Source organism: Triticum urartu, chromosome 2A (assembly GCF_056163025.1).
Source record: "Triticum urartu cultivar PI428250 chromosome 2A, HENAU_Tu73, whole genome shotgun sequence".
NCBI lineage: Eukaryota > Viridiplantae > Streptophyta > Magnoliopsida > Poales > Poaceae > Triticum > Triticum urartu.
Window position 1 is genome coordinate 590,283,699 of NC_141874.1, and position 71,641 is coordinate 590,355,339.

General features: G+C 46.6%; 3 protein-coding genes, 1 long non-coding RNA gene and 1 pseudogene across 5 annotated transcripts; 3 read left to right on the forward strand and 2 right to left on the reverse strand.

The window, feature by feature from the left end:
- The first annotated feature begins 1,096 nt into the window (after positions 1-1,096).
- Positions 1,097-4,331, forward strand: LOC147986095 (uncharacterized; annotated as a pseudogene).
- A 17,449-nt stretch (positions 4,332-21,780) lies between these two features.
- Positions 21,781-24,643, forward strand: LOC147986096 (uncharacterized). The gene is made up of 3 exons (XR_015615177.1): positions 21,781-21,919; positions 22,215-22,474; positions 23,146-24,643. It is a non-coding gene; the product is annotated as an uncharacterized LOC147986096 (long non-coding RNA).
- A 2,463-nt stretch (positions 24,644-27,106) lies between these two features.
- On the reverse strand, positions 27,107-28,980 carry LOC125533702 (benzyl alcohol O-benzoyltransferase-like). The gene is made up of 2 exons (XM_048697069.2): positions 28,382-28,980; positions 27,107-28,278 (listed from the first exon to the last, which is right to left on the reverse strand). Exons 1-2 carry the CDS (start codon positions 28,823-28,825, stop codon positions 27,376-27,378), a joined length of 1,347 nt encoding a protein of 448 aa, XP_048553026.1. The 5' UTR covers positions 28,826-28,980; the 3' UTR covers positions 27,107-27,375.
- Positions 28,981-33,940: 4,960 nt separating this feature from the next.
- On the forward strand, positions 33,941-34,372 carry LOC147986097 (uncharacterized). Its single transcript, XM_087541873.1, has one exon. The coding sequence runs from the start codon at positions 33,941-33,943 to the stop codon at positions 34,370-34,372; it is 432 nt and encodes a 143-aa protein (XP_087397999.1).
- A 1,287-nt stretch (positions 34,373-35,659) lies between these two features.
- On the reverse strand, positions 35,660-46,606 carry LOC125538948 (CLIP-associated protein). Of its 2 annotated transcripts, none has more exons than XM_048702271.2 (21): positions 46,144-46,606; positions 45,346-45,501; positions 45,177-45,239; positions 44,696-44,764; positions 44,317-44,482; positions 42,600-42,761; positions 41,932-42,029; positions 41,669-41,743; positions 41,522-41,590; positions 41,355-41,440; positions 41,167-41,284; positions 40,227-40,325; positions 39,769-40,126; positions 37,822-39,572; positions 37,622-37,720; positions 37,158-37,262; positions 36,994-37,068; positions 36,827-36,895; positions 36,661-36,729; positions 36,330-36,431; positions 35,660-36,147 (listed from the first exon to the last, which is right to left on the reverse strand). In XM_048702271.2, the coding sequence occupies exons 1-21, from the start codon at positions 46,477-46,479 to the stop codon at positions 35,986-35,988; spliced, it is 4,287 nt and encodes a 1,428-aa protein (XP_048558228.2). In that variant the 5' UTR covers positions 46,480-46,606; the 3' UTR covers positions 35,660-35,985. The 2 variants fall into 2 exon arrangements, with proteins under 2 accessions (XP_048558228.2, XP_048558227.2); XM_048702270.2 differs by having other exon boundaries at positions 37,822-39,617.
- Between the last annotated feature and the right edge of the window lie 25,035 nt (positions 46,607-71,641).

Consider the following 71,641-nt stretch of genomic DNA (forward strand, 5'->3'; position numbering starts at 1 on the left):
ACACGGCGGACCGTCCGAGGCGGAGGCGGAGCCCGGATGGGGGGCGGCCACACCGGCAGCGGGCGTAGCAACCGGGGGGCGAGGAGGACCCTTCTTCTTCTTCTTCTTTGCGCCCTGGCGCCCCTGGTTCCCGTTCCCCCCATTGGTCGGCGGGAACGCAGCTTGGGCGCGGGGGGGCTGGAAGCGGTTGGAGGTCGGGTTGGCGGTGACGGAGGACAGGGGCTGCGGCCGGGGCGAAGGGGACCGGTCCCAACGGCGAGACGGGGAGGGAGACCGCCGCCGGGAGGATTGACGGGACCCCCCGGCCGGGGAACGGCCACGTTCTAGCGAATCAGCCCGGTGTGGCGAGCGGCGCGCCGGGGACCGGGAGCGGCGATCGTCGCGAGCAGGGGACCGGCGGCCAGAACGGGGCGGGGAGCGGCGGGTGGCTCGAGCCGGAGAGCGGCGGGCGGGGCGGGAGTCAAGCTCCTGCCGGAGGTCCTCCTCCCGTCGAAGTGCGTCCGGCGACGGGCGCGGAGGGGCCCGGCGATCATCAGCCCGGCGCTTGGGGCGGCCGGCCCCGTCATCCCACTCGCGGGTCATGGCCGGCGAGGTAGGAGGAGGGGGCGAGCGGGAACCAGCAAGGGCGACGGGGCTGGTGGTGGCGGCGGGCGGCACAGCGACGAGGGGAGAGGAGGGCGATGCGGGCTGGATTGGCTGGCGGGGGAACCCTAGAGGCGGCCAAATGGACCGCCTCGTTGGGCCGAGGCCCACCCGGGGGCGGGGCTGGGCCGCGAGGGGGGGAGGCCCAGAGGGCCCGCCAGAGCGCGGCCTGCAATCTGCGGAGCCGGCGGCGGCCCAGGAGCGCTGGGCAAGCGGCCCACGGGGCGGCCCACCACAAGCGCGGCCCGGTAGGACCAGCCAGGGGAAACCAATCGAGGGACGAGGGTTTCCCCCAGCGCCGCCGCGGAGGAGGGCGCCGGCCGGGCATGGCGGGGGCGGCGGGGCCAGGCCGGAGAGGGCAGGATGCCGGGATGAGGGAGAACGGGAGCGCCGAAGGCCGCGATGAATGGGCGGAATGGAGACCGCCTGTAGACCACCGACGAGAGCGCCATCGATGACGTCGCCGGGGCTTCGGCCGGAGCAGGGGAGAGAGCAGCGGAGGGCGGCGAGGGACCGGATGATCTCCAGGACGTGCGCGCGACGCCGCGGTCAGCCCGACCGGCGACGCCCCACCCACCATGTCGACGACCCCGAGGGCGCGCCCCTGAGCCCAAGGTCGCGCCTTTCGCCAAGGCCGCCCGAGCCGAGCCCTCCGGCCGGCGTCGGCGCCGGCCGTCCCCGCGGGCAGCCGAACTCCCACCCCTGGGAGTCGAGCCACCGGCAGGAACAGCCCGAGCCGGAGCCTTGGGGGGAACACGGTCGCGGCAGACAACCGGACGCCCCGCGGCGATGCCGTCGGCCTCGGCGAGATCGGCCCAGACCAGGCGCGGCGAGGTGGCGGGGGGGAGGGAGGTGGTGGGGAGGCCGGGGAGGGCGTCGGCGGGCGGACGGGACCCGAGGGCGAGGAAGGGGGGCGAGCCAGCGGCGGCGCCGGCGGGTCACCCAGCGAGTCGCCCGCGCTCGGGGAGGCCATCCTGACACCCGTTCCTTTTCGTGTCGATTGTTTTCCACCATGTGTTTTTTCCGGCTTACACCACACAATTTACTAAGGACCGGCTTATCAAAGATAAGTCGAGAGCCACCTGAAAAACACTTGGTTTATATACAAACCGAGTATTTTTATGTAAGCCGAGTGTCAATGAGACACACGGTTTATATATAGTCATGGGCCAAGGTGAATCACACCGTATAAGCCGGGAGCCCTGCTCATGAAATACTCGGCTTACTATTTATAGCTGAATTAAACATCGACCTGGCGATGCCTGTGCAAGCTAGCTAGCTCCACGTACTGCTCCTGCCTGTGTGTTAACTCTCAATCTCTAGCTTTATCTATAATTTCATGAAGTTCATCTCAATTTGGATTACATCTCAGGAAAGGGGAAAGGAGTAGGAAGACAACCTGCCCACGCTAGCCTATCCTTAGCCAAATGCCGTTCGTCAGCCTTACAGAGAAAAGGAGAAAGGGTACTCAGAGCATCTTCAGCCGTTCGTCCTTTCAGGACGCATAAAAATCGCCCCCTGAGGGTGAGCCGGCGATACAATCGGCGTTGGGGGTGGTTTCGCGCCCAGTCGTCGCTCCCAGCTCGCCCACAGGTGCCGATATTCGCCCACTTTTCAGCCTCATTTCGGCGAATAAAGGGCCCATATGGGCGACAATAGGCCCATATTCGGCGTGGCTCGCTGTTGTTCGGCATTCAATTATGCACATAAATTTTTTTATCACATATTTCATCATAGAAATATCAAATACTTCAACAAAATAGTACAACAACAAATAGTTCAATACAAATTATATAGTTCAACAAATAAAAACTCATATTTCATCACACGTCGCGCCCGGCGTCGCCCTTGAGCCTCCATAGATATTCTATCAGATCTTGCTGCAGTTGATGATGCACCTGTGGGTCTCGGATCTCCTGACGCATACTGAGATAGGCAGTCCAGGTTGCCGATAGCTGGTGATCAACTTCGGCTAGAGGACCCTGCCTGTAGTATGGTTCAGTGTCAAACACTGGGTCTTCTTGCTCGCGCTCGATGATCATGTTGTGCAAGATGACACAGCAAGTCATAATCTCCCACATTTGATCTGTCGACCATGTTTGAGCGGGGTACCGGACAACAGCAAATCGAGATTGGAGCACACCAAATGCCCGCTCGACATCCTTCCTGCAAGCCTCCTGAACCTTCGCAAACTAGGCGTTCTTGCCTCCTGGCACAGGGTTTGAGATCGTCTTCACAAATGTCGACCATCTCGGATAGATGCCATCATCTAGATAGTGCCCCTTGTTGTAGTGCCGCCCATTGATCTCGAAGTTCACCGGAGGAGAATGACTTTCAACAAGCTTGGCAAAGACAGGAGAGCACTGCAGCACGTTGATGTCATTGTGAGTTCCTGGCATACCAAAGAAGGAGTGCCAAATCCAGAGGTCCTGTGTGGCCACCGCCTCAAGTACCACACTACAACCGCCTTTGGCGCCTTTGTACATCCCATGCCAAGCAAATGGGCAATTCTTCCATTTCCAATGCATGCAGTCGATGCTTCCAAGCATCCTAGGAAATCCTCTTGCTGCATTTTGTGCTAGGATCCGAGCAGTGTCTTCCGCATTGGGTGTTCTCAAGTATTGCGGTCCAAACACTACCACCACTGCCCGACAGAACTTGTAGAAACACTCTATGCTGGTGGACTCGACCATGCGCCCATAGTCGTCGAGTGAATCACCGGGAGCTCCGTATGCAAGCATCCTCATCGCTGTCGTGCACTTCTGGATGGAGGTGAATCCAAGGGCGCCGGTGCAATCCATCTTGCACTTGAAGTAGTTGTCGAACTCCCGAATGGGATTCACAATCCTGAGGAAGAGCTTTCGGCTCATCCGATAACGGCGCCGAAATGTTTTCTCGCCGTGAAGTGGAGCATCGGCGAAGTAGTCGGAGTAGAGCATGCAGTAGCCTTCGAGACGATGCCGGTTCTTTGCTTTCACCCGCCCCGGCGCCGAGCCACCTCGCCGTGGCTTTTCATTGCTCGCCAGCAGCTGGGCGAGGGCGGCAAGCACCATGAGATGCTCTTCTTCCTGGACGTCGGCCTTGGCTTCCTCCTCCAGCAACGCGGCGAGCGCTTCCTCGTCATCCGAGTCCATCGCCGAGGCAGGCAAATCGCCGAACACCTTGCGCCCGGTGGGCGTGTCCCCACCGCTAAACTGCCCCTCCGCGGCCGGAAACGGCGGCCGGAAACGCCCAGCTGCTATTGGAGGGGCTGCCGCAGCGAAGCTCTGCTATTTTTCCGGTGTGGAATTGCTATCTAGCGGTGAAAGGCGGCGGGCGGCGCCGGGATATAGCTACTGGCGGCCGAGGGCACGGGGGTTGGGAGGCGAGTCGGGGAAGAAAACCTTGACTTTTCCCCTGACGGCGTGGGCCAACCGCGCTTTTCCCTTGCGCCGGAGCCCCCAACTGCCCGCTAGTGCGCCGGGTTCGGCCTGTGACCGCCGGGCGGAAAAAAGGCCCGAGCCGCCGTTTTTCGGCGTCCTGGGGACGCGACTGGGCCGTTTTTTCGGCGCCGGTGCGGCAAAAACGCCTGGGGAGGGCCTGTTGGGGGCGCGGCTGGAGATGCTCTTAACCAACTACGTGGCATAAGGCTCATTCGGGGCCCGCTAGCCGAGCAGGGAGGCGAGGCTTGCGGCCCGGCCTGTTGCTAGTAACTCCTGGCTCTTCCTGCCTTGACTCGGTCTTGCTGCTGACAATCCCCTCTTGTTGAGATACGGCTTGCCCCCAAGCCGCTGCATGTGGGAACCTTTGCTTGACATCTTCAGAATATTCCCACATAGCAAGATCTTCATAATCGCCTGTCCACAGCAGCAGCACTTGAATGATCTTCTTGCCACCACGATGAAGAACACGGCGCTGAAGGACTTGTTCAGGTATCTTCAAAGCATCGTCGGAAGTTGGAAGTTGAGGTAGCACTTGATGTATTGGTTTGAGCACCTTGCGGAGGAGAGACACATGAAACACTGGGTGGACTTTGCTTGTTGCCGGCAAGTCGAGGCGATACGCAACCTCTCCCACACGTTCCAGCACTGTATACGGTCCAAAAAACTTGTATGCAAGTTTCTGGTTGGCACTAGGAGAAACAGATGTCTGTAAGTATGGCTGGAGTTTGAGGAAAACCAGGTCACCCACATTAAAACTCCTTTCAATGCGGTGCTTGTCAGCCTGCGATTTCATTCTCTGTTGTGAACGCAATGGCTGTTGACGGATTGACTCCAATATCACACGGTGTTGTTCAAGCCATAATGAGAGATCAGAAGAAGCAACTGTACATTCTGGAGAAAGACCAAAGTGCCGCGGAGAGTGCCCATAGATGATCTCGAAAGGTGTTTTATTGGTGGCGGAGTGCGAGTTGGTGTTGTACCAATACTCGCAGAGAGATAACCATTTGGCCCACTTGGAAGGATGCGAACTAACGAAACAGCGAAGATAGCATTCGATTTGCTGATTGACGCGTTCAGTTTGGCCGTCGGATTGTGGATGGCGAGCAGAGCTCATTCGCAGCTGGGTGCCTTGTGCTACCTCTTTTAGCACGGCGTTGGTTTTCCCCGAAGAGGAAGGGATGATGCAGTAAAGTAGCGTAAGTATTTCCCTCAGTTTTTGAGAACCAAGATATCAATCCAGTAGGAGGCTACGCGCGAGTCCCTCGTACCTGCACAAAACAAATAAATCCTCGCAACCAACGCAAATAGGGGTTGTCAATCCCTATAGGGCCACTTACGAGAGTGAGATCTGATAGATATGATAAGATAATATTTTTGGTATTTTTATGATAAAGATGCAAAGTAAAATAAAGGCAAAGTAAATAGCAAAGTAAATAACTAAGTAGTAGGAGATTAATATGATAAATATTGACCCGGGGGCCATAGGATTCACTAGTGGCTTCTCTCGAGAGCATAAGTATTCTATGGTGGGTGAACAAATTATTGTTGAGCAATTGACAAAATTAAGCATAGTTATGAGAATATCTAGGTATGATCATGTATATAGGCATCACGTCTGTGACAAGTAGATCGAAATGATTCTGCATCTACTACTATTACTCCACTCATCGACCGCTATCCAGCATGCATCTAGAGTATTAAGTTAAAAACAGAGTAACGCCTTAAGCAAGATGACATGATGTAGAGGGATAGACTCATGCAATATGAATAAAACCCCATCTTGTTATCCTCGATGGCAACAATACAATACGTGCCTTGCTGCCCTTACTGTCACCGGGAAAGGACACCGCAAGATTGAACCCAAAGCTAAGCACTTCTCCCGTTGCAAGAAAGATTAATCTAGTAGGCCAAACCAAACTGATAATTCGAAGAGACTTGCAAAGATAACCAATTATACATAAAAGAATTCAGAGAAGATTCAAATATTATTCATAGATAGACTTGATCATAAACCCGTAATTCATCGGTCTCAACAAACACACCGCAAAAAGAAGATTACATCGAATAGATCTTCACAAGAGAGGGGGAGAACATTGATTGAGATCCAAAAAGAGAGAAGAAGCCATCTAGCTACTAACTATGGACCCGTAGGTCTGAAGTAAACTACTCACACTTCATTGGAGAGGCTATGGTGTTGATGTAGAAGCCCTTCGTGATCGATGCCCCCTCCGACGGAGCTCCGGAACAGGCTCCAAGATGGGATCTCGTGGATACAGAAAGTTACAGCGGTGGAATTAGGGTTTTGGCTCCATTTTTTATCGTTTGGGGGTACGTGGATATATATATATATATAGGAGGAAGAAGTACGTCGGTGGAGCAACAGGGGGCCCACGAGGGTGGAGGGTGCGCCTGGGGGGGTAGGTGCGCCCCCCTACCTCGTGGCCTCCTGTTACGTGTCTTGACGTAGGGTCCAAGTCTCCTGAATTGTATTCAATGAGAAAATCACGTTCTCGAAGGTTTCATTCCGTTTGGACTCCGTTTGATATTCCTTTTCTTCGAAACCATAAAACAGGCAAAAAACAGCAATTCTGGGCTGGGCCTCCAGTTAATAGGTTAGTCCCAAAAATAATATAAAAGTGGATAATAAAGCCCAATAATGTCCAAAACAGTAGATAATATAGCATGGAGCAATCAAAAATTATAGATACATTGGAGACGTATCAAGCATCCCCAAGCTTAATTCTTGCTCGTCCTCGAGTAGGTAAATGATAAAAACAGAATTTTTGATGCGGAGTGCTACTTGGCATAATTTTAATGTAATTCTTCTTAATTGTGGTATGAATATTCAGATCCGAAAAATTCAAGACAAAAGTTTATATTGACATAGAAAATAATAATACTTCAAGCATACTAACAAAGCAATTATGTCTTCTCAAAATAACTTGGCTAAAGAAAGTTATCCCTACAAAATCATATAGTCTGACTATGCTCTATCTTCACCACACAAAATATTTAAATCATGCACAACCCCGATGACAAGCCAAGCAATTGTTTCATACTTTTGACATTCTCAAAACTTTTTCAATCTTCACGCAATACATGAGCGTGAGCCATGAATATAGCACTATAGGTGGAATAGAGTGATGGTTGTGGAGAAGACAAAAAGGGGAAGATAGTCTCACATCAACTAGGCGTATCAACGGGCTATGGAGATGCCCATCAATAGATATCAATGTGAGTGAGTAGGGATTGCCATCCAACGGTCACTAGAGCTATAAGTATATGAAAGCTCAAAAAGAAACTAAGTGGGTGTGCATCCAACTTGCTTGCTCATTAAGACCTAGGGCACTTTTGAGGAAGCCCATCATTGGAATATACAAGCCAAGTTCTATAATGAAAAATTCCCACTAGTATATGAAAGTGATAACATGAGAGACTCTCTACTATGAAGATCATGGTGCTACTTTGAAGCACAAGTGTGGTAAAAGGATAGTAGCATTGTCCCTTCTCTCTTTTTCTCTCATTTTTTTTCTTTGGGCCTTTTCTTTTTTTTGGCCTCTTTTCTTTCTCTCTTTTTTATTTTTCGTCCAGAGTCTCATCCCGACTTGTGGGGGAATCATAGTCTCCATCATCCTTTCCTCACTGGGACAATGCTCTAATAATGATGATCATCACACTTTTATTTTTCTTACAACTCAACAATTATAGCTCGATACTTAGAACAAGATATGACTCTATATGAATGCCTCCGGCGGTGTACCGGCATATGCAATGATTCATGAGTGACAAGTATGAAAGAATTATGAACGGTGGCTTTGCCACAAATACTATGTCAACTACATGATCATGCTAAGCAATATGACAATGATGGAGTGTGTCATGAACGGAACAGTGGAAAGTTGCATGGCAATATATCTCAGGATGGCTATGGAAATGCCATAATAGGTAGGTATGGTGGCTGTTTTGAGGAAGGTATATGGTGGGTGTATGATACCGGCAAAAGGTGCGCGGTATTAGAGAGGCTAGCAAAGGTGGAAGGGTGAGAGTGCATATAATCCATGGACTCAACATTAGTCATAAAGAACTCATATACTTATTGCAAAAATCTACAAGTTATCAAAGCAAAGTATTACACGCATGCTCCTAGGGGGATAGATTGGTAGGAAAAGACCATCGCTCTCCCCAACCGCCACTCATAAGGAAGACAGTCAATAAATAAATCATGCTCTGACTTCATCACATAACGGTTCACCAAATGTGCATGCTACGGGAATCACAAGCTTCAACACAAGTATTTCTCAAATCGACAACTACTCAACTAGCATGACTTTAATATCACCATCTCCATATCTCAAAATATTTATCAAGTATCAAACTTATCGTAGTATTCAACACACTTATAAGAGAATTTTTATTATTAATCTTGCATACCAAGCATATTAGGATTTTAAGCAAATTACCATGCTATTAAGACTCTCAAAATAATCTAAGTGAAGCATGAGAGATCAATAGTTTCTATAAAACAAATCCACCACCGTGCTCTAAAAGATATAAGTGAAGCACTAGAGCAAAATTATATAACTCAAAAGATATAAGCGAAGCACATAGAGTATTCTAACAAATTTCAAATCATGTATGGCTCTCTCAAAAGATGTTTACAGCAAGGATGATTGTGGTAAACTAGCAAGAAAAGACTCAAATCATACAAGACGCTCCAAGTAAAACACATATCATGTGGTAAATAAAAATATAGCTCCAAGTAAAGTCACCGATAGAAGTAGACAAAAGAGAGGATACCTTCCGGGGCATCCCCAAGCTTTGGCTTCTAGGTGTCCTTAGATTATCTTGGGGGTGACATGGGCATCCCCAAGCTTAGGCTCTTGCCACTCCTTGTTCCATAATCCATCAAATCTTTACCCATAACTTAAAAACTTCACAACACAAAACTTAAAGTAGAAAATCTCGTGAGCTCCGTTAGCGAAAGAAAACAAAAGACCACTTAAAGGTACTTAATGAACTCATTATTTATTTATATGGGTGTTATACCTACTGTATTCCAACTTCTCTATGGTTTATAAACTAATTTACTAGCCATAGATTCATCAAAATAAGCAAACAACACACGCAAAACAGAATCTGTCAAAAACAGAACAGTCTGTAGTAATCTGTAGCTAGCGCAAGATATGGAACCCCAAAAATTCTAAAATAACTTGATGGACGTGAGGAATTTATATATTAATCATCTGAAAAAATAATTAACTAAATAGAACTTTCCAAATAAAAATGACAGCAGTTCTCGTGAGCGCTAAAGTTTCTGTTTTTTACAGCAAGTTCAACAAGACTTTCCCCAAGTCTTCCCAACGGTTCTACTTGGCACAAACGCTAATTAAACACAAAAAACACAACCAAAACAGAGGCTAAATAATTTATTTATTACTTATTAGGATCAAAAAAACAAGGAATACAAATAAAATTGGGTTGCCTCCCAACAAGCGCTATCGTTTAACGCCCCTAGCTAGGCATAACAAGCAAGAATAGATCTATGTATTGCCATCTTTGGTAGGCAATCATAAGTGGATCTCATAATAGATTCATAAGGTAATTTAATTTTCTTTCTAGGAAAGTGTTTCATTCCTTTCCTTAACGAAAATTGAAATCTAATATTTCCTTCCTTCATATCAATAATTGCACCAATCGTTCTAAGGAAAGGTGTACCAAGAATAATAGGACATGAAGGTTTGCAATCTATGTCAAGAACAATAAAATCTACGGGCACAAAATTCCTATTTGCAACAATAAGAACATCATTAATTCTTCCCATAGGTTTCTTAATGGTGGAATCCGCAAGGTGCAAGTTTAGAGAGCAATCATCAAAATCACGGAAACCTAACAAATCACACAAAGTCTTTGGAATCATGGAAACACTAGCACCCAAATCACATAAAGCATAGCATTCATGATCTTTAATTTTAATTTTAATAGTTGGTTCCCGCTCATCATAAAGTTTTCTAGGGATAGAAACTTCCAATTCAAGTTTTTCTTCATAAGATTGCATCAAGGCATCAACGATATGTTTAGTAAACGCTTTATTTTGACTATAAGCATGAGGAGAATTTAGCACGGATTGCAACAAGGAAATACAATCAATCAAAGAGCAATTTCATAGTTAAATTTCTTGAAATCCATAATAATGGGTTTAGCAACATCTAGGGTTTTAATTTCTTCAATCCCACTTTTATCAAATTTAGCATCAAGATCAAAAGATTCAGAATTCTTGGAACGCCTTCTACGTAAAGGTGGATCATATTCAGTCCCATCATTATCAAGATTCATATTGCAAAACAAAAATTTAATAGGAGACACATCAATAACTTTTAGATCTTCATCATTATTTTCATAGGAACTAGAAGAACACGCTTTTATAAAGGCATCTTTCTTAGCATGCATCCTAGCGGTTCTTTCTCTGCACTCGTCAATGGAAATTCTCATGGCTTTGAGAGACTTATTGATATCATGCTTAGGTGGAATAGATCTAAGTTTCAAAGAATCAACACCAAGAGCAATTCTATCAACGTTCCTAGCCAAATCATCAATCTTAAGCAATTTTTCTTCAATCATAGCATTAAAATTCTTTTGCGAAGTAATAAATTCTTTAATATTAGAATCAAAATCAGAGGGCATATTATTATAATTTCCATAGGAATTGTTGTAGGAATTACCATATGGGATTACTAGGATAAGGCCTAGAATTGAAATTTCCTCTATACGCATTATTACCAGAATTGTTCCTACCAACAAAATTCACATCCATAGATTCATTATTATTCTCAATCAAAGTAGACAAGGGCATATCATTAGGATCAGAAGAAACACTCTTATTAGCAAATAATTTCATAAGTTCATCCATCTTTCCACTCAAAACAATAATTTCTTCTATCGTATGCACCTTTTTATTAGTAGATCTTTCAGTATGCCATTGAGAATAATTAACCATAATATTATCTAGGAGTTTAGTAGCTTCTCCTAAGGTGATTTCCATAGAAGTGCCTCCCTCGGCCGAATCCAAAAGATTTCTAGAAGAAAAATTCAACCCGGCATAAATTTTTTGTATAATCATCCACAAATTTAAACCATGAGTAGGGCAATTATATATCATTAATTTCATTCTCTTCCAAGCTTGTGCAACATGTTCATGATCAAGTTTCTTAAAATTCATAATATCGTTTCTAAGAGAGATGATCTTAGCAGGAGAAAAATACTTAGAGATAAAAGCATCTTTGCACTTGTTCCATGAATCAATACTATTTTTAGGCAAAGACGAAAACCAAGCTTTAGCACGATCTCTAAGCGAAAAAGGAAATAGCTTCAATTTAACAATATCATTATCCACATCTTTATTCTTTTGCATGTCACACAAATCAACGAAACTATTTAGATGGGTAGCGGCATCTTCACTAGGAAGGCCGGAGAACGGATCTTTCATGACAAGATTCAGCAAAGCAGGATTAATTTCACAAGATTCAGCATCGGTAAGAGGAGCAATCGGAGTGCTAATAAAATCATTGTTGTTGGTATTGGTGAAGTCACACAATTTAGTATTATCTTGAGCCATCGCGACAAACAAGCAAACTAACACACAAGCAAACAAAAAGCAAGCGGACAAAAAGGGGCAAATAGAGAAACAGGGCGAGGATAGAGAGAGAGGGCGAATAAAACGGCAAGGGTGAATTGGGGGGAGAGGAAAACGAGAGGCAAATGGCAAATAATGTAATGCGAGAGATAAGGGTATGTGATGGGTACTTGGTATGTTGACTTTTGCGTAGACCTCCCCGGCAACGGCGCCAGAAATCCTTCTTGCTATCTCTTTTAGCACTGCATTCGTTTTCCCCAAGGAGGAAGGGATGATGCAGCAAAGTAGCGTAAGTATTTCCCTCAGTTTTGAGAACCAAGGTATCAATCCAGTAGGAGGCTACGCGCGAGTCCCTCGTACCTGCACAAAACAAATAAATCCTCGCAACCAACCAAATAGGGATTGTCAATCCCTATAGGGCCACGCGAGAGTGAGATCTGATAGATATGATAAGATAATATTTTTGGCATTTTTATGATAAAGATGCAAAGTAAAATAAAGGCAAACTAAATAACTAAGTAGTAGGAGATTAATATGATAAATATTGACCCGGGGGCCATATGTTCCACTAGTGGCTTCTCTCGAGAGCATAAGTATTCTACGGTGGGTGAACAAATTACTGTTGAGCAATTGACAGAATTGAGCATAGCTATGAGAATATCTAGGTATGATCATGTATATAGGCATCACGTCCGAGACAAGTAGACCGACTCCTTCCTGCATCTACTACTATTACTCCACTCATCGACCGCTATCCAGCATGCATCTAGAGTATTAAGTTAAAAACAGAGTAACGCCTTAAGCAAGATGACATGATGTAGAGGGATAGACTCATGCAATATGAAGAAAACCCCATCTTGTTATCCTCGATAGCAATAATACAATACGTGCCTTGCTGCCCTTACTGTCACCGGTAAAGGACACTGCAAAATTGAACCCAAAGCTAAGCACTTCTCCAATTGCAAGAAAGATCAATCTAGTAGGCCAAACCAAACTGATAATTCGAAGAGACTTGCAAAGATAATCAATCATACATAAAAGAATTCAGAGAAGATTCAAATATTATTCATAGGTAGACTTGATCATAAACCCCCAATTCATCGATCTCAACAAACACACCGCAAAAAGAAGATTACATCGAATAGATCTCCACAAGAGAGGGGGAGAACATTGTATTGAGATCCAAAAAGAGAGAAGAAACCATCTAGCTACTAACTATGGACCCGTAGGTCTGAAGTAAACTACTCACACTTCATCGGAGAGGCTATGGTGTTGATGTAGAAGCCCTCCGTGATCGATTCCCCCTCCGGCGGAGCTCCGGAACAGGCCCCAAGATGGGATCTCGTGGATACAGAAAGTTACGGCGGTGGAATTAGGGTTTTGGCTCCGGTTTTGATCGTTTGGGGGTACGTGGATATATATAGGAGGAAGAAGTACGTCGGTGGAGCAACAGGGGGGGCACGAGGGTGGAGGGCACGCCTGGGGGGGTAGGCATGCCCCCCTACCTCGTGGCCTCCTGTTACGTGTCTTGACGTAGGGTCCAAGTCTCCCGAGTTGTATTTGATGAGAAAATCACGTTCCCGAAGGTTTCATTCCGTTTGGACTCCGTTTGATATTCCTTTTCTTTGAAACCCTAAAACAGGCAAAAAAACAGCAATTCTGGGCTGGGCCCCCGGTTAATAGGTTAGTCCCAAAAATAATATAAAAGTGGATAATAAAGCCCAATAATGTCCAAAACAGTAGATAATATAGCATGGAGCAATCAAAAATTATAGATACGTTGGAGACGTATCACCTTGTGAGTGTTGAAAAAGTTCTTTCCAGAAGATGTTGGTGAATACCTTGTCTCGATCTGAAACAATGGATAGAGGCATACCATGTAGCTTGTAAACCGTATCCAAGAAGGCTTCAGCCACTGTTTGTGCTGTGAACGGGTGTTGAAGAGGAATGAAATGCCCATATTTAGACAATTTATCAATGATCACCAGTATGCAATTGTAGCGTCCGGATGTTGGTAACCCTTCAATAAAGTCCATAGTTACCATTTCCCACGGAAGATAGGGCACTGGGAGAGGCTGTAGAAGGCCAGGATAAGCTACCCGCTCTGGTTTTGCTTGCTGGAAAACTGTACAGTGCTGGACTATGTCCTTGACGAAGCTTTTCATACCAGCCCATCGAAACAACTGACGAATACGCCTGTAAGTGACAGGAAATCCCGAATGCCCTCCAAGTGGTGTATCATGAAATGCTAGTGTAATTCTGGACAGTAGCTCAGTGTTCTGACCCACCCATATACATCCATCAGTACTAAGTAGACCATTTTGGAGAAGAAATTTACTATCAACGGTAGGGTCAGCTGCAAGCTTTAGAAGAAGTTTCTGACAGAAACTGTCATTGTCATAACTAGTGATGACTTCAGTTAACCAAGTAGGCTGAGAGCTAGAGATAGCATGGAGTTCCACCGTAGAATGAGGCCTTCGCGAGAGAGCATCTGCTGCAGTATTTTCAGAGCCTTTCTTGTACTGGATAATGTACTGCAGTCCCATCATTTTGGTCAACGCTTTTTGCTGCCAATTGGTGTGTAGACGCTGGTCAGACAAGCTAGTCAAGCTGCGTTGATCAATGAGAATAACGAACTCCTTGAGCACTAGATATTGACGCCAATGTTCAATAGCTAACAAAATAGCTAAGAACTCCTTCTCATAAACTGACAATGACCTATTTCTAGGCCCAAGAGCTTTACTAACATAGGCAATAGGGTGCCCATCTTGCATCAACACTACACCAATGCCAACATCGCAAGCATCTGTGGCAACCACAAAAGTTTTGTTGAACTTGGGAAGAGCTAACACAGGAGCATAAATAAGAGCTTGTTTCAAGGATTGAAAAGCTTGTTCTTCTGTAGCAGACCAGCGGAAAACGACACCTTTCTTCAAAAGAGCAATGAGAGATCGGCAGATGATGCCGTAGTTCCTTATAAACTTACGGTAGTAGCCAGTGAGTCCAAGGAAACCACGAACCTCCTTAACATTCTTTGGTGTTGGCAGGTTTCAACATCAGAAATCTTACTTGGATCCGTGGATACCCCCTCACCACTGATGATGTGCCCCAAATATCCAACCTGACGTTGCGCAAAAGCACACTTCGACAACTTCATTTTCCATTGATGTTCCGACAACAATTTGAGAACTGATCTTATGTGTGCCAAGTGCTCCTTAAATGTGACACTAAAGATCAGTATGTCGTCAAAGAAAACCACCACAAACTTACAAGGTGACAGAGTGTGGTTCATCGCGAACTGAAACGTATTAGGACCACCTGTCAATCCGCGGGAAACAACCGTAAACTCATAATGTCCCAGATGAGTTTGAAACATTGTTTTGTACTCTTCTCCAGGTGTGAGACAAATTTGATGATAACCCGATCGCAAGTCCAATTTGATGAACCAACTGGCACCAGATAACTCATCCAAAAGCTCATCAACCACAGGAATAGGAAATTTCCATTTTTGGGTTATAGCATTTAAGTGGCGATAATCAATCACCGGTCGCCATGTGTTATCCTTCTTTTTGACCATAAGGTGAGGTGAAGAGAAAGGACTGTTGCTCACACGTATCACATCACGCATCTCTTGTATCTGTCGCTCCAATTCAGTTTTCATGGCTGGAGCAATGCGGTAGGGCCTCATGGATACTGGAGTAGCACCAGGTATGAGAGGGATTGTATGATTATAAGCTCTTCGTGGAGGAAGTCCAGTGGGTGCTTCAAAAACATGTTTAAATTGGTCCAAGATAACTTGCACTTCTGGTGAAATAGGTAAACTGCCAGTTGTCAATAAGGCACAAGCTTCTAGTACTGTTAGATGAGGAGTAACAACTGCAGTCCCCAACAGTGTTACTTCTGCATTTTTGTGAGAAAAGGACATCCAATGGTTTTCCCAATCCACCAACATAGGGCTGTGGGAAGAGAGCCAATCCATACAAATAATGTCATCATAGCTGCCCAGAGGAAATATCTTGAAGTTGCTGACAAACTCGCGTCCATAACAAGACCAAACACCATTCAGTAACTGGTTGTTGCACAGGACAATGTATCCATTTGCTATCTTGACAAGAACCTTGGCCATAGAAGTAACATTCATCAGTTTAGCTGACAGTGAAGCATTCAGAAATGAATGAGAACTACCAGAATCAACCAGGAAGGTGAGATTGAGCCCTTGCAGTTGAGCTTTAAACTGCATAGTTCTGGTCTGTTGAGCTGGTTCATCACCCATGGCCACTGCAGAAATAGTAATCATGTGCGCTTCAGCTACAAATGTTGTGTCAACTGAATCCTGAATTTCAGCTTGTTGTAATATGTCAATAATTTCTTGCACTACATGCAATTGAACCTCTTGCTTACAAGTATGGTCCTTGCTCCAACGTTCTCCACACACAAAACACAGACCTCGAGCTCTTCGATAAGCACGCAATGCTCCCCACTTGTCATCAGTACCCTGGTGTCTGACACCTTCAGAAATTCTTCTGTCCTCAGTAACACGGCCTTACAGGGAACTGGGCGCAGGAGCTGGTGGTGGTGGTAATGGCAATGTTGAAGCTCTACGGCTGGAACTAACAACAGAAGAACTACTAGAATGCATGCCCAATTCTTCATGTAACAAGGCCAATTGATAGGCAGTATCCAGATTAGTTGGCTGTTGAATGCCGACAGCGAGTCTGACAGTAGGCTTTAACCTCTCCATGAAGCGAGTTACATAGTGTACTGTATTTGGCGAACTTTCATAAGCAGCTAGTTGATCAAACAACTCAGAGAATTCCACATATTCCTCTATAGTTCATGTCTGCGATATGTGAAAAAAATTCCTCAACACTGACTGGTGAAGGTTCCGGCCAAACCTGCCCTGAAGCAACCTACAAAACTCATCCCATGTGGAATTGGGTGCTCGCCTGCGCACTGATTCGAGCCATCTAGCAGCTGGTCCTTCAAACAATGATGTGGCGAGAGAGATCCACTGATTCTGTGGTGTGCCCCAAAATCTGAAATAATCCTCGCAACGAGTCTGCCACAATTTTGGGTTGGCCCCATCAAAACGCGGCATCTCGATCCGAGGTCCAACACCGAACACATCAGCAGAAGTCTGGCGAGAATTTTCCAATGGAGCAAAAGGAACACGTTGTATTGCTTGGTCGAAATGCATACCTCTGACAGGAGGTGGGACATAAACCTTATGCCCTTGCCCCTGTTCTCGTTGTCGAAACGGAGGCCATCAGGACCCGTGGATCCGCCGCTCGGAGCTCTCGGCGGCGTAACTGGTGCGCTCCTCGGCGGCTCGGGAGCCTGTGGCATTGACTTGTCGAGGCCCTGCCACAGCTCATCGAGCTCGACCCCAATCGACACCTTGACCTCATCGATTCACCCGGAGAGGAGGTCGAGTTTGGCGTCGAGTTGGGCGAGGGCCTTCGCTGTGGACTCAACGTGGTCGCGGTTGGCTTGATCGAAGTCGACGCGAAGGAGGTCGTAGATGGCCTTCGTTTCCGGCGGAATCCTATCCATGGCGGCGGCGCGCAGCTTGTCGGCAAGACGTGTGTGGCGGTGGTGGTGGGGCACGGCCGCCGGAACGAACGGCTCTGATGCCAGATTGTTAACACTCAATCTCTAGCTCTATCTATAATTCCATGGAGTTCATCTCAATTTGGATTACATCTCAGGAAAGGGGAAAGGAGGAGGAAGACGACCTGCCCACGCTAGCCTATCCTTAGCCAAATGCCGTTCACTAGCCTTACAGAGAAAAGGAGAAAGGGTACTTAACCAACTACGTGGCCTAAGGCCCATTCGGGGCCCGCTAGCCGAGCAGGGAGGCGAGGCTTGCGGCCCGGCCTGTTGCTAGTAACTCCTGGCTCTTCCTGCCTTGACTCGGTCTTGCTGCTGACACTGTGCAAGATAGCTAACTAGCTCGACGTATCGGTGGAGCCCACGTACTGCTCCTGCCTGTGGAAGATATCTAGCTAGCTCGCTAGCTCGATGCACTCTTACTGCTCGCCGGTGTCGTTGCATACTGTGGTTGCTTGTGCTCTCCGTCAGTGCATACTGCCGCTACAGCTGCTAGTGGTGGCCATCCTCCACCGTAGTGGTGCTCTTGCTGGTCACCAGGGCCGTGTACTTCTGCTCGCTACTATCGCCGCTTACCGCTGATGTTGCTTGTGCTCGTTGCCGGCGCCGTACTGCGGCAGCAGCTCCTGGTTGTGGCCGTCGCCGCCCGTAGCGGTGCTGCTGCTGGTAGTGTGCTTTTACAGATCCTGGCCCGTATGTACTAGGTAAGTGTAAGACAAGTGTTTGTGCGAACGTTGATTTGAGCTGTAACTTTTCACAAGTACTAGGTAGCTGCTCTGAGAAAGCAGGTAGGTGAGCTATTTGGCAGGTTTCACGGCAATGGTTGTTGGTTTCATGCATGAAATGCCTAAGATATATAAGATCAACTCCAATGGGGCGACCCATTTCGTCTGTCCGCGTCCGTTTGGGTCGGCACGGACAAAAGTGGCGGCCCAACGCGCCGACCCAAACTCAAATCGTGTCCGCCGGCGTCCGCGCTGACCCATTTCCGGCCCAAAATTGCGCCTGAAATGTGTCGGCGCGGACACGAAGCGAACGTGCCGCACGTCTCCTCGCCATCCGCCGCGTCCCCACCTGGCGGCCACCCAACCGCCACGGTCAACATAATTTATGACGACCGCCCACCTTGGGCCCACGCGTTAGCGACGGCGGTCGTCCTTTTTTAAGTCGGGCGTGCAGCGGGGCCGTCCTCATCCACTTACCACTCGCCCCCCGTCCCCATTTGGCCACCCCTGCCCCCACGCCGGCGACAACCCTAGCTACCGCCAGCATGGGTTTCTTCTCCGGCATCGGCAGCAGCCGCAAGGGCAAAGCCCCCGCCCGCCATTCCCCCTCCCTCCCCGCCCTCCCCGCGCCGGCGCGCGCTCCCCGGCAGAGGCAGCGCATCAACGTGCCGTTGCACCAGGCCGAGTGGCACTGGCACCACCGTGTGCCTCTGCCGTACCCAGACGTGACGCTGCCGCATGACTAGCATTTGGATCCGGAGAGGATCCCAATGTCGGCGGCGCCGCGGACGGCAGGGCCCATGCGGAGGAGGTGCGGCGCCGGCGGGCGTTGCTGACGTCGGAGCAGCGTGCCGACCCGCACTTCGCCGCTGACTCGCCCAACTGGGCTCGATGGTTCGCCTTCGAGCACGAGGAGGCGAGGCGACGCGGCGTCCGCGACGTTGACCACAGCCTGCCACCGCCCGCGCTCGTCGTCCGCGACGAGGACCAGGAGGCCGAGGCCGCCTACCAGGTGGCCATCAAGGAGAGCGAGGAGGAGGAGCGGTGGAGGGAGGCGGACGAGGCGGCTTTCGAGGCTGCCATGGCGGAGGGCATGGCCCTCTCCGCGGCGGGCGACTACGTCGTGCCGCCGGTGGCCCCGCCGTCCCCGCCCAAAGCCGAGCCGAAGGAGCCGGCCTACCGCGAGCGCTACTCCTGGACCGGAGTAGTGCGCGAGTGGGTCAGCGCTCCGCCGATCTGGCTCGGGGCGATGGAGAAGCGGGAGGCGGCCTACCTCGACCACTGGCGCCGCGTTCGGCTGGCCGAGGAGCGCCGGGAGGGCGAGCGTCTGCAGATACTCGAGCGCGACGCCGACGAGGAGGCGCGTCAGGCCCAGGCAGCGGCGGCAAAGCCCGACATCGCCGTCGTCTGGAACATGACGTTCCCCTAGGCCGGCCCTGCGCCGACGTTGATCGACCTCACCGGTCCCGACGCAGACGCCGCCGTCGACGAGAACGTCTAGGGCAGCGCGTCGTTTTGTTTTTAGTGCTTTTATTAATGTAATGTGGACTTTCGCCGGCCTTCGTGGCCGGCTTTTATGTTTAATTAAATGCATATTTTATTTTCAAACTGTTTGCAATATTATTTTTGATGCGGCGACGAAATGAGTCGGGTCAGCGTTGGACGCTCGTGCCGACCCAAACACAGCGCCGGACGTTTGTGTCCGTCGGGCCGACCCAAACGAACAAAAAGCGGACAAAAGCGCCATCCGTTTGAATCGGCCCATTGGAGTTGCTCTAACAACTGTTGAAAGTGCTGCTTGAGTGCTGATTAGACGGGACTTCTCTACGCATAAATGTCATGATTAAAGCTGACTTAGCTAGTTCTACATGATTTTGTTGAATGTTCAACGTAAATATGTTTGACATGGTGAGAAACTTGAATATAGTCTAAAACATAAGCCAATGAGTTTTGCTTCGGTACACCGGCCCCTTCTTGAATATTTACACGAATCTTAAAGTTACTTAAATTTTACCGGAGCAAAACTAACTCTATTGTATATATACATGCTTGACGTAAAACTCTATTTGGCAAGGTATTATGATGGAAATTAGTGGGTTCATTTATGTGGCAGAGCCATAGACGTAGAGGCAGACTGTACTGTACGTTGTGCAGAGATGTGGAATTATGAATAAGGATGGGTGACCAGATAAGAAGAGTAAAAGGCCACTGTACAAAATGCAGATCGAGATCAAAGGCATCAACAAGTGTGTACAGGGGCGATTTCACCGTCCGGGCATCATGGGCACGTGCCCGGGCACGATCGCTGCAGATTTTTCGAGTAGCCGGAGTCACAATCGATGAATAATAGGTGTGATATAAAGCAAAAATATGACAGCTTAGTGAATTGGGCTAGTTTGGGTGTTGTTTTGCCTTTTGGGCTTACTCACGCCAAACCAGAACGTCTAAGGGCCATCCATTATTTCTTTACATGGGCCACGTTTAGGTAGACTTAGCGTATGTTTAGCGTTTCTTCCTGTGCTTGCGTTCAGTCCACGGCGTCGCCGTCTCGATGCTCATTTGGTTCTGTATTGGTTCATGTCACTGTTGTTTCCTGCAATTTGATTCATGGTCAAACTTTTCAGTCTGCCGGGCGGTGGCCTGCTCCCTCTCGAAGACTCCTGCCGCTCGCCGCCCGCCGCCCGCCGCTTATCCCGTCTGCTGCCGCTCGTCGCCTGCCGCCCGCCGCTTATCCCATCTCCTGCTGCTCTACCGCCGCCCCAGCGCCTCTATAAGATGGCCCCCGGTCTCGCTTATCCACAAGCGGCCGCGGAGGAGCGGCTCCGCCGAGCCGCCACCAGGGGGCGTACCGGCGAGGGGCTGCGTCCACCTTGCCGTCGAGTGCCTCCTCCCCTCCGGCCGCCCCGATTCCCTCTTCATCCTCCAGCTCCAGCCCAACCCCGACACCCAGGACGTCAAGCGGGCCTTCCGTCGCCTAGCCAACCTCCTGGCCCCTCGGCGCGATCCCCATCCCCGGCTGACACCGCCCTTCGCGTCGTCGAAGAGGCCTTCGCCCACCTCTTGGAGAGCACCTCCACCAGCGCCGGTTTCGCTCCTGCTGCTCCTGGCGGCGTTTCCGTCCCAGAGATGTGCTCTGGACGGTCTGCCCCCACTGCTGCCATGTGCATGGGTACGAGCGCATGCTGGTGGGGCGTTTGCTTGGGTGCTCGAACCCCTGATTCATGTGCATGTTCGTGGCTACCTAGCCCGCGCGGCTGCCCTCTCCCTGCTCGCCGGTCGCCGCCGCTCGGGTTGTTCGCGCAGGCTAAGCCACGGGTTGTGTATGAAATATTCACAACAAAGCAACGGTAAGCTTGCTCTATCCTTGAATAAATCTTTGCATACTTTATTTGGCTTGCCATCATATGTTTATCCTTATGTATCCTATTGAAATTGAATAGATCAAACATAGATCCAGTTACAGCAAAGATGCGAAAATTGAGTAGTCAATATAGCAGGTGCAGCGTGAACTCCTGTTTTCCCGTAGTAACTTCAGGTGGGTTTGGTGCATTCACCAATCAAATTAGTTCATTTTTATCTCTAATGTTGTTTTATGCATCTTTCGGTTGTTGCAGAAAAAAGTCTCTCTACCTGGGTTAAGAAATTCAGAACTTTACAGTGAGCAGGTGTGTAAAATTATATCTCGAATCAAATAAAGTTTTCTGTGCACATTGTCATGCCACCATACTTGAACTGTTATATTATTTTTCCAAGCAGAATGTGGACCTTATAAGGTCTATACATGCAAGATTCAGGAATTGGAAACGGAAGTAACACGGCAGAAGTTCTCCACTGGGCTCAAGGGGATGAATTGGTTAACTACAGAGAGCTTCAACATGGTGGCAACCTGGGTGAGCTACCTTTTGTTGATCCTTGCTGCTTGCTGATATTGTGGTCTCTCTAGCCTGATTTTAGTGCGCTAGCGACAATTAGCACTGCTAAACTTGAAACCAAAATGAAGCTATGAGTTACCCCATAAGTTGTGTAGAAAACGATGATTCATCTTCAAATCATGTCATGTTTATTCTTATTGTTCCAAGGAACATCCTGCTGTTGTTTTTACCTCCTGAATTGTCAAGTATTAATATGTACAAATATAAAAATTCACTGAATTAAGAACTTCCATATCGTTTTCTATTTTACCAGTTTGGAATCCATTGATCACCGATTGTGTGTATGTTCTGATCCAAGAAGCAAATTTTTCTGTTCAATCCTTCTGTTGAGGCTTCCAGGAAAACAGGTTAATCTATCTTTTGTTCACATGCCTTGCTACCTAATTTTACATGAGCTTTCTTCACGGATGTACATATTTTTCTTTACCCTGTAATGTTGACGGGCTCATTTTTCTGGTAGTGAAGAAATGAGAGGAAGTGGAAGGATAGAAGGTACGCTTCTGCAGAATCCAAGTAAGACTCTGTTCCTTACCTATGCTTGAACAAAGAGCAGCACACAACATGTATGTTAGTGTTTCAATTTCAAATGAGGGAATTTTATATCATTAATAGTGGTAACTAATGATAAGTAACTTTTAGTTCTACTAAAATTATTTTTCTTTTTTGAATTTCCTCAAAATGGAATAGTAATGATTTTAAGCTAAATAATGAGTTCTCTTTGTGTGTCGCTGGGTAATAGAAGGAATAAGAAGCAAGTTTTATATATTATATGGAATACTACTTTTAAATAGCTATTGAGTTATGCCGTGTAGTTTCTTCTTCGTGTGTATGTTGTTCTTATGCTATTTAAGACGGTGACTATTTAATTTACTGTCATACGGTTAATTCCTTCGAAATTCTTGGTCACCTGCTTAGATAGAGACAAATAGTGTATTCTTTATTTTTTTTGTGCTGAGATCTTCATTTTTATGCAGAACCAAACATGTAGGTAGCCTAAAAGTACATTTAAAACGCAAATTGCCCTAAGATATCCCAGTGTGTGGTTTAACCTGAACATATCTTAACTTGCAAATAAGCATGATTTTCTTACAGCTTGCTTCTCTGATGTCCCCCTTATTTGCCTTCTTAATCAGTATACTTGGAGTCCACATCCAAGATAAAAGCATCTTGCTCTGTTCACTCAGGTTCTCAGGAGTATCTCACAAATGAGTCATCATAGGTGAGAGATGTCTCATCCAGCCGGACGATATTATTGACCATTTAATAGCAGCTGACCAACAGTTTTGGTAATTAGAGAAGAAGACAATTCCACAGAAGCAAAGCCAGTTCATTGGTAGGGAGCTAAATTAGCAGGCATGCTACCTGTACTAAATACATGTTGTGCTTCCTGTCCCTTCTGTCCTTCTATATATTGAACTCATTGGCATATGATGTAACCTGTTAATATTCTTAATGAAATCACCCGTAATGGGCATTTTTCTTAAAGAAAAGATTACAGTATACCATGACTAAGGCTTCATACAGGATTGTGTCTCCCTTGGTGTTATTTGCAACAGCTGAGTAGCTCCGGAGAGTGTCAGCGTATGTGCCCAAACTCAGTAGAACAAGCACTAACGATAGCAGAACTTGAAAAATCCAGGAGATGGCTGCTCTCACCATATAGTTCAAAGGTTCACTATCCAATGATGCTATTTATGTTCAGGGTACTTATTGTATAACTGGTTATAACAGATATGTTGTTTTATGATGACATATCTTTAGGAAAGAACATTCAAATAGAGAAATTTTGCTGTGTTAGATTTTTATTATTACCAAGTATACGAGTTTGCTCTATCTGGTTGTCTCAAAGTATTACAGTTATACGTGAATATGATAATCAATTGCATGTTTGTGAAGAACAGAGGCCTGTAAGTGTGGCGGTATGGCCTCTTTCTAGAGACATACTTGACTGCTTATTAAGTGTGGCGGGTTGTTTTTTGACAGATATATTTTCTCACTTCCTTACAACAACTTAGTCTCCAGTTATTGTGGTGCGCAAGTGTTGTTTCGTTCCATCTTCGGTTTGATTATTGTTTTTTTTTGTCGAGAAAAGTCCCCATCTATTCATCAACTGTCAAGGCAGTACAATTCTTATTTTTATTTTTTAAACAGGATTCCTAGATCAAATTTTCTGGGCTGGGACAAGAAAAGGAACATGCTCCAGTCTCCAGAATCTAATAGATTCAATAAGGACTGTAAGCTGATCACATACTGTTTTGAAGGATACTACATCAATTGTTTTTGTACTTCAAAGTAACTAATATCGAATATGTTCTGTAGGATTGCATGGTTTGGGAGAAACTTGGTGCGTTCAGTTCAATATAAGGAAAAGCATGAGAAGGTTGCCTTCACGTATCGACGAGGCGCGGCGTGCCGCCACGCGGGTACATGCTAGTTTTAGATTATAGCATGCCCAGGCTTTGGCAATTCCCTAGCTTCGCCACTGAGTGTGTAAGTAATCCAACAATGGAGTAGGCAGTCGTATGTGCTCATATGTTCAACGCCTGGTTTCTCTTTTCCGCACACCTACCTCGGCATCTTTCGTTAGCAGTTGGCGGCTGCGTTTTTTCCTTTTTCTTTGGCACCTGGACCGTTAATCATTCTGCTTTAAAGATTTTGCAGCAAACCAAAGAACACGATGAAATGCGGAACAAAACAAAATAAAATACACCGTTGGCCATAATTTCGTTTCTCCTCCCTCGGCCGGTCGGCCCTCGCTAGCTCCGTCGCTGGTGGTGCGATTCCGGCCAGTCAGCACAAACGCTGAAATCACTAGAGACACTGCATTTTGACGAGCGTGGTCGGACCGGCGAAACCGGCAATGCTAGACACACGGATCTTTACTTGAGGATTTTACGGACTAACTAAAATGGACCAATAGAATTGGAGATTAGGGGAGGCAGGGGCCCACCCCAACTGAAAATCCAGGGGGGGGAGGGGGGGGGGGGGGGGAGATATTAGTTAGTTGAAGGATCCTGTAAAACCCTGTAACAAGTCCGTGTGTCTAGGATTATTGCCGGCGAAACTGTTCCTGCTCCGAAACAAGGAAGGGTCGTGGTCGTGCTCCCATCCCCCGTGGAAACCCTGGCGATGTTGATTTGAATCCAAAGTGACGCCAGCGCGACTAGGAATTAAGGGCATCCCCAGCCGTTAGCCCCTCAGGGGACTCGGTAAATTGCCGTCTGGGATGAACCGGCTCTAAAAATCGGTTTGGGGTGATCGGGTTCCCAGTCGCCATCTCCAGAGTCGTCCCAATCATTCTTTTTTTAAATATTTTTTAAAATAAATTCGGCTAAAATTAGGCAAACATTACAAAGATTCGGCAAATAGGACACAAATTTCGGCGTTCAATATTTTTTGCATAGAAAACTTAAAATTTACTAAATAAAAAACTCGCTGAGCGCGGCGTAGTCCGCCGTCGTCCTTCTCCTTCTTCACGCTGTTGAACCCCTGCCTGTGGTCGCCCTGGCGGACAGGTTTGGCCGGTGGCGGCGTGTCGTCATCGCTGTCTTCAAGCACGATGACGCCGACAGCGATGACGCCCCCTTCCTCACGCCCACGGCGGCGCGCTGCGATCTTTGCCAAGGCGCGGCGCTGGCGCTCCATCTCTAGCCGCACCCAATCTTCCCGCGCCCACCTCATGGTCGCCTCGTCGTTGAGCTCCGGCTCCGTCTTACTCCGGGAGGGCCCATTGCTCCTCCGTCAGAGATGCCCGCGCACGCTCGATCTCGGCGTGGAAATAGTCGGGGCGCGTGACGTCGGGCGGCGGGGGGACGGGGACGCCCCAGCGCTGAGCCTCCACCGTCCTGGCACGGGCATGTCGGGAGGCACCAGGTAATTGGCTTTGTGCAAGAGATGGGCTTCCCACTCATGCAGAGAGCGGCGGGCCGAAGCCATTCGCCGCCGCCCCATTGCCGGGGAACCTTTCGCCCATCGTCTGCGGCGGCTGTGAACGGGGAGGGAGAGGAAAGAGGGCTCGTCGATGGTGGTTGTGCACGAGGAGAGAGGGGCTGCGGGCGGGTGTGTCCACCTGTGAGGGAGGCGCTGCTTTATATAGCGGCCGGGGGGTGGTGTGGTGTGGTGTGTATGCGTGGAGGGGAGAGGGCGCGTCGCCGCACAACGCCGCTCGTGAGGAATTAATGAAAAGCTAACTGACGGCAACCTTAGTATTGATTCCCTGTGGAAAACTGAGACGATGTGAGGACAATGAGGCACGGGTTGCTGACTCAGCGGGCACGCCGTTTCCCGAGCACTCCCCGGCGCGCCGGGTTTAGTCTGGATTCAACGACGCTAGTTTCGGCCTTAGCTCATGAAAACTGGGCTCCTGAAACGGAACTGAGCCGTTTTTTGGACGCCTATACCAAAAAAGAGGCCTGGGAGGCCTGTTGGAGACGCGGTTGGAGATGGTCTAAGCAGGTAAGGTAAGGTAAGGTAGGTGTGAGTGTGACCGTGACCAGTGTCGGCACACCCAGCACGACCGACATGAGATCCTCGTCGTCGCTTGATGGAGCCGCGCATACAAACTCGTCAGCGCGATCACCGTCGTCCAGTGGAAGGCGAGAGCGTGCGTGCGTGCGGTGGGTTTCAACGGCTGAGCACGGCGAGGCAGACACGTCATCAGTGCATGCATCTGGTAGTGACGAGCTGCTGGTCCAATATTTGGACACGACCGAGGTGGTGGAGGAGTTGGCCGAGACTTGTCTGTCCGGACAATGAAACAAAGTGGACCTCGTGCTTCCAGTACAGGGACATACATACCTGATTTTTGACAGAGGTTCGAGCTTTGCTTACAGCGCTTGCTCCTGATTAGACAGACCTGCCTGTCAACGAAATTGAGCGTTTGCTGCTTTCTTCGCCACCAGAAGAATTGATCGAGGGCAGTAGCAGTGAGGCGTGGATGCACGATTTTTCAGAGCTAGAAGATACCTCACGCGTTGTTACGGGTGACAGAATGTTGATATATAAGTGGTGAAGAACATGAAGATCTAATTCCTATATATGTAATACGATGTGCCATAAAAAAGGACATATTAGATATTAATAATAGCTGAAAGTAGATATATAAAAATTTACCGTGGGACGGAATTCCTACAGTTTCCGGTGGAAAAGAAAAAAGAGTACCCCCTATATAATAACATGGAAGTACTATTCTCCTTTTGAAAAATATTATACATTTGTTCCTTAGAAAATTGAGAACATATTGTATATTCATATTGCCTGAAGGTAGTGTTCCTGCTCTTAGATGCTCTAAGTGACAATAGTATCCCCTAAAACCAACTACACTTTTTAGAAAGTCAAAGCATGTTACATATGCTTATTTGGATTCAAAATTATGTTTGAGATGTCCCGCAAGGAAAAGTGATTATGTTAGGAGCCTACATCCTGGACAGTACGGCCGACTCCACGCGACTAGAAGCCCCCGAGAGCCCCGCGCGCACATTGGCCGCGAACCTCTCCATGGCGCGCGGCGGCAGGCACATCGGCACGGTGATCCCTCCGCCCGCCGCGGGGATGTGGAACGTGGCCAGCGTCGTCGTGGCCGGCCCGCCGTAGACCGGAAGGCCCCACCCGAGGTCCACCTCGTGCAGGTTCGACTTGGTGAGATCCGTCACGAGATACGTCCGCGCCGTCGTGAACCGCGGCCGCCCGCGCAGCACCAGCGCGTCGGCCACCGACTGCGCGTACTCGTCGGCCCCGACCCGCGCCTTCGCGGCCACGATCAGCTCCACGGCGCGACCCAGCGGTCCCGAGCAGAGCTCGCCGGCCGTCGTCCGCGCCACGCCGAAGGTGAGCGCGTTCCCGTAGAACCCCTCGGGCAGCGGGCGGCCGCGCATCCCGCGGGCGTTCACCACGAACATGAACCGCACCTCGTCGCCGGGCGCGTACCCGAGCGCCGCCGTCCGGCAGCGCCAAGCGAACGCCGACAGGAGCAGGAACCGGGAGCACCGCGACCTCATCAGCGGCGGTAGCTGGTCCCTCAGCGAGGACAGCTCCTCGGGGCCGAAGAGGAACGCCCGGTGCACGAGCTCGGCGCCCGGACGGAGCCTGTCGTTGGCCGCGTCGGCCGCAAGCTCGTACTCTGGGTGCTCGTAGTTGGGGCACGGGGGGTCGCGCGCGTCGAGCAGCTCCCTCGCCCACACCGGCCGCACGCTTGGCGCCTCCATGCCGCCCGCCAGCTCGCCGACGGCCTGCAGGAACTGCGTGACGCCCGGCGCGTCCACCAGATTATGGCACACCTGGATGCCGAACACGAATCCTCCGCACCTCAACCTCGTCACCTTCATGCCATCATGCATGATGCATGTCAGTCTCGCGTACACGTAGTACAAATTAAGGATGCACCATCAATTCTTCAACCCTAGCCATGAGTCCATGACTTACTTGAACGTAGAGCAGTGGACGATCGACAACGACGGCGGAGTTGCTCTCCGGCAAGCACAGGAGCTGGCCGGCGCAAGGGACCGGCGGGCACAGCGTGTCGCCGAACTCGTCCAACGCGACGTCCGCATCGGCCTCGACGAAACACACCCCCTCGCCGGTGCAGTCCACCGCGAGCTTCCTGCCGGGCAGCTCGCGGAGCCGCCCCGCGATGGGGTAGTAGTGCACGAGCGCCGCGGCCAGGCCGTGACGTATGATCCTGGCCGGGTCAGCGCGCGGCCGCGAGGGGCGGCCCCGGTAGAAGTATATGACGGAGCGGTAGAACCGGAGGCTCTCCTGGTCGTCCAGGTCCGAGAGCCGCTTGAGCTCGCGCGGCGTCAGCCCGGCCGGCGCGACCAGCTCCGGCTCACCGCGGCGCGCCACGAATGCCAGGGACGTGGCGGCCATAGTAGCTAGTAGCGCTAGTCTAGACTACCGGTTTAAGCCTGCCGCTTAGTTAGCCTTGGCCGTTGGAAAATGGCGGACGCTGGATCGTAGTCGATCGTCTAGTGTGTGCATCTATGAACGTACGAACATCCAGATATATAGGAGTGGTGGGTCGAGTTTACGGCTTCGCGATGTGAAGAATTCATCGTGGTTTGGTCGCCGGTGGCGAAGCAAGAAAATGGGAGTACGACATGAGAATTGTTCAGCGCATGAGTCGCCGTGCGTGGTCCGATCGCTTAGAGCAACTCAAATAGGGCGATCCATTCATCCGCCGTCGTCTGTTTGAATCGGCGCGAATAAAAAAGGTGGCCCAATGCGTCGATCCAAACCTAAATCGAGTATGTTTTCTGTCCGCGCTGACACATTTGCTGCTCAAATTTGCATCTCAAAATGCGTCGGCGCGGACGCGTAACGCACGCCTTCTCGTTGTTCGCCGTGTCTCCACTTGACGGTCGTCCAACTGCCCACAGCCTATCTGGCCAGCTTAATCTATGACCTCAGGCACACACGTCAACATAGGCCGACCGTGTGGTGGGACCGTCCTCGCCCGTTTTCAGGCAGCCCCCATCCCCATCTAGCCACACTCTGCTCCCCTGTCGTCGGCAAACCCTAACCATCCCAATGAAACCAGATGGGGCTCTTCTCCGGCGCCGGCAGTAGCAAGGCCAAGGGCAAGTCCCCCGCCATTCCTTTTCCCGCAGAGTTTCTCCCGCCTCCGTCGGCACCAGCTCGCCGGCCGAGGCAGCCCGTCAACGTGCCAGTGCACCGGGCGGAGTGGCACTGGCAGCACCGCGTGCCTCTCCTGTACCCCGACGCTACCCTGCCGCACGTCTGGTTGGGGGCGACGCCGGCGCAGGAGGCGGCGTACCTCGAACAGTGGCGCCAGCAACGGCTGGCCGAGGAGCACCGTCACGGCGAGTACCTCGAGATGCTCGAGCACGATGCCGAGGACGAGCGGCGCGAAGCCGAGGAGGAGGCGCGCCAGGCCGCGACGGCTCAGGCGGCCGCACAGCCCCCCACGGCGGCACAGCCCGCGCCCAACATGAACGCCCTTTGGAACACGGCGTTCCCCTGGGCCGGCCCCGCGCCGACGCTCATCGACCTCACGGACCCCGAGGACAACGACGACGACGTCTAGGGCAGCGCGCCGCCTCATAGTTTAGGCTGTTTTTAATTTTCTTTAATGCAAATGTGGATACATGGACTCTCGCTGGCCTTCGTAGTCGGCTTTAATGTTTAATTAATGTTGTTTTTATTTTAAATATGCATGTATTTTTTCTTGCACCGTCAAAATGGGTCGGGCCAGCGTTGCGCGCATGCGCCGACCAAACACGAAAGCGGACATTTGTATTCGCCTGGCCGATCCAAACGAATAAAAAACAAACAAAATCGTCATCCGTGGAGTTCCTTTTAGCGCGGAATGCATACTTTTGTCGGTCGAGGATGCGTGAGCATAATTTGCTCGGTGCGCCTTTCACGTGCTTTGACATATCCTGGCCCGTATGTAGAGCTCATGGCTAGTCAGTGTAAGACAAGTGTTTATGCGAACGTTGATTTGAGCTCTAACTTTTCACACGTACTAGGTAGGTAGCTGCTCTGAGAAAGCAGGTAGGTGAGCTATTTGGCAGGGTTTTCACGTATGTGGTTGTTGGTTTCACGCATGAAATGCCTAAGATATTTAACGACTGTTGAAGTGCTGCTTGAGTGCTGATTAGACGTGACTTGTCTATGCATAGATGTCATGATTAAAGCTGACTTAGCTAATTCTACATGATTTTGTTGAATTTTGAACGTAAATTTTTTTGACATGGTGAGGAACTTGAATAGTCCGAAACATAGGCCAATATATTAGTTCCCCATTGATTTCCCTTTTGGGGGGAAATTCAACATTTGCCCTTTCTAGCCCATTTCCCAAATAATTTGTTTTCACACAAATTGAAACTACATCGTTGCATAATTAAACAACGGTACCACACCAACATCAAACATAGCATCATTAAATAGTCCATTATCTAATACATTACCATTCCACTACATCAACATTAAATAAGGTAAATCATCACTACATACTAGATAAATAGCTCTACTCCTCGGCGGAGGAGATGTCGATCACCCCCTCGGCGAAGGGGCCAGAAGCATGGTCATTGACGGCGGGCCATATCCACCGAGGTAAACCCACTGGCCTACTCGTCCTTGGCTTCACGTTCGAGGTCCTCAAACATATCTGCATGCTCGGCGTTGAGACACATGATCTTGTGGCGCTCACACTCAATTGTGTGCTCACCAACGACGCGAGGATCGCATGGTTCTCAGTGATGATCTTAAGGTTCACGACGAACATGACATCGACATCGATGCGTTCGGCTGCTTGGTGCTCCGCCTCCTCATACGTCGAGAGAAGGCGGATGTTGTCACCCCAGCGGCGTCGTCAACCACCTCAAACCTGGTGATGGGGTCAACCGCCATCCCCTCCTCATCCAAGTAAGACACATGGGCGGGGTCAACCACCACCCCCTCCTCATCCAAGGACGACACATGCCACGACTAGCTCTCCCTGACTATGTCCACCCGCTAGCCTCCTCCACCCCCCCCCCCCCTCTGTCACCATCTGCAGTGACCTCTGGGCAAAGCCTCATGTGATGAAGGCGGTGGCGAGCATTCGCCATGTTGGCCGCTTCCTTGCTCTATGCTTCGTAGGCTGATTGCTAGGCAGCATGTGTCGCGTGCTCGGTGGGAAAACTGGGTTCACGGGTGTTCGGTGTCTCGCTAGTGGTTGCCACGCGACACAACGAATCTGCCCTTAGGGTCTCTAGTGGATCCAGGCCTTGGGCTGCCCAGCAACCCTAGGCACCCCCGGGTGGGCCCTCTGCATCTCGGTGCTACTGGCACTTGGTAACTCTGGCCATTTGCTATGGTGGTGATGTTGTGGGGGTGGTAATGTTCATGTTGACATGGTCACCTTCCAAATTATGGGTTCCATCGTCTCCAAATATAAAAACAACATGTTGTGAGTCATGTAGTTTTCATGGATGGCATGTACAAACGTGTATGTCAAATAAATGCCTCTCCCTAATATAGTGATGGATTTGTAGAGGCGCGATAATAATTCTGGTTTGCTCCTGTGATGGGTAACTTAGCACTCCATGTAGGACGCGTCATTTTTGCCTTCAACCCCACAAAGTATTTTCAAAGTATTTCAAGAATACCACAGTATCTTGAAAACCTATGGTTTCAAATACTTTGACGTGTTTGGCTCTAGTTAAAGTGGCAGTATTATAAACCACAGTATGCACAAAACTGTGGTGTTTTTGCTATATTAAAAAAAAGACCAGAACCTCTTTTCAAAAAACTGAGAAACACAGCAAAAGATCTCTCAAGCGGCGAGTAAATACAACACTATATACTTTGATTGCCAAACACGGCACTATCTTTCTTAGTAACACTTTAAAAAATGATGGTTTCATATACTACGGTCTTCGCTGTCATCGGCATAGAAAACTGTAGTATTCGAATACTTAGGTTCTTCAAAAACTTCGCTTCCAAACGGCGTAAAAAACTGTAGTGACATTTTGCAGCAATGCATGAGCATGGTCTAAGATATTTATTTATTTATTTATTCGTCCACCATAGCAAATGACCGTTCCTTCCTCCGTCGCTGGTGGTGCGATTTGGGTCAGTCAGCGCAAACGCTCAAACCATTCCTGGAGTTCTTTTGACGGGCGTGCTCGCGCCGGCGAATTGCCATAGTGCGTTCGGACATGGAGCTTCTTTGCTTTCTTCTTCCGTTGTTTCTTTCGTTTGGCATGGCATGACCATTTCCATCCTGGCGCACCGTTTCCGAAGGGAGGAAGGGTCGTGGCCGTGCTCCCACCCCCCGTGGAAACTCCTGCGATGTTGATTTGGTTCCAAAGTGGCGCCAGCGCGACTAAGAATTAAGCAGGTACAGTAGGTGTGACCGTCACCGGTGCCGGCACACCCAGCACGACCGAGATGAGATCCTCGTCGCGTGATGGAGCCCTGCCGCGGATGCAAACTCGTCAGCTCGATCGCCGTCGTCCATTGGAAGGCAAGAGCGTGTGGTGCGGTGTGCTGGGTTTCAACGGCAGACCACGGCGAGGCAGACACATCAATGCATGCATCTGGTAGTGCCAGCCAAGGTCTTTCTCTGCTTGGCGTGTGAGTCATTATTCACCGGACGATGACGAACCTCCCCGCCGATCTTTCTTCAACCTGATTGTTACGATCAGGTGCTCGTCCAATATTTGGGCACAGCCTAGGGGACGGAGGAGTTGGCCAAGCCTTGTCGGTCTGGTCAATGAAACAAAGTGGAGCTCGTGCTTGCTTCCAGGGACATACATACCTGATTTTTGACAGAGGTTCGAGCTTTGCTAGCCACGCTTGCTCCTGATTAGACAGGTCTGCTTGTCAACGAAATTGAGTGTTTGCTGCTTTCTTCGCGGTCAGAAGAATTGACAGAGGGCAGTTACAATGAGGTGTGGATGCACCATTTTCTAGAATGTGTGCTGTAGCAGTTGGTTAATGTTGACTGCACCTTTCAACACCTTGAAAAGGGAGTAAGGTCATCCCCAAGGAGGACCGTAAACCTCCCGTTTGGACCGTCAAAACCATCCAACACGGTTCTGTATCGGTCCGTGCAGCGGTCAGGACGCGATTTCTCCTGTAAAATGGTGACAAAAGTGAGGAAAGTTTGCGGGAGATCGGACACGCGAAACGTATGAATCCGACACCCCAGGCCCACCCAAAACCCTTCCCTGACCCCACCACTCAGGCCACCACGCCACACCCCTGCCGATATTCTGCGTCTCCGTCACCTCTGGCGCTCCAGCAGGGCTCCCCTCCGCTTATTCTCTATCTTCGTTCAACCCCTGCCCTCCGACCGCACCGCCAGGTACCAACCTCTACCATGCCCGACAACTGTTCGATGAATCGCCGGAGCTGAACACATTTGTCCCTTCTTCTTTTTAGCAATGGATTCCGATTTGGAGTACATATACGAGCAATATGTTGAGTCGTCTGGCAGCTTCGTTGGACGAGGAGTACTCCGATGAGACGGCGATGATGCAGGCGATCCTTGAAGACACGCGTGCGGAGGAGCATGTTCTCAATTTCAAGGGCTCGAACAAGGGTCATCGAATGCTCAACCGCAACAGGGCGCGCGGGCATTTGATACTGATGGTCGACTACTTATTTTCGCCGACGTTTCGGATGCGCAAGACTGTCTTCAATCGTTTGTACCATGGCGTCCGGTCCTACCATGACTATTTCATCCTGACGAGGGACACCATGAAAACGATTGGCTTCTCTGGTTACCAGAAGTGCACAGCCGCACTCTGGATGCTTGCATATGGCATGGCCGCTGATTCGTGGGACGAGTACCTACGGATGTCAAAGAGCACATGCGGAGATGCCATGGTCAGGTTTGCAACTGCCGTGATCGAGGTGTTTGGACCTCAGTACCTGAGAAAACCAACTGTGGCAGACACGTAGAGGCTCCTGGCAATTCAGAAGCAAGAGGGTGGCCAGGTTTGTTTGGATCTTTTGACTGCATGCATTGGAAATGGAAGAGCTGCCTGAAAGCTTTACAAGAGCAATACAGGGTCATGTTAAGAAGTCCACCATCATTCTTGAAGCAGTTGCATCACAGGATCTTTGGATTTGACACGCTTTCTTTGGCATGCCCGAGTCTCACAATGACATCAATGTGCTGCAACGATCGTCGTTGTTTGCGAGGCTGACTGAAGGAAAAGCTCTTCCTTGTCACTATACTGTCAATGGACATGAGTACAATATAGGCTACTATCTAGTTGACTGTATCTATCCTCCATAGGCTACCTTTGTCAGCACCATCTAAAACCCAGTTGGACAAAAAAAGGCTCACTTTGCCCAAAGACAAGAAGCGGCTAGAAAGGATGTTGAGAGGGCATTTGGAGCTCCGCATGCCCGTTTTGCAGTTGTTCGTGGACCTGCTAAACAATGGGATCCAAAAATCTTGTGGGAGGTGATGACATGTTGTGTGATCATGCACAACATGGTCGTCGAGGATGAGGGTGACGATGTTGCCGCAGCTCTGGAATTTGAAAACATGGGTGATCCTATTCAACTTCTAGATCAGAATCCGGCCACATTTAAGGAGTTTATTCAAATGCGTCAACAAATTCGGCATCGACCAACTCACAAGTAGCTGAAGAAAGGTCTGATTGAGCATCAATTGGCAATGAAAAGGGACACCAATATTGGGATGTAATATTTGATTTTAAAAAAAAATTGAACTAGTGTTGCATGTGGCTATTTGAACATCTGTACACTTTGCATGTGGCTACTTTCATGCAGACTAGGAAAAAACCGGAAGGCCAAATGTATGCGGCTATAATTGGATGGTGTCCTCCCGCATTCGTGTTTGTGGACTGCTCCCCCCTCCGTGGACAAATGTGGGAGGATTTTTACAAGTTGCCATTAAAGATGCCCTAACATCATCTCTCTGAATCCCCGCAAAAAAAGTTGCCGCGGAACCGGGAACACAAACAGGGCTTGCCGTTATCAACGACAACAAAGTCTTTCAGTCTGAAACAAGTTGAAACCCATAAGATCTCAAAAACAAGCCATGGTTCTAGCACATGAATAGCTAACTTCCACACACCCCTCTTCATGGCTAATTCTTTGGTGATATTTCAGTCCTTCAGATCCCTCTTTACACATCTACAATCAAGAACCAGACCAGCCCTCTTAACGGATCTAAAATCAAGAACCAGAACAATACAAGTCCACAGCTGAGAATTCATGAACAATAACGTAATTCAAAGGGCCAGACAAAACTTGCACACACTTTCTCCAGTACGTTACATCTCCTTTCTTTGTACATTGTCACCTAGTTGTACAACCCAAGACAACACACGCTCGCTAACACTCTCCTCTCCACATGCTAACCAAAAAAAGAGAAGGAATACATAATCACACAAAGAACCAAAGCCAGGAAACTCCCCAATACAAGGGAATCGTTTGCTTATATACTATACACAAACCTACACAAACAAACGGGACCCCCCCAAAAATCCCACACCCTACCAAACAAATGTCCATATAAAACAGAAGAATGTTACATCTCATTGGTTAGCGCTGTCGATCGCCGTGCCGGACCTTGCCTGCGAAATCCGGTTGGCGTAGATGGTCACCAAGCGCAGCTGCGTGCTGCTCAGCCCTTCCAGGTACGGGACGAATGCTTTCCCGAGCATGATGTAGATATCCACCAAGCAGAATACAACACTCTAAAAAATGTGTAGGTAGTATCAGTTATGAATTCATGCACAAGAAAAATTCATTCCAAGCACATGCAATTCCCATGCCAGTCAGCAACTGCAGTCTGCATCTACTGGCAGTTTTATAACAATCATAAATAAAATAGAAAGGAATTCCGCCATGATAATATCTGCACTAGATTAGTACCCACCTTTCGAACATCTGGACTTTGGTTACTAAAAGCATCAAACAGTGCTGGCAAAAATGTAGGCAGTTGATCCATCAATTCCTCTTGGGAAAGGTGCGCGACAAGCTGCAGAGATTATCACAAGAAAGTTAACAGTCAAAACTGGTTGCTCAACATATTAGATATGTTTGGTTTATGTATGTTCCTAATAGGCCAGAACTACTCTACAACAAAACGAAGAATTTAAGTAGATTTTCACACATGATGCATATATAATGAGAAATGAAACGCACTACAGCTGCCTGCCTAGGGTAGCAAGGGTCTATGTTCTTTTAGAACACTGTATATGAGATACCTTTGTCAAACAGTTGATACACACAACGAGTATCTTTTCATCATCACTGACCAAAAGAGGTACTACAACCTGCAGCAGAACCAATGACCATGAAGAAGTAAAGTTAAATACACCAAGCAGAAACAAAAGTAACGGTGATACATAAAGAGAAATGATTTGTGCATACAGCAAGACATCTGAAAGGATCGTATTTTGCCAACAAAACATTTATGCATCGGTTCGCTTCATTTGAAATCTGCATGCCCAGAAAGAATATTAAGTTACTAAAACACCAAAGCTGAACAAAGAACAGATCTAATGGTGTTATAGTGAGGAAAATAAAGGCAGGTATACCTTTGCCACCACATCTTTCGTCACATGCAGAAGTTTTTCAAGAACAATCTCAATAGATTCTTCCATAGCGTCTTTCTGAGAGCAAAATAAGCATTATTACTATCAAGAAATGAAGCGGCAATTAATTAAACTAATCTTAATGTGCAAAGGCATGGATAGTGGACCTGATTGTTGAGCATCTCAGCAATTAAAGACAAAGCAATCTCCCTAGTAGATGGATCGGAGTCACCCAGCACGTCAAGTACGGTCGTTAATATTTGATTGAAATACTGTTGGAAAATTGAAAGGCTGGAATTAGAATGCAAATAGTTTGAAACCTCTCGGCTCTAGCTTAGTATATATTCCATTTTAACTTTACACCTCTGGTAACACAGCTAGTAATGAAATAATGATTTCACATATTTATGCAACGAAAAAAGGGAAATATACAAGAAAAGGTAACATAACATGCTGCTGTGGCATTTGTATATGCAAAACTACAAATGCCGCTGTGCATTAAAATAAGTTGAAATGCAACCCTGCTTTTCAAATACCCATTATTCTTTTGCTGAGAAATAGAAAAAATAAACTAAACTATTGTAAAATTAAGCACTTAAGGTACATTTTGTAAGGAAATCAGGTTGCAAACCTTTGACCAAACGGAGCTGTCATTACCAAGCGAAGCCTTAATCAAGTGTTGTAATGCTTCGTGCTTTTCCAAACTTGATATTTCTGTGTCAGTGCTTATCTACAAAGTGAGAAAAATAAATTAAAATGCTTCACAAAGATTTAGAAAAGAAAAAGACACAGCAGTACACACAATCAAGTAAAAGGATTTTTCATCAGTACCTGATGAAGAAGTTGTGGTATGCTCAAGCCGTTGTCAGCATGTATGCTGGTCTTTATAGAACTAAGGTTTACAACCATATCTGTCTCCTGAACATCTTTTCCTGTAGTTGAACCAACAGCATTATGCCCATCAGGGCTGTGCAGTTGGCTGAAATCCAAGCGCGGAGTGCTCATAGCGGTTTCACCATCTAAGGAGGCATCGGTTTTTTCAGGGTAGTTTGTCCAAGAACGATTATCTTCCACAGCTGAGCTAAAATTATTCTTTGATTCTCTACTTCTATTTAAAAATACTTCAGTTCCTGAGGCCGGCTCCAGGCTTTGATTAGTACCGGCACTCATATCCGAAGTTGTTCGGGCCATAGAGACATTATGTAATGTTGGTTCATGCACTGTAGTGGTCTTCTTTCCCACTTCGGCGTCAAGGGAACTAGAAGAATACCGCCCAAAAGGATAGCTCTTCTTCAATGTCTGTGCATAACCATCTTCGGAAGAAGTTCCAAAGTCTGCCTGGTCATAAGATTTAGGGCGTGGCCGTTCTTTCTTGCTCTGCAAGTAGTTCACCAGATCAACCTCAATACGAGGTGTTTTTTGCTTCAGGGCACGCCTCAATAGGTTTTGCTCTTCAACTGATAAACTTAAAATAAAATTTAACACTGCCGTTGAGTCAAACTGAGAATACACAGATATGATACCAGCAATAGATGCCTCCTTCAGTTTTGCATTCTTTTCATTCACTAACGGTGCCAATTTTGAAAGCCATAGCTTAAGGAAGCCACTGTTACTATAACCTTCAGAATCTACCGTGTACTTACTGAACGATCTGTTTGCAAATTCAATAACAGCCAGCTTTGCCTTTGGTGACCTCTGTTCATCTAGTGAGCGTACTAGGGCAGGTAGCAACATATCGATTGCATATAATCGACCAACAATCTCCAAAGTCAAAGAACATGGTTTTTTTACCAACTCTTTTGGATCAATAAGGCGGGAAAAGACATGTGGCAAAATTCTTTCGACATAACTCTCAAATGGCTTCTTGCAAGCAGGAATAATCTCTGCAAGCGTAGAAAAAGCGGCTTGTGCAACCTTATGATGAGGATCATCCAGATGGCGGAAAAATAGCTTCATGACCTTTTCAAAATTCTGAATAATTTCTTGAGTACCTCTCTGACCTTGTTGCACTATATTCCGAATAAAATCAAAAGCAGAGACTCTTGCTACCCAGTCAGAACTAGGATTGAGACCCTCAGAAAGTGCATCGTGTAGAGTAGCCAGAGTATCTGTATATCTAGATACATCATTGGAAGGTACTTGACTATCATCAAATCTGTCCCGGCTACTTGCAGAAGGCCTTGACATTACTTGCTTTCTTAGAAGAGGTCTCTGGAAATTCGGGACATTGTTGTTATGTGAATCTCTGTGAGCAGCACCATCCCTATAAGGCATATCAATGTAGTTTTTTTCTGTGTGCATTTGAGGAAACCGCCTGGTTGACCGCAGATCATTACTCTCATCCATTCCGTCTTGAAGCCTCTCTGAAGATCTTCTTACATAAGGCAGTGATAAGCCCATCATGGACTCGGATGATAGATTACTCAAATATGGTGACCTCGATCGCTCTTTGGTGGCCAACTGTGTCGTCATTGTATCCAATGCGCGGGAACCTCCATTTCGTGTACTAGAACTTTTGATGCTAGGAATGGTTGAATCCAAGAACGCTGAGTTCTGCAGAGATAGATGATTTGAAGCTGGTGCTGCAAGAGGAACAGGAGGATCACGAGATGATGGAGCATCAACCCCTGCACTAGGATTAAAAAATAATAAGAAACTAGAATTCTAACGATCAGTGGAGAAAGTAGAAACGATAATTTTGTCAGGTGATTTCTAAGGAATACACTATTAAAAGCATTCGAATTCTTCAAAGAAAGGTATATGCGGATTAAAGAATACCAAGGTCCAAGCTTGTTGAGCGTGCAACTGAGAAATTTTGCCTATCTGATATGCTAACACCTTTCAGCAAACTTTCAATAGCAGAAACCTTTTCTTTGCTTGAACTGAGCACACTTTCTAGGCTTCTATCAGAAACTCTGCTGGTTGTCTTTGACTGTGATAAACGAAGATTGTTTGATGGCAGAGATGAATCTGAAGAAATAGCTGCACTCTTGTCCATTGCAACAATAGCTGAAGTGCCATATCCAGGCATATGAGTGCCACTTGCATGAGATGAAGTGCGAGAAGGCTGCAGAACCTTCTCACGAAGTGAGGGAGAAGCATAACGTTTGTGCACACCATCCTCATCATTTATTGTCTGCAACAGTTGCCAATTGTACATTAGAATTTAGGCTGTGTTACAGCTACAAAAAAAGTAAGATCTGAAGAAACACAAAGAGAAAAGCAGCATGTCGTACCCTCTGTATGGCAGGATCAAATTGCATAAAAAGACGGCGAGAGCGCTCAGGCCATGTTTTCGTGAACATTCTGTAGCAAGTTCTTGCAGTTGAACGGACCTAGTTGCAGAAACAGCATGGAACACAAAAATAATCAGAATGAATGTGGACAGAGCCGCAATGGTCCCAGCATACCAGCAGGCAGCGGCACAGAGATCAGAGATGAGATAACTCAAGAACCTTCTAGTTTTAACAATTATGCCCATCAATAAGCAGGTATATCATCATATACTACCAATAGAATGCATGAACTCAGAATATGGACTTGTCATTTGCTACATTATTGTCTCCTGAACTTTTTTTGGGTGGCATGCAAGGGTAAGCAGAGAAAAAAGGCACCGGTTCCGTATGAAGTAGAATCCCTCATAATTTTATTGGTTCCTCAGAAACAGATTGCTTATTACTCTATACACATTATGAACAGAAAGCAACCTATATTCTTCATTATTATGCCAAACAAGCTACCGTATTTCCAAATGGATACATTGTTTCATGAGTATATCTGCAAACGGAACGCAAACCAGCACTACATAGATTCTGTCTGGGCAATATCATATTGATGCCTCTCCAGTCATGTAGACAGCCAGTTGGGGATAGGTTGAAATGTAAGGCTGAGTCAGGGTCCTAGTGGGTATCATTGCAGCATTGCTGCTTGAGTAACAAGTTTTGTTGTTTCGCTCTGGTGTGCTGCAAATAATTAACATTCCGCTTGGTTTGATTTCAACAGAATGGAACTATGACTGGACTCTTCAATTCTACAAAGTACAAACACTAGCATACGACACACAGAGAAGTTGTTGTGTGTCTGATAGTGCGACATATTGAATAATTTATTTAACTACCTGATTTGAAATGAAAATGAACACACTATATGCACCATAGGTCAGCGAACAGATCATACCTCACTCATAGCATCTGCTACACAGCACTTTATTAGATCTTCATATAAATCAGCTGATCGTTGTATTTCCGGGGCATCAGCCCAATATTCCAATATTAGAAGTGCGTATTCGCAGCACCTGGTACAGTAAAATGTAAGCTTGAGTAGCTTGAAGAAACATGTACACTGGACGGTGTCAACATGCATACCTAGCACGGAGAATTGCGCTTCGGTCATTCTTGGCTGTGTCAGCTACACGAGGAAGAATTCGTGCAACCTTGCAGTTTCGCAGGATCTGCAAGATGTCCCATATCAGCAAAGAGACTAAACAAATGGCATCCATGAAGTGCAAATTATTGAAATAAAATTTCCTCACAGTTTTTATGCAGGTGTCTGAAGATTCAGCGATGACAAGCACAGTTATAACAACAAGCTTAAAAAGCATCTGGAAATTTCACAAATATTTTAGATTTCTTAAAACAATATAGCAAAACAGAAGGAAAAAACTGTTTGCATCATTTACCGGAATAAATTGTTCAGCACATGGCTCAAAGTCACCAAGGAGTTCTTTGGACAGCACATTAAGTAAATGGCATGCCTGGGCATAAAAAACATGACAGGAAGTAAGTTTTCAATTTGAGCACATTCATCTGATCAAGTATTCAACTCGTTTGACAGCAAGAAAATAGAGGGAAAGACAAGCGTTGGAGATAATCAATTTGATACTTATCAAAATAGGTTTCTTGATAAAAGATGCTTATCAAAAGAAGAGAAATGGGTGGATACCTGTTTTACAATGGTAGACCGTCGATCAGCTAGCTGAGTAGACAATGGAGGAATCAGCTGCTTCAAGAGTGTCAGAAACGATGGGTAATCAATAGCTCCTGGAGAAACATAAATAGAACATTTTAAAGCTAAGCATAGAACATCAAATTATCGAGTAATTTATCAACATAAATGCTAAGAATGTTGACGGACTAATTCTCAAATAACCCCATATTATATTATTATGTGTAACTGGACTGTGATAATATTTTCCCTTTTGAGTCCAAATGATGAAGGCCTTGCAAAACAGTAAGGTATGTCATCAAAACTGCAGGTTGCACCATTGCTCTGTTCTTTGAGCCAATATTACTACACAATAGGATGTTTATAATAAAAGATGTTCATTTTTATAAAAGATGGACCTTCTGTTTATTTCACTTCACTGCATACTTCAAAAGCTCACTTATCGGCAAATAAAGGGGAAATGTTTCCGTCCTAGTCATCAGTCCTAGTAATGAGGGTCCCTTTCTGGTTAGACAAAATATTAATTGGCTGTGGGATCAAAGACGTACTGCAAAATCTATGCTACAGATGTTTTTTTTTCTTTGCTAATGGCTACAGAGGTAATTAACGCCGAGCATAATTGCATAAAGCTTTGTTAAGAAAAATAGGTATAGATGTGGACATACCTCCATAAACCAGTGCTTCAATCCTTTGCATGGCAGCAATACGAACTGACCAGTCCTTTTCTGGAACAAGAGTAGCTGCAATCTTCTCAAACTCCCGAAGTAATTCTTTCTCTGAGTGGACTCTTACTGGTTCCACTGGTTTTTCAGTTATATCAGTGTCACCTGTAAAACATCAAATTACTGTAGAGAAACATGTTGTCCATGTGGCAGGGGCAATAACCATAAAAACATTGACTTGTCAGAAAATGAAATTTTCTGTTAAGTCTAATAGATTACAGGCTGAAAAAGAAGTTTCAGGGAACATAGCTCAACTAAAGGCTTCTGGATTATACACTGAGCAAAAGTAAGAAGAAAATAAATAAAGAAACAAATATAGCAGTACTTCACCTGGATAAAAAAATGATGCATCTCAAAACATGAAATGGACTTCAAATGTTGTACTATTAAAGTATTAATGATTACTTTCAGATAATGAATTCAAAGACATTTTGTGCATATTATCACTGCATTTTGAAATTAAGAATATATCATATGTTTTCACAGTAATTATATGAACGAATTCTCGAACTTGCACGCCCTGGTCACTATGGTCCACAAATTCTGAAACCACAGATTCACCACCTAAATTTGTTAACAGGGTACACGGGTAGTTCTCAGATCTGGTTTTGCTAGCTCTGGCCACTTATGTGGCATGTTGACAGGGCACAATGTGTCATCCATGGTTTTCGAGTCGCGACTCATCGGAGTCGCTCTGAGTCGCTCTGGGGTAGCGACTCGGAAAAAGTCGAGCCTACGGTTGCGACTAGTCGCGACTCCCGACTCGAGTCGACACTAAGTTGAGTCGACATTTTTTTGCGACTCATCGACTAGTCGACGACTAGTCGCGCGACTCAAAATCCATGGTGTCATCTAATCAGCAGGACCACTCTCAGCCGTGGTGCGCACGGATCTGGTCTGGGCACACACACCGAGTAAGATCTTTGTCAGCCCCAAGCCTCTAACGGTGACTTTGATCTCGTCATCTCATTCCCTGTGGTCAGTTCTTTCCCGACTATCACTGAACCTTGACTCTGGTCAGGGGTGGCCCAAGAACTCAGGGCACGGCTCCATGCCCATGTGGGATGAGTGGCAGCAAGGAGAGTGGTGAAGCCGACAGTGACGGGAAGAAAATGGGAGAAAAGGAACAGGAAGAAGATAGGGTGTCCGGCATGTGGGCACTCCTTACTGGATGACACCACGCAAGCACTTAAATCATGCAAGATCTCATTAGGATCTCTGGAGAGCCACTTTAACATACTTAGAGCAAGTGAATAGGTGGTTCCAATGTTTATTGACATATGTGGTGGGGACATGAATTGACTGGGTGCAATTCCCGTATACGTAACTCAAAAGCTGGACTTCAGTTTTAATTTTCTGACAAAATACAGACTATAGAGCTACAGCACACGATCAGCTACAGTGCTGATTGTTTTGGTTTTGAAAGTGAATCCTCTTCATGTGTAAGTCCATCCTATTATCATGAGCTGGTTAGGAGCATTCAGGCATTCGCAAATGTTCACCCATATAAACATGGAAAAAGGACATCTCTTGGTGCCTAAACAGTACCTAGACTGACAAATTGCAGTTATAGATCGTCTTGGCTTGCAACTATAGTTGAATGCAAACACATATATTTGAATGATCATGTGTGAACTTCTGACAAAAATATAGAGCTTACCTCCAAATAATGTGCTTTCCCTCGGTGTGCTTTTTGTCCGTGGGCTGCCTCTTTTTGGGTTAACACTAACGGATCTAGATGCTGCAACTTTATGCTGTGTTGCAGTACCATCAGATGCGGGAACCTTTGGTTCAATTCTATTCAATCTTGAATTTATTTCTTTTAGCTGCAGATATCGGACAATACATGAATTAGGATAATCCAGGTTTACTGCTTTGCGGACCTTTAAAAATGGACACGTAAAGTTCAATCATATAAAGTAGTACCAGATACTAGTCCAAAATACACAGATGTACTAAGAGTGAGACACTAGTATCAAGTGGATTTCTAGCAAGCAAAGGGCAACTGCCAAAAACAACTAGATAGCCAAATACACTACCATGTATGTAGGCAGATTATGGCGCTGCAACTCTTCGTGGAACTGAGATCCCATGTTCTTGTACATTTCCTGTGATCGAAAAAAGTGACAAGTGATATTAGGATTGCCGTATAATTTTTACATAGCCTGGATAGCGGGTACAGGCTGCAATTAGTTAGTATGGACAGTTGCTACTAATTACACCAATAGTTTGAAAGCATGGGATAAACTACTTTTAAAACACACAAAAACAGATAAAACTGAGGGCAAGGGAGTAGTGAAAAGCAACTAGAAGCAAAGGGCATTGGGACTACATTGATTGTTTGAGTATTTTTGTAGGAAAGGTTCAGCCTATCCAACTCGCAGAGTGGGACAGAACTATTGCAAAATTGAGTAAGACGAATGTTGGGCATCCGAAAGCGCGAAATGGGAAGGAATATAAGTGGACAAAAGATGAAAAGCATCATCTGAAGCAGGTAAAAATGGTATGAAACCAGCTAACCTCAATACAAGATATAGCAGCTTCTCTGACACTTTGGTTCGAATCATTCATCAACTGTAGGACCTGTGAAGCCAGATTAGTCTCAGCATATCTATCTATTGAGTAAACATAAAGTCTGAGATATGCACAAAAATGTACAGTAACAAATCGACTTGAATACTAGACTCACGGGTGAGAGTAAAACTCGTTGCATGAGAAGCTCCGTAGAAGCGAAAAGCCCAACTGCAGTTGCCACTGTAAGTACAAACTCTTCCCGAACCCTCCAACTCTTATGAGTCCATGCATAATTTCCGGCCCTTTCGAGAATGATTGTTGGTGAAGAAACCTGAGATATGGATGAAATCAGAAGGCTACCTAGTAATAAATCTAAAACATTGAGAACAAGGCGAGCATGTTTGGCTTCATTTGTTGATATTCATTGGGCAAGTCTACATGTAAAAGTAATGGTAACATAGTACTAGTAACAAACAGCATTGACAAAGGAGAAAAGATAACGCATATTTTGATATTTATGCTCTATAAAAATCAAAGCATTAAGAAAGAATTATGTAATTTACAACAACTAGGCATATTATAGATTTCATTTCAACACCTGAAAAGAGCAATCTTTACATGTGAACTAACAGCATATTTGAGGGTAAATGGTTCTTAAAACAGTCGAGCAAAAACCAAACTGCATATGAGAAGTTTGAATCTTCGTTTGATACCCACCCACATTTTACCGTTTGTACAAACCAAACTTGACCCAAAACTAAGAAAGCTAATCCCTTGATTATTGAAGTTTGAAACGGCATTGTAGCTCAATAGCACATCATCACACAAAACCTAAAACAAATTCATGCTGATAGATAATTGGACCAAATTTAAAACTCCAGCTAAGTTCCAAAGCAACCACATTCCCCCCTAATATAACAGATTAAAGAAACAACAAGTGGGATCATCACGACCGAAAGGGCGGACGACTCACCTCCATGAGCGTGACGAGGAGCTGGCGCGCGGCCTCGCGGACGGGCTGCTTGCCGTCGCCGAGGCGCTCGACGGCGGCGGGGACGAGCGCGTTGAGGTGGATCTTGAAGTGGTCCCCGGCGAGCACGGCGGCGGCGGAGAGCGCCTGCAGCCCCCCCTGCGCGACGCGGAAGTTGGCGTCCCGCGTCAGATCCACGCAGGTGTCCACCAGCGAGGTGACCTCGGCCGGGGAGAGGCCGCGGCGCGCCGCCGCGTCGAGCGCCTCGTGCAGGCGCTCCACCCCGGCCAGGCGCTCCTTGGTGTCCTTGGCGCGCGCCGCCTCCAGCGCCGCCTCCATTCCGGCGCGCGGGCCCCGGAGAGTCCGCCGTGTGGCAGTACGGTTGCGTGGAGGGGGGGCCGGCGGCGAGGCGAGGGGGGTGGTCGGATCTGGGGACGGAGGCGAGGGGGGGGGAGGGGAGTGTGAGAGCGTACACGGATGCTGAGAGGGTAGGGTGGTTGGGGCTTTAGGTGGGTTTGTGCAATGACACCCCTGGCTAGTTGCGACATTTCACGCTTATGCCCTCCATTTGGATACATAGAGGCTACAGTATGAAACGGGGGTCGTTTCTTTCTTGAAAAGCGTGCCATGAACTGGAGTCCGGGAAAGCGGAGCACGTTACCGAATTTTGGGTGGGGTGTGGGATTTGAACTAAAACAACGTCACTTGGAAAACAGGTGGAATTCCTGGGATCGAAAAGTGACTTTGAAAATCAGGGGCCAAAGACGACGACATAGCATAACGTCGCCGTCCATGCCAAAACGTCGTTCCGTACGTACAGTCAAGTCGTTGCCCCCCGTGATTAACTGAGAGTTAGCAGAGAGCAAAAGCGTCGTTTTTGAACTCAAGTGTGGCCATCACGTAGACTACAATACATAGGACTCCACATGGATGGTATATATACTATCCTCCCTCCGTTTCTAAATATAGGCCTTTCTAGAGTTTTAAAATGGACTAGCACATATGAATGTATATAAATATATTTTAGAGTGTAGATTCACTCATTTTATTTCTTATGTAGTCACTTATTAAAATGTCTAGACAGACAAATATTAGAGAAGGGAAGGAGTACATGTTAGGGAGTATGAGACGCTATATTAGAGAGCATTATTGTACCAAACACAAGGAAACAAAAACATGTCTCGTTTGAGATAGATATATATGGTCCACGCGGAGCTAGCTCGGTGGGATGCTTGATGTACGTATGGTAATGCATGGCAACTACTCGCACCAACTAGCAGCAGTACGTGTGTGTGATGTTACACCTGAACTAATCATCCTCCGCCTTAAACTCCCTTGCGTCCTTGTCTCTTACCAGCGGAAATGTTATGTTACGTACGTGGACCATGCGATCGAGCTGCAGGGAGGGCGGCTATCATTGTCAGTCGGATCCCGGATGGCTGCGTTGCTTTGATGCATGCAGGTGATCCACCACGCTGTTTAATTAATTATTAAATGTCGTATGTGCACACGAACGAACCCTACTAGTAGGTTACCTCTGCACTCCGCGCCTGGTACACAGATATTGGGTGAATGATGTGATCGTGCACGTTACAAGTGCATTCCAGTCTAGAATGTAACGGCATGCTAGTATAATTAGGGAGCAGTATGTCAAGTACTCCCTCCGTCCAAAATAGATGATCTAACTTTATATTAGGAACGGAGAGAGTAGTAGTTTGCTTGATTTGCAGTCTCGTCTCATCATCTGGCAGTGCGTGAAACGGAAACGTCCATCTCTTTCTCACCAACGCTTCAAGTGAGCTCGCGCACAGGCTGGCTTCCGGTCCGTGCCGTTGCTGGGGCTCATCGCTGGAACAATGATAATCTACTGAGGCCATCATTTTTGTGAGCTCGCTTTTGGTAATAGTGGGGCGCTCATGCTGTCGCCCGCACGCTACCCAATCCATCCCTCCTCCATCGCATCTTTCTTACTTTTTACCCCACGAGCACGGGATCACAGTCTGGGCTAGCCTGGACGCACACACGCACGCTCCCCTCCCCGCCGGTGTCCCCTTGCGACTTGTCTGTGGCATCGCTGGGCCTGATCGAGGGCCGAGGTCATGGCGATACAGCCGTAGAGGGACCGGTGGTGCAGGCTGCGCGGCTGCAACCCATGTCGGGCATCGATCCCGATAAAGCTTCTCCGTCGATTGTGTCGTGCAAAAAGGCTAGCGCCGCAGTTCGGCGATTGGACTCGGCGGCTGAGAGCATCTCCAATCGTTGGCCTCCCTGTAGGTGCTAAGAGCAACTCCAACGGGGCGACCCAAACGGATTCAATTTTTGTCCGTTTGGATTAGTCAAACGGACATGTTGGGGTAGGAAAGGAGCTGCCTGTACTCCCAGTGCCATCGCGCTTGGTGCACCGGGATGTGCAGGCGCCGGCGTCCAGGGCGGAAACGCGCCGGTGGTGGACGGGGAGGGGGAGGGGGAGCACGGGATGACGAGGCGCCGGGGGTGTCTTTCCCCTTGTCATTGCTTTTGCCGAAGAGGCCCATGGCACGCGCTAGGGTTTGCGGTCGTCGGCGAGGAAGCAAAGGAAGTGGTGGGGGGCCAAATGTGGACGGGAGAAGTGGATGAGGCCAACCCCGCCGCACGCATGGTTAAAAAAAGACGCGCGCACTGGCTGACGCGTGGGCCCGCTGTCGGTGGTCGTCATAAATAAGACGACCGGTGGCAGTTGGGTGGCCGCCAGGTGGGGACGCGGCGGACGGCGAGGAGACGCGCGGCGCGTCCGCTTCCCGTCCACGCCGACGCATTCCAGGCGCAATTTTGGGTCGGAAATGGGTCGGCGCGGACGCCGGGCGGATACGATTTGAGTTTGGGTCGGCGCGTTGGGCCGCCACTTTTGTCCGCGCCGACCCAAACGGATGCGGGCGGACGAAATGGGTCGCCCCATTGAAGTTGCTGTAAATCACCCCCTGAGGTGCACTGGCGCAAACCGCGTGCTGGGGGCGTGATGCCCCCAGTCACGACGGCCACGTTTTTTAAATTAATTTCGGCACAAACACGGCGCAAATTGAACTAAACTTCGGCGAGTTCGTATATATTTAAAATATTCACAAAAAAGAAAAAAAGCACTACTAGGCTGCTCCTCGCTGTCTCCCTCGCCGCCCGTCGCCCTTGCAGTTCTACATGCCGAGGAGGCGGTAGAACCGCGTGTAGTCGCTGCCGTCGTCGTCGCCGCCTCCTCTGCGGCCGCCGTCCCTGCTGCAACCCTCCCCCGGTTGGCGCAGCGGGTTGGACGCTCCGGGGGCGTCCTCGTCGTCGTTGCTGTCGAGGATCACGACGCCACGCTCGTCCTCGCGCCCACGTTTGCGGGCGGCTATCTCCTCCAGGGCCCGGCGCTGCCGGACCATTTCGTCATGGAGGTAGTCGTCCCGCGCCCACCGTAGGGCGTCCTCGTCGGAGAAGCCGCGCCAGGCTATCTCCTCGTACTCCGCGGGGAGGCCGGGCTTGGGCTTCGGCCTAACGAGGACGAGGCGGCCACAGGCGGGGGCGGAGTCATCGATGCGGACACCGAAGCTGTGGATGTGCACGCTAACAGGCGTGTCCTGGGGCTTCGGCTTGACGGGGCGGAGGCAAGGAGAGTCGGACGAGCGGCCGGACGAGGAGGAGGACGTCCCCCCAGGTCCATGCGCCTCGGCGTCCACGAGCTCCCACGCTCCTGGCACCCGCATGTCCGGCGGGGCCTGGTACTCGGCCTCGAAGAAGAACCGAGATTCGTCCTCGTGAAGGTGGCGGCGGCCGAAACCGTTCGCCACCGCACCGTCGCCTGGGAAGCGCTCGGGCATGCTTTGAATTGGAGACGGCGAGAGGAGAGGGAGGAAAGGGGAGAAATGGTGCTGCGGCGATGGAGATTCTATGTGTGCCACCGGCGCGCTGGGGTTCGGCTTATATAGGCGGAGGCGCCGCGCGTATGCGTGGCAGGCGAGGGAACGCGCGTCGTCCGGTCACTGAGCCGCCCGTGATGCATCAATGGAGCAGGTTGACCGGCGCGGCAGCGCGCAGCAGCTTTGACATTGATTCGCCGCAGGAAACGAGGCGATGAGTACGACGAAGCGGTGAGAAGAGAGACGAGTCGCTGGTAAGGAGGGCCCGCGGCTGTTTCGCGCCAAAAATGATTCGCCCGGTGCCCCCGAGCGCGCCGGGTTCGGGTTGAGTCCGCCAGCGTCCATTTCGGTCCGAGCCGGCGAAAAATGGGTCCTTGGGAGCGCGACTGGGCCGATTTTTCGGCGCTGGCGGCCGAAAAGTCGTCTGAGGAGCCTTGTTGGGGGCGCGGCTGGACATGCTCTGAGCTTGGTCTCGATGTATGTATCTCTGTCCAGGATTATCAGAGCAACTCTGACCGGGTGATTCATTTCGTCTATCTACATTTATTTTGTCACCGCGGACAAGAATGTTGACCCAAAGCGTCGACCCATTTCTAAAATCCGTTAGCTTCGCGTTCGTGTGGACTCATTTCCGACCTAAAAATAGGTCTGAAATGCGTGGCGCGGACGCGAAACGAATGCGCCACGCGTCTCCTCAATATTCGTCGTGCTCTTACTTGGCGGTCGTGCAACCACCACCCGCGGTCATATTTATGGCGACCATCGATACCGGACCCACGCATCAGCCAGTGGAATCGCTGGACCTGATCGAGGACCGAGGTCCGGCCTCGGTCATGGGCGATACAGCCGTCGATGGGTCGGTGCAGGCTGCGCGGCTGCAACCGATGTCGGACATCAATCCCGATAAAGCTTCTGCGTCGATTGGGTCCTGCAAAAAGGCGAATGCCGCAGTTCGTTGGACTCAGCGGCTGAGCTTCGTTTGGGTGTACGTATCTCCATCGAGGATTATTAGCCCAACTCCAACGCTTCACCCCATCCGGTCTAGGTGTATTTGTCTGGGTCCAAAGAGACAGAAGGCACGGCTCAACGCATTACTCTTTCCTTCTTTTTTTTTGTTTGGCGCCCGGCCCGCTTCATTTCCGGCGCAAAATTGTGTCTAATTTGCGCTCACGCAGACGGCGACCGGATGTCCACGTACCCGCTCCTCGTCCGCCTCGGGACCACCTGTCGGCCACCCACCTACTCCCTCCGTTCGGAATTACTTGTCACGGAAATGGATGTATCTAGACATATTCTAGATATATCCATTTCCGTGACAAGTAATTTCAAACGGAGGGAGTACCTCCCACCAGCCACATTTACTGTGCATGAGTGGACGTAAGCACCTGCCAACCACCCATCCACAACAATCGCCGTCCTTCTTAATGTGGAAGCCGTGGACTGGCGAGTCCACGCTTTCATTCCCGTCCCTGTGTACCTCCTCGAAGCCCGAAACCAAATCCTAGCTCCTCCTCGCCGCTCCTCCTCCTACTCTACTTCTCCACCTCCTCACCGACCGCCATGGTCTGGTGGAATTCCGACTGCAAGGAGAGGCACGACCACGAGGCCGGGTCGTCCTCCGGTCATCGCTGCTACACCAACTCCACACCGCCTACGTTTACCATCTCGCCACTGTCGGCCCCGCAGCGCATTCAGCATTACATCGCCGCCGACATCTGCCAGCGCTATTGGGAGACGTCAACGCCCCTCCCATGGAGCGATGTCCACTCCCAACAATTAGCATATCTGATACGTATCCAACGTATCTATAATTTATGAAGTATTCATGCCATGTTTACAACAATTTTATATGGTTTTAGTATGATTTGATTAGAACTAATCTGGACTGACGCAATTTTCAGCAGAACTACCGTGGTGTCGTTTTTTGTGCAGAAATAAAAGTTCTCGGAATGGGCTGAAATTTTACGGTGATTTTTATGGACCAAAAGAGACCACCAAAGCACAAGAACTGGGCCGGGAAGTGGACGAGGAGTCCACAAGCCCTCTAGGCGCGCCCTACCCCCCCCCCCCCCGGGAGGGGGCTCCGGGCTTGTGGTCACCTCGGGCATCCCCTTGACGTGAAACCGATGCCAAAAATTCTTATAAATACCCAAACCTCCGAAAAGAACCCTAGATCAGAAGTTCTGCCGCCTCAAGCCTCTGTAGCCATGACATATGACGACAAGTTGTTGTAAATAGAAGCCGAGCACGTTCAGAAGCCCATTTGTCGACCTGAAACTTCTTTTCTTGTAGTTCAACATATCCATCCGTTTCTTATTGAAAAACTTAAGCCTCATGGAAAATAGTAACCTCGCATTCAACAGGAAGAATGTGACAAAGTTTTTGTTTGCCTGTTTGGATGCATAACCTTCGATCATTATTGTCCTCAAACAAATGTCATGAGAACTGAGAAAATCCCAGTGCTTATTACGCCACCGATTGGTTATATGTTTTTCTCCATGTGTTGCTGCCTACGTAGACATGAAGATTGAAAACAGTTAAAGTCTAAATAAAGAGTATATCGATAGAGCGACGGTCGAATGGTAATTCTAGTACAATATATATGGGCTTTCAATGTGCTTGAAATAATCACCTCTATATACAAATTCTTCAGACATGGAAAGCATCGCAGCAAGCTAATAATTGTGTTCAGATCAATACTAAACATTTCGATATGTAAGATCTTGACAGAATCCAACACCATTGATAGGCTATCGATGGACGAACTCTTCATTGAGCATATAATATAATATTAGTATCCAAAGTGTACTCCAAGATGATATAAAACTTATGCGCACAAATGAAAAATGCAGCTTGTGATTACAAAAGTGTAGATAATAATATACAATACTGAATAAGTGTGGAGCCAAACACCATATCGTGATGTACAAACAGATCATGAATTACACCCAAGGCCTCAAGTTTAGGCGCAGAGATGACAGTTATTTGTGAAGGTTTATAACAATAATCAAGGAGCAACCTTTGAAGTGAAGGGGCATCTTCGATGATGAGATGTTGTCCTTCAAAATAAATTCCAATGATTTTAAGGTGATGCGACTTTATTTGGAGACAATGGATACGGATTTCTAATCCGAAAACAAGCAGCAAGCGCTCCAGGGCAGGGCAATCGGCTTGGATGATGCTATGTAGTGAGGCCACCAACAGATCAACCACCACAAGCGAAAGTCTTTTTAGCAGTGGGAGTCGAATCATTAGTACCAAATTGTCTGGTAGATGGCACTGGGCTATGGTGAGGGTGTGGAAAGAGGAGGAAAACCATGAGATGGACAACAGTGGTGTGGGCACAAATACATGGAGTTGGGATCACGACATATATTTTTCGTAGTAATGGTAGAGCTCAAGCTGCTAGAGTTTTTCGAATTCAGTGGATGTCAGCCAGGCGTCCACCATGCGGGGTATGGACAACAGGTAGCGTGTCGAGATGCAGAGGCATTGAACGGGGCCCTATTGGGAGGAGATGATGGCTCTGAGGAGATCAAATTCAGGAAGGACAAATATATGATGATAGTCGAGATTAAGAGGCGTGGTGTGCCAGATTGTGTTTGGCAACCATCCTTGGTGGGGAGTGAAGGAAATATGCCCTAGAGGCAATAATAAAGTTATTATTTATTTCCTTATACCATGATAAATGTTTATTATTCATGCTAGAATTGTATTAACCGGAAACATAATACATGTGTGAATACATAGACAAACTTAGTGTCACTAGTATGCCTCTACTTGACTAGCTCGTTAATCAAAGATGGTTATGTTTCCTAACCATGAACAAAGAGTTGTTATTTGATTAACGGGATCACATCATTAGGTGAATGATCTGATTGACATGACCCATTCCATTAGCTTAGCACCCGATCGTTTAGTATGTTGCTATTGCTTTCTTCATGACTTATACATGTTCCTATGACTATGAGATTATGCAACTCCCGTTTGCTGGAGGAACACTTTGTGTGCTACCAAACGTCACAATGTAACTGGGTGATTATAAAGGAGCTCTACAGGTGTCTCCAAAGGTAGATGTTGGGTTGGCGTATTTCGAGAATAGGATTTGTCACTCCGATTGTCGGAGAGGTATCTCTGGGCCCTCTCGGTAATACACATCACATAAGCCTTGCAAGCATTGCAATTAATGAGTTAGTTGCGAGATGATGTATTACGGAACGAGTAAAGAGACTTGCCGGTAACGAGATTGAACTAGGTATTGGATACCGACGATCGAATCTCGGGCAAGTAACATACCGATGACAAAGGGAACAACGTATGTTGTTATGCGGTCTGACCAATAAAGATCTTCGTAGAATATGTAGGAGCCAATATGGGCATCCAGGTCCCGCTATTGGTTATTGACCGGAGATATTTCTCAGTCATGTCTACATTGTTCTCGAACCGTAGGGTCCGCACGCTTAACGTTACGATGACAGTTATTATGAGTTTATGCATTTTGATGTACCGAAGTTAGTTCGGAGTCCCGGATGTGATCACGGACATGACGAGGAGTCTCGAAATGGTCGAGACATAAAGATTGATATATTGGATGACTATATTCGGACACCGGAAGCGTTCCGGAGAAGTATCGGATAAAATCGGAGCACCGGGGGGTTACCGGAACCCCCCGGGGGGTTAATGGGCCTCATGGGCCTAAAGTGGAGAAGAGGAAGGGGCTGCCAGTGCAGGCCGCGCCCCCTCTCCCCCTAGTCCGAATTGGACAAGGAGGGAGGGGCGGCGCCCCCCTTTCCTATTTTCCCTCCACCTCTCCTAGTTGGACAAGGAACGGGAGGGGAGTCCTACTCCCGGTAGGAGTAGGACTCCTCCTGCGCGCCTCCATAGGGCCGGCCGCACCCCTCCTTGGATCCTTTATATACGGGGGAAGGGGGCACCCCTAGACACACAAGTTGATCCACGTGATCGTTCCTTAGCCGTGTGTGGTGCCCTCTGCCATCATATTCCACCTCGATCATATCGTTGTAGTGCTTAGGCGAAGCCCTGCGTCGGTAGAACATCATCATCGTCACCACGCCGTTGTGCTGACAGAACTCATCCCCGAAGCTTTGTTGGATCGGAGCCCGGGGAGCGTCATCGAGCTGTACGTGTGCTAAGAACTCGGAGGTGCCGGAGTAACGGTGCTTGGATCGGTCGGATCGAAGACGTACGACTACTTCCTCTACGTTGCGTCAACGCTTCCATTGCGGTCTACGAGGGTACTTAGACAACACTCTCCCCTCTCGTTGCTATGCATCACCATGATCTTGCGTGTGCGTAGGAAATTTTTTGAAATTACTACGTTCCCCAACAGTGGCATCCGAGCCAGGTTTTCTGGTTTGATGTTATATGCACGAGTAGAACACAATTGAGTTGTGGGCGATATAAGTCATACTGCCTACCAGCATGTCATACTTTGGTTCGGCGGTATTGTTGGATGAAGTGGCCCGGACCGACATTACGCGTATGCTTACGTGAGACCGGTTCTCCCGACGTGCTTTGCACATAGGTGGCTTGCGGGTGACTGTTTCTCCAACTTTAGTTGAACCAAGTGTGGCGACGCCCGGTCCTTGCGAAGGTAAAAACGGCATCAACTTGAGAAACTATCGTTGTGGTTTTGATGCGTAGGTGAGATTGGTTCTTGCTTAAGCCCGTAGCAGCCACGTAAAACTTGCAACAACAAAGTAGAGGACGTCTAACTTGTTTTTGCAGGGCATGTTGTGATGTGATATGGTCAAGACATGATGCTAAATTTTATTGTATGAGATGATCATGTTTTGTAACCGAGTTATCGGCAACTGGCAGGAGCCATATGGTTGTCGCTTTATTGTATGCAATGCAATCGCGATGTAATGCTTTACTTTATCACTAAGCGGTAGCGATAGTCGTGGAAGCATAAGATTGGCGAGACGACAACGATGCTACGATGGAGATCAAGGTGTCGCGCCGGTGACGATGGTGATCATGACGGTGCTTCGAAGATGGAGATCACATGCACAAGATGATGATGGACATATCATATCACTTATATTGATTGCATGTGATGTTTATCTTTTATGCATCTTATCTTGCTTTGATTGACGGTAGCATTATAAGATGATCTCTCACTAATTATCAAGAAGTGTTCTCCCTGAGTATGCACCGTTGCGAAAGTTCTTCGTGCTGAGACACCACGTGATGATCGGGTGTGATAGGCTCTACGTTCAAATACAACGGGTGCAAAACAGTTGCACACGCGGAATACTCAGGTTATACTTGACGAGCCAAGCATATACAGATATGGCCTCGGAACACGGAGACCGAAAGGTCGAGCGTGAATTATATAGTAGATATGATCAAGATAGTGATGTTCACCAATGAAACTACTCCATCTCACGTGATGATCGGACATGGTTTAGTTGATTTGGATCACGTGATCACTTAGAGGATTAGAGGGATGTCTATCTAAGTGGGAGTTCTTAAGTAATTTGATTAATTGAACTTAAATTTATCATGAACTTAGTACCTGATAGTATCTTGCTTGTTTATGTTTGATTGTAGATAGATGGCTCGTGCTGTTGTTCCGTTGAATTTTAATGCGTTCCTTGAGAAAGCAAAGTTGAAAGATGATGGTAGCAATTACACGGACTGGGTCCGTAACTTGAGGATTATCCTCATTGCTGCACAGAAGAATTATGTCCTGGAAGCACCGCTGGGTGCCAGGCCTGCTGCTGGAGCAACACCAGATGTTATGAACGTCTGGCAGAGCAAAGCTGATGACTACTCGATAGTTCAGTGTGCCATGCTTTACGGCTTAGAATCGGGACTTCAACGACGTTTTGAACGTCATGGAGCATATGAGATGTTCCAGGAGTTGAAGTTAATATTTCAAGCAAATGCCCGGATTGAGAGATATGAAGTCTCCAATAAGTTCTATAGCTGCAAGATGGCGGAGAACAGTTCTGTCAGTGAGCATATACTCAAAATGTCTGGGTATAATAATCACTTGATTCAATTGGGAGTTAATCTTCCAGATGATTGCGTCATTGACAGAATTCTCCAATCACTGCCACCAAGCTACAAGAGCTTTGTGATGAACTATAATATGCAAGGGATGAATAAGACTATTCCCGAGCTCTTCGCAATGCTGAAAGCTGCGGAGGTAGAAATCAAAAAGGAGCATCAAGTGTTGATGGTCAACAAGACCACTAGTTTCAAGAAAAAGGGCAAAGGGAAAAAGAAGGGGAACTTCAAGAAGAACGGCAAACAAGTTGCTGCTCAAGAGAAGAAACCCAAGTCTGGACCTAAGCCTGAAACTGAGTGCTTCTACTGCAAGCAGACTAGTCACTGGAAGCGGAACTGCCCCAAGTATTTGGCGGATAAGAAGGATGGCAAGGTGAACAAAGGTATATGTGATATACATGTTATTGATGTGTACCTTACTAATTCTCGCAGTAGCACCTGGGTATTTGATACTGGTTCTGTTGCTAATATTTGCAACTTGAAACAGGGACTACGGATTAAGCGAAGATTGGCTAAGGACGAGGTGACGATGCGCGTGGGAAACGGTTCCAAAGTCGATGTGATCGCGGTCGGCATGCTACCTCTGCATCTACCTTCGGGATTAGTATTAGACCTAAATAATTGTTATTTGGTGCCAGCGTTGAGCATGAACATTATATCTGGATCTTGTTTAATGCGAGACGGTTATTCATTTAAATCAGAGAATAATGGTTGTTCTATTTATATGAGTAATATCTTTTATGGTCATGCACCCTTGAAGAGTGGTCTATTCTTGTTGAATCTCGATAGTAGTGATACACATATTCATAATGTAGAAGCCAAAAGATGCAGAGTTGATAATGATAGTGCAACTTATTTGTGGCACTGCCGTTTAGGTCATATCGGTGTAAAGCGCATGAAGAAACTCCATACTGATGGACTTTTGGAACCACTTGATTATGAATCACTTGGCACTTGCGAACCGTGCCTCATGGGCAAGATGACTAAAACACCGTTCTCCGGTACTATGGAGAGAGCAACAGATTTATTGGAAATCATACATACAGATGTATGTGGTCCGATGAATGTTGAGGCTCGTGAAGGAAATATGCCCTAGAGGCAATAATAAAGTTATTATTTATTTCCTTATATCATGATAAATGTTTATTATTCATGCTAGAATTGTATTAACCAGAAACATAATACATGTGTGAATACATAGACAAACTTAGTGTCACTAGTATGCCTCTACTTGACTAGCTCGTTAATCAAAGATGGTTATGTTTCCTAACCATGAACAAAGATTTGTTATTTGATTAACGGGATCACATCATTAGGTGAATGATCTAATTGACATGACCCATTCCATTAGCTTAGCACTCGATTGTTTAGTATGTTGCTATTGCTTTCTTCATGACTTATACATGTTCCTATGACTATGAGATTATGCAACTCCCGTTTGCCGGAGGAACACTTTGTGTGCTACCAAACGTCACAACGTAACTGGGTGATTATAAAGGAGCTCTACAGGTATCTCCAAAGGTAGATGTTGGGTTGGCGTATTTCGAGAATAGGATTTGTCACTCCGATTGTCGGAGAGGTATCTCTGGGCCCTCTCGGTAATACACATCACATAAGCCTTGCAAGCATTGCAATTAATGAGTTAGTTGCGAGATGATGTATTACGGAACGAGTAAAGAGACTTGCCGGTAATGAGATTGAACTAGGTATTGGATACCGACGATCGAATCTCGGGAAAGTAACATACCGATGACAAAGGGAACAACGTATGTTGTTATGCGGTCTGACCGATAAAGATCTTCGTAGAATATGTAGGAGCCAATATGGGCATCCAGGTCCCGCTATTGGTTATTGACCGGAGATATGTCTCAGTCATGTCTACATTGTTCTCGAACCGTAGGGTCCGCACGCTTAACGTTACGATGACAATTATTATGAGTTTATGCATTTTGATGTACCGAAGTTAGTTCGGAGTCCCGGATGTGATCACGAACATGACGAGGAGTCTCGAAATGGTCGAGACATAAAGATTGATATATTGGATGACTATATTCGGACACCGGAAGCGTTCCGGAGAAGTATCGGATAAAACCGGAGCACCGGGGGGTTACCGGAACCCCCCGGGGGGTTAATGGGCCTCATGGGCCTAAAGTGGAGAAGAGGAAGGGGCTGCCAGGGCAGGCCGCGCGCCCCCTCTCCCCCTAGTCCGAATTGGACAAGGAGGGAGGGGCGGCGCCCCCCCTTTCCTATTTTCCCTCCACCTCTCCTAGTTGGACAAGGAACAGGAGGGGAGTCCTACTCCCGGTAGGAGTAGGACTCCTCCTGCGCGCCTCCATAGGGCCGGCCGCACCCCCCCTTGGATCCTTTATATACGGGGGAAGGGGGCACCCCTAGACACACAAGTTGATCCACGTGATCGTTCCTTAGCCGTGTGTGGTGCCCTCTGCCACCATATTCCACCTCGATCATATCGTTGTAGTGCTTAGGCGAAGCCCTGCGTCGGTAGAACATCATCATCGTCACCATGCCGTTGTGCTGACGGAACTCATCCCCGAAGCTTTGCTGGATCGGAGCCCGGGGAGCGTCATCGAGCTGTACGTGTGCTAAGAATTCGGAGGTGCCGGAGTAACGGTGCTTGGATCGGTCGGATCGGGAAGACGTACGACTACTTCCTCTACGTTGCGTCAACGCTTCCGTTGCGGTCTACGAGGGTACGTAGACAACACTCTCCCCTCTCGTTGCTATGCATCACCATGATCTTGCGTGTGCGTAGGAATTTTTTTGAAATTACTACGTTCCCCAACAGGGAGAAGGGAGATGATCTTCACAAGGATGTCGTCCGGGAGATCGCTAATGCGGTCCACCAGAGATTCTACGGGTTCCTCGGATCTGGGTGGGTGGGGGGGGGGCTCGCCACTTCTCCCCGCTCTGCCATGTGCGGGATCTACAACTAGCGTCGCCGCTAGCGGGAGCCTCATATTCTTGGCACTAGGGCCAACCGACTCCATTTTCCTTGCAGGAGTCACGCCGAGCTCACGGGTTTGAGCAGAGTAGCCAGAGACAAGCCTAGTGGCAGTGCGAGTGGGCAAGAAGGAGGGCTGGGGTTTTCTGTAGGAGTGGAAGAAGAGGAGCAGGCATTTTCAGTATGAGTGAGGAAGAAGGTGAGCGCCAGTATTCTGTACGAGTCAGGAAGATGGAGAGCGGGGGGAATTGGGGGCGACGGAAGCGGAAGAGTCCAGCGAGCTATAGTATAAGTGGAAGTGAGGAGGAAGGAGGGTTTTTCTGAGATCGCCCCCTCTTCAAGAAATATGGGCTTTTCCTCGCAAAAAATAAAAACAAATGGGCTTTAAGATGGATAGGCTTTTGTATCGGCCTATTCGGCTGCCCATGTTTCGTACTGAAGGGCCTTAACACTAGAGGCAGCCCATCAGAGACATGATACGTCTCCAACGTATCTATAATTTTTGATTGCTCCATGCTATATTATCTACTGTTTTGGACTATATTGGGCTTTATTTTCCACTTTTATATTATTTTTGGGACTAACCTATTAACCAGAGGCCCAGCCCAGAATTGCTGTTTTTTGCCTATTTCAGTGTTTCGGAGAAACAGAATATCAAACGGAGTCCAAACGGAATGAAACCTTCGGGAACGTGATTTTCTCATCAGATAAGATCCAGGAGACTTGGACCCTCCGTCAAGAAAGCTCCGAGGCGGTCACGAGGGTGGAGGGCGCCCCCCTAGGGCGTGCCCCTGCCTCGTGGGCCCCTCGAAGCTCCATTGACGTACTCCTTCCTCCTATATATACCTACGTACCCCCAAACGATCGGGGACGGAGCAAAAAACCTAATTCCACCGCCGCAACTTTCTATATCCACGAGATCCCATCTTGGGGCCTGTTCCGGAGCTCCGACGAAAGGGGAATCGATCACGGAGGGCTTCTACATCATCATCCAAGCCTCTCCGATGTAGTGTGAGTAGTTTACTTCAGGCCTACGAGTCCATAGTTAGTAGCTAGATGGCTTCTTCTCTCTTTTTGGATCTCAATACAATGTTCTCCCCCTCTCTCATGGAGATTAGATGTAATCTTCTTTTTGCGGTGTGTTTGTTGAGACCGATGAATTGTGGCTTTATGATCAAGTTTATCTCTGAATAATATTTGAATCTTCTCTGAATTCTTTTATGTATGATTGGTTATCTTTGCAAGTCTCTTCGAATTATCAGTTTGGTTTGGCCTACTAGATTGGTTTTTCTTGCCATGGGAGAAGTGCTTAGCTTTGGGTTCAATCTTGTGGTGTCCTTTCCCAGTGACAGAAGGGGCAGCAAGGCACGTATTGTATTGTTGCCATCGAGGATAACAAGATGGTTTTTTTTATCATATTGCATGAAACTATCCCTCTACATCATGTCATCTTGCTTAAGGCGTTACTCTGTTTTTAACTTAATACTCTAGATGCATGCTGGATAGCGGTCGATGAGTGGAGTAATAGTAGTAGATGCAGGCAGGAGTCGGTCTACTTGTCTCGGACGTGATGCCTATATACATGATCATACCTAGATATTCTCATAACTATGCTCAATTATGTCAATTGCTTAACAGTAATTTGTTCACCCATCATAGAATACTTATGCTCTTGAGAGAAGCCACTAGTGAAACCTATGGCCCCCGGGTCTATTTTCATCATATCAATCCCCATCACTTTATTATTGCTTTGCTTTTTTACTTTGCCTTTTACTTTTCACTTTGCATCTCTATACCAAAAATACCAAAAATATTATTTATCATCTCTATCAGATCTCACTTTCGTAAGTGACCGTGAAGGGATTGACAACCCCTAAGCGCGTTGGTTGCGTTGAGCTATTGTTTTTGTGTAGGTACGAGGGACTCGCGCGTAGCCTCCTACCGGATTGATACCTTGGTTCTCAAAAACTGAGGGAAATACTTACGCTACTTTGCTGCATCATCCTCTCCTCTTCGGGGAAATCCAACGCAGTGCTCAAGAGGTAGCAAGAAGAATTTCTGGCGCCATTGTCGGGGAGTCTGCGCAAAAGTCAACATACCAAGTACCCATCACAATCCCTATCTCCCGCATTACATTATTTTCCATTTGCCTCTCATTTTCCTCTCCCCCACTTCACCCTTGCCGTTTTATTCGCCCTCTCTCTCTATCCTCCCTCTCTTTCTCTATTTGCCTCTTTTGCCCGTTTCTTGTTTGCTCGTATGGTTGGAATAGTTGTTTATTTATTACTAAGCAGAGAACCTAATATCTATGGATCCTCATCCACTTGCTAATCTTTTTAAGAGATCCAATTATGATGAATCAATTGCTAGTGAATTTTGTGCACTAGATTATCTTTATGAAGTTTTGCTTGAAATTCGTGAATCTGAAAATTGTGATGAAGTACTTTATGGAGTGATTCACAATAGATCTTTGAATAAAAAGCATGATTGCAATGATTTTACTATAAATTCTCTTGATGTCAATTGTGCTAATAATATGCAAAACCCTAAGCTTGGGGATGCTAGTTTTGCTATGTCTACTACTTGTTGTAATGATCATGATTGGGGTGATTCTTCTTTTGATCTTGAAAATTTATTTAAGCCCCATGATGAATATGAGATTGATAATAGTGTTTGCAATATTATTGAAAGTGGGTTTGGGAGAGTGTCAACTTTAGATCCCACATATTTGGAGAATGTTCAATCTTATGAAGTTTTTGATAAAAGTGGGTTTGGAGAGGTCATGACTTTAGTTAATGTTAATCCCACTATTTTGGAAGAGTGTGAACTTTGCATCCATGTGGATCGTGTTGAAAATATTTTATGTGATAGATATTTTGTTGAATTTTCTTATGATCCCACATGTAATTATTATGAGAAAGGATAATATGATTGTAGAAATTTGCACATTACTAAATTACCTCTCGTTATGTTGAGATTGTTATTGTTTCTTTCCGCTTCCTTGCATATGCTAGTTTTTGCTTGCTATGATTTGTTTGCCTATAAGATACCTATGCATAGGAAGTATGTTAGACTTAAGTTTGTTTTTCATATGTTTTATGATGCTCTCTTTGTGCTTCAATTCTCGTCTTTCATGTGAGCATCATTAAAATTATCAATGCCTAGCTAAAAAGGCTTTAAAGAAAAGCGCTTGTTGGGAGACAACCCAATATTTTTCCTTACTGTTATTCAATAAATAATTTATTTAGCCTCTGTTTCGGTTGTGTTTTTTGTGTTTAATTAGTGTTTGTGCCAAGTAGAACCGTTGGGAAGACTTGGGGAAAGTCTTGTTGAACTTGCTGTAAAAACCAGAAACTTTAGTGCTCACGAGAACTGCTGTCATTTTTATTTGGAGAGTGCTATTTAGTTAATTATTTTCGAAGATGATTAATAGATAAATTCCTCACGTCCAGCAATTTATTTTAGAATTTTTGGGGTTCCAGATCTTGCGCTAGCTACAGATTACTACAGACTGTTCTGTTTTTGACAGATTCTGTTTTTCTTGTGTTGTTTGCTTATTTTGATGAATCTATGGCTAGTAAAATAGTTTATAAACCATAGAGAAGTTGGAATACAGTAGGTTTAACACCAATATAAATAAAGAATGAGTTCATTACAGTACCTTGAAGTGGTCTTTTGTTTTCTTTCGCTAACGGAGCTCACGAGATTTTCTACTTTAAGTTTTGTGTTGTGAAGTTTTCAAGTTTTGGGTAAAGATTTGATGGATTATGGAACAAGTATTGGCAAGAGCCTAAGCTTGGGGATGCCCATGGCACCCCCAAGATAATCTAAGGACACCTAAAAGCCAAAGCTTGGGGATGCCCCAGAAGGCATCCCCTCTTTCGTCTACTTCTATTGGTAACCTTACTTGGAGCTATATTTTTATTCACCACATGATATGTGTTTTGCTTGGAGCGTCTTTTATGATTTGAGTCTTTGCTTGTTAGTCTACCACAATCATCCTTGCTGTACACACCTTTTGGGAGAGCCATACATAATTTGGAATTTGTTAGAATACTCTATGTGCTTCACTTATATCTTTTGAGCTTTATAGTTTTGCTCTAGTGCTTCACTTATATCTTTTAGAGCACGGTGGTGGATTTGTTTTATAGAAACTATTGATCTCTCATGCTTCACTTAGATTATTTTGAGAGTCTTAATAGCATGGTAATTTTCTTAAAATCCTAATATGCTTGGTGTGCAAGATTAATAATAAAACTTTCTTATGAGTGTGTTGAATACTAAGAAAAGTTTGATGCTTGATGATTGTTTTGAGATATGGAGGTAATAATATCAAAGTCATGCTAGTTGAGTAGTTGTGAAATCGAGAAATACTTGTGTTGAAGTTTGCAAGTCCCGTAGCATGCATGTATGGTAAACGTTATGCAACAAATTTGAAACATGAGGTGTTATTTGATTGTCTTCCTTATGAGTGGCGGTCGGGAACGAGCGATGGTCTTTTCCTACCAATCTATCCCCCTAGGAGCATCCGCGTAGTACCGATGTTTTTGATGACTTGTAGATTTTTTCAATAAGTATGTGAGTTCTTTATGACTAATGTTGAGTCCATGGATTATACGCACTCTCACCCTTTCATCCTTGCTAGCCTCTTCGGTACCGTGCATTGCCCTTTCTCACATTGAGAGTTGGCGCAAACTTCGCCGGTGCATCCAAACCCCGTGATATGATACGCTCTTTCACACATAAACCTCCTTATATCTTCCTCAAAACAGCCACCATACCTACCTATTATGGCATTTCCATAGCCATTCCGAGATATATTGCCATGCAACTTCCCATCATTCCGTTCATCATGACACATTCATCATTGTCATATTGCTTAGCATGATCATGTAGTTGACATAGTATTTGTGGCAAAGCCACCGTTCATAATTCTTTCATACATGTCACTCTTGGTTCATTTCATATCCCGGTACACCGCCGGAGGCATTCATATAGAGTCATCTTTGTTCTAGTATCGAGTTGTAATCATTGAGTTGTAAATAAATAGGATGTGATGATCATCATTATTAGAGCATTGTCCCAAGTGAGGAATAAAAAAAAGAGAAAGGCCATAAAAAATAGAAGGCCCAAAAAAAGGCCATAAAAAAAGAAAAGGCCCAAAAAAATAAGAGAAAAAGAGAGAAGGGACAATGTTACTGATACGTCTCCAACGTATCTATAATTTTTGATTGCTCCATGCTATATTATCTACTGTTTTGGGCAATATTGGGCTTTATTATCCACTTTTATATTATTTTTGGGACTAACCTATTCACCGGAGGCCCAGCCCAGATTTGTTGTTTTATGCCTATTTCAGTGTTTTGAAGAAAAGGAATATCAGACGGAGTCGAAATGGAAATAAATCAACTGGAGAAGTTATTTTTGGAAGGAAACACACCTGATGGACTTGGACCCCACGTCAGAAGATACGGGATCTACCCACGAGGGTGGGGGCGCGCCCACCCCCCTAGGGCGCGCCCCCTGCCTCGTGGGGCCCCCGTGGCTCCCCTGACGTGCTTCTTCTGCCTATATAACTCCATATACCCTAAAACTTCCAGAACGGAGATTAGATCGGGAGTTCCGCCGCCGCAAGCTTCTGTAGCCACCAAAAGTCAATCGGGACCCTGTTCCGGCACCCTGCCGGAGGGGGGATCCCTCACCGGTGGCCATCTTCATCATCCCGGCGCTCTCCATGACAAGGAGGGAGTAGTTCTCCCTCGGGGCTGAGGGTATGTACCAGTAGCTATGTGTTTGATCTCTCTCTCTCTCTCTCGTGTTCTTGATTTGGCACGATCTTGATGTATCGTGAGCTTTGCTATTATAGTTGGATCTTATGTTTCTCCTCCCCCTCTTCTCTCTTGTAATGAATTGAGTTTCCCCTTTGAAGTAATCTTATCGGATTGAGTCTTTAAAGACTTGAGAACACTTGATGTATGTCTTGCGTGGGATACCCGTGGTGACAATGGGGTATTCTATTGATCCACTTGATGTATGTTTTGGTGATCAACTTGCGGGTTCCGCCCATGAACCTATGCATAGGGGTTGTCACACGTTTTCGTCGTGATTCTCCGGTAGAAACTTTGGGCACTCTTTGAGGTCCTTTGTGTCGGTTGAATAGATGAATCTAAGATTGTGTGACGCATATCGTATAATCATACCCACGGATACTTGAGGTGACATTGGAGTATCTAGGTGACATTAGGGTTTTGGTTGATTTGTGTCTTAAGGTGTTATTCTAGTACGAACTCTAGGGCTGTTTGTGACACCTATTGGAATAGCCCAACGGATTGATTGGAAAGAATAACTTTGAGGTGGTTTCGTACCCTACCATAATCTCTTCGTTCGTTCTCCGCTATTAATAACTTTGGAGTGACTCTTTGTTGCATGTTGAGGGATAGTTATGTGATCCAATTATGTTAGTATTGTTGAGGGAACTTACACTAGCGAAAGTATGAACCCTAGGCCTTATTTCCTATCATTGCAATACCGTTTACGCTCACTTTTATCACTTGCTACCTTGCTGTTTTTATAATTTCAGATTACAAATACCTTTATCTACTATCCATATACCACTTGTATCATCATCTCTTCGCCGAACTAGTGCACCTATACAATTTACCATTGTATTGGGTGTGTTGGGGACACAAGAGACTCTTTGTTATTTGGTTGCAGGGTTGCTTGAGAGAGACCATCTTCATCCTACGCCTCCTACGGATTTATAAACCTTAGGTCATCCACTTGAGGGAAATTTTCTACTGTCCTACAAACCTCTGCACTTGGAGTCCCAACAACGTCTACAAGAAGAAGGTTGTGTAGTAGACATCAAGCTCTTTTCTGGCGCCGTTGCCGGGGAGGTGAGTGCTTGAAGGTATATCTTTAGATCTTGCAATCAAGTATTTTAGTTTCTTGTTTTATCACTAGTTTAGTTTATAAAAGAAAACTACAAAAAAAATGGAATTGAGTTTGTCTCATACGCTTCACCTTTTTAATATCTTTCGTGAGTATGATGGAAAGGATAATTGTGCTCAAGTGCTAGAAGAAGAATGCATTAAAATGTTTGGCACTAAATATTTGAATGATGAGCATGATTGCAATGTTGTTAGTATGAATTCCTTGAATATCCATGATGCTAATGATATGCAAAGCCACAAGCTTGGGGAAGCTATGTTTGATGAAGATGATATTTTTTGTCCCCCAAGTTTTGATGAGCAAATTTATTATGATAAAAGCATGCCTCCTATCTATGATGATTATTGTGATGACACGTATGCTTTAAATAATAATGATACCATGAAACTTGTCATCTTGATCTTAATTTTCAATCACATGATAGTTATCTTGTTGAGTTTGCTCCCACTATTGTTCATGAGAAGAATTTTGCTTGTGTGGAGAGTAGTAAATTTTCTATGCTTGTAGATCATGAAAAGAATGCTTTAGGTGCTTGTTATATTGTTGAATTCATTCATGATGCTACTGAAAATTATTATGAGGGAGGAACATATGCTTGTATGAGTTGCAATAATATCAAGTTTCCTCCCTATGTGCTTAAAATTTTGAAGTTATGCTTGCTTTACCTTCCTATGCAAGATGATTATTGTTCCCACAAGTTGTTTGCTCACAAAATCCCTATTCATAGGAAGTGGGTTAGACTTAAATGTGCTAGCCATATTCTTCATGATGCTCTCTTTATGTTTTAATTCTTATCCTTTATGTGAGCATCGTTGAAATCATCGTGCCTAGCTAGGGGCGTTAAACGATAGCACTTGTTGGGAGGCAACCCAATTTTATTTTTGTTCTTTGCTTTTTGCTCCTGTTTAGTAATAAATAATTCATTAGCCTCTGTTTAGATGTGGTTTTATGCTTTTAATTAGTGTTTGTGCCAAGTAGAACCTTTGGGAAGACTTGGGGAAAGTCTTGTTGATCATGCTGTAAAAAACAGAAACTTTAGCGCTCACGAGAATTGCTGCCATTTTTATTTGGAGTGTGAGTAGTTTACTTCAGACCTACGGGTCCATAGTTAGTAGCTAGATGGCTTCTTCTCTCTTTTTGGATCTCAATACAATGTTCTCCCCCTCTCTCGTGGAGATCTATTCGATGTAATCTTCTTTTTACGGTGTGTTTGTTGAGACCGATGAATTGTGGGTTTATGATCAAGTTTATCTATGAATAATATTTGAATCTTCTCTGAATTCTTTTATGTATGATTGGTTATCTTTGCAAGTCTCTTTGAATTATCAGTTTGGTTTGGCCTACTAGATTGATTTTTCTTGCCATGGGAGAAGTGCTTAGCTTTGGGTTCAATCTTGCAGTGTCCTTTCCCAGTGACAGAAGGGGCAGCAAGGCACGTATTGTATTGTTACCATCGAGGATAACAAGATGGTTTTTTTTATCATATTGCATGAAACTATCCCTCTACATCATGTCATCTTGCTTAAGGCGTTACTCTGTTTTTAACTTAATACTCTAGATGCATGCTGGATAGCGGTCGATGAGTGGAGTAATAGTAGTAGATGCAGGCAGGAGTCGGTCTACTTTTCTCGGACGTGATGCCTATATACATGATCATACCTAGATATTCTCATAACTATGCTCAATTCTGTCAATTTCTCAACAGTAATTTGTTCACCCACCGTAGAATACTTATGCTCTTGAGAGAAGCCACTAGTGAAACCTATGGCCCCCGGGTCTATTTTCATCATATCAATCTCCATCACTTTATTATTGCTTTGCTTTTTTACTTTGCCTTTTACTTTTCACTTTGCATCTCTATACCAAAAATACCAAAAATATTATTTATCATCTCTATCAGATCTCACTTTCGTAAGTCACCGTGAAGGGATTGACAACCCCTAAGCGCGTTGGTTGTGTTGAGCTATTGTTTTTGTGTAGGTACGAGGGACTCGCGCGTAGCCTCCTACTGTATTGATACCTTGGTTCTCGAAAATTGAGGGAAATACTTACGCTACTTTGCTGTATCATCCTCTCCTCTTCGGCGAAATCCAACGCAGTGCTCAAGAGGTAGCAAGACACTCTCCAGCTTATTGCCCATTCGAAAGAAAAAATAGACGCCTCCAGCTTAATTATGGCTCCTCATCGGTAAAGATTTTTCAACTTGAAAAAATTCATAGCTTCTTTTCGGGCCGGCTTGGCATCCACCAAATTAGAGGATGGTGTACTGGATGCAGACACTCACACTGGTCGTAGCGCGAAAAAATGAGGGGTCAAATAACATGCCCACAATATACATAGATTGTAAAGGTTGACACGCTAGTCAACGTTCACACTAAACTAAGATTCACAAGATATGGTATGCATACTAGCTAACAGTCACAAGCACTTAAGTTCAGCATGTTTACGCATCTAAATGATTCACAAGACTATATATAACCAAGACAAAGTTGTGAGAAGATGTAGAAATAAAGAAAAAACGATCGATGCTTCTCTGAGCAAAGGGCCTCCCTACACACGCATTAATTTCCTGAGCATGCTTCTTTCTGCTCAATGTTGCATGCACTTTGAGCATGTTGGCAACTCAACAGCTAGCTTGATGGCTCATCTTGCAATTTACGCTGACACATTGCAGCAAATAGAGGAGGCAATAGAGATCACTCAACATCAGACCATTTTGTGCAGTTCCACTAAAATCATCTTCATTGTCCTGAATGTGAAAAGATAGGAAAGCGTTATACTTAAATGGTGTCGCAAAACAGTAGCACATATCAATAGTTCGGCATGACAAAACATGATCATCTGGACGAAGGGGATACTGACCATCGTGAGGAAGATTATGCATAATTTTATATGTGGTTAGTTGATTTCCACCTTGGGGTCTCCTATGATGGCATGGAGGAAATTCTATGCAATCGATGAGCTTAATTCCTTCCATGTGGCTGTAGAAAATTTGTCCGACTAACCCCAATATCTTTTTTGTGTAGTTCCACTAAAATAATGCACCGCTGTTTGCATGACCCTACTCGCCGGCCAGGTCATCAATGACTCGGTCTCTTTATCTTGCGTTGACGGCGCGGCTACAGTGCTTGTTTGCTCCTCCACACATGGTAGCCTCGTTCCACACTGCAAACAGCAAGTTAACATACAAATAAGCTTATTTCATCTTACGTTGGTCATTCTACGTAGTTACGAATGTAGGAATACCTGGAGCACGATGAGGTCAGCTCACAGCAGGTTCCACTAAAATTGAGGTTTGTGCTTCCATTTGCACAAATAGACACCATATGGAGATAGACAAGCTTGTTTGCACAAATATGTGATACATCTCCATCGTATCTACTTTTCCTAACGTTTTTCCTCTTGTTTTGTACTCTAATTTGCATGATTTGAATGAAACTAACCTGGATTGACGCTGTTTTCTGCAGAACTACCATGGTGTTGTTTTTGTGCAGAAATAAAAGTTCTTGGATTGGAACAAAACTTTGCGAGGATTTTTTATTCAATAAATAAGAATTTCTGGAGCCAAGAACCACTAGAGGGGGGCACCTGGGTGGGCACAACCCACCAGGGCGGGGGGCCCTCCATGCGCGCCTAGGTGGGTTGTCCCCACCTAGTGGCCCCGTAGACTCCAACCCTGATACTATAAAATCACATATTTGGAGAGAAAAATCAGGGAGAAAGAATTATCACGTTTCACGAGACGGAGCCGCCGCCACCTCCTGTTCTTCATCGGGAGGCCAGATCTGGAGTCCGTTTGGGGCTCCGAAGAGGGGGATCTTAGATCTTCGTCATCACCAACCCTTTTCCATCCCCAATTCCATGATGCTCCCCACCGGGAGTGAGTAATTCCTTCGTAGGCTTGCTAGTCGGTGAGGAGTTGGATGAGATTCATCATGTAATCGAGTTAGTTTTGTTAGGGCTTGATGCCTGGTATCCATTATGTTCTGAGATTAATGTTGCTATGGCTTTGCCATGCTTAATGCTTGTCACTTTGGACCCGGGTGCCATGATTTCAGATCTGAAACATTTATGTTATCACCATTATATCCATGTTCTAGATCCGATCTTGCAAGTTATAGTCACCTACTACGTGTTATGATCCGGCAACCCCGGAGTGACAATAGTCGGGACACTTCTTGGTGATGACCGTAGTTTGAGGAGTTCATGTATTCACTATGTGTTAATGCTTTGTTCCGGTTCTCTATTAAAAGGAGGCCTTAATATCCCTTAGTTTCCAATAGGACCCCACTGCCACGGGAGGGTAGGACAAAAGATGTCATGCAAGTTCTTTCCATAAGCATGTATAACTATTTACGGAATACATGCCTACATTATATTTATGAACTGGAGCTAGTGCCGTATCGCCCTAGGTTATGACTGTTGTATGATGAATATCATCCAATGAATTCACCGATCCAATGCCTACAAATTTCTATTATATTGTTTATGCTAAGTTACTACTGTTGTTGTTACTATTGCACTTGCTACAAAATCATTGCTATCACTATTACCGTTACTATAGTTGTTGCTACTACTACCAAAGCTATCATGCTACTCATCATGTTTTTGTAGATAATTAATCTCCAGGTGTGGTTGAATTGACAACTCAGCTGCTAATACTTGCAAATATTCTTTGGAT

What these genes read in the sequence shown, in the direction of transcription:
- LOC125533702 (XM_048697069.2), bottom strand. Translation starts at nt 28,825, where the DNA reads ATGGCCGCCACGTCCCTGGCATTCGTGGCGCGCCGCGGTGAGCCGGAG. An exon ending in GTCCACTGCTCTACGTTCAA is followed by an intron (nt 28,279 to 28,381) that starts GTAAGTCATGGA and finishes GATGGCATGAAG; the next exon opens with GTGACGAGGTTGAGGTGCGG.
- LOC147986097 (XM_087541873.1), top strand. Translation starts at nt 33,941, where the DNA reads ATGATGCAGGCGATCCTTGAAGACACGCGTGCGGAGGAGCATGTTCTC.
- LOC125538948 (XM_048702270.2), bottom strand. Translation starts at nt 46,479, where the DNA reads ATGGAGGCGGCGCTGGAGGCGGCGCGCGCCAAGGACACCAAGGAGCGC. An exon ending in CAGACACCTGCATAAAAACT is followed by an intron (nt 41,441 to 41,521) that starts GTGAGGAAATTT and finishes GACATCTTGCAG; the next exon opens with ATCCTGCGAAACTGCAAGGT. An exon ending in ACAGCTCCGTTTGGTCAAAG is followed by an intron (nt 37,263 to 37,621) that starts GTTTGCAACCTG and finishes ATTTTCCAACAG; the next exon opens with TATTTCAATCAAATATTAAC.